Genomic DNA, 72,089 nt, shown 5'->3' with positions numbered 1-72,089 from the left:
TGCCAACATTCTATTATGACACAACATTGGCTGCAATCTATTGATACCAATAATCTTCAGACAAGTTTTAAGCTACATCATCATGATTTTCTGATAGTGGTATTTGCCTTTTTATCCTCACTTAGAGAAAAAAAAAAGAGTGCAAAAAATATTTCAATCATAGGATGATGTACTGTCGCACAATTGTTTAATTTCATCATCAATAACATTATGAATACAATCAACAAAGAAACAATTGAAAATTATCAGAAATATTGTTCTTTGCTTTGAGTATTTGTAATGTGGATAACCTTGAAGATATCCTAAATGAAAATATAATATCTTAAGCCCCCGTCACACTTATTCTGAACAAAGCAGAATCGGCCAGAATGAAACAACTGTTGTTCGAGTGAGTTCGACCACCAGCTGGTCAAGTTTTTTCCCCCACTATTCAGATCTCCAAATGCATTCAATGTTTTGATTGCTGCTGGAATGTTGTAAGAATACTTAGATTGCATTCAGAATGCAGTATTAAAGAATGTACTACGTACATGAACAAACACTGTTCAACAATCTTCAATTTAAGTTGGTTCAACATATAGTCTGGTAGGGAGATAGGGTTCCCATGCACCCGAATGATATATTTTTTTTATTTACATTTTTGTAATCCATAAGATGTGTAGTTAATGAATTTTGATGTTCCCAAAGCGAAATATTGTCCCATGGGGTTCAAATTCAAGATGGCGTCCAAAATGGCCGCCATATTCATGGGATTTGGTTTTTTGTACATAGATTCCGACACAAACATTTATTTGCCACAAAATTAGTGTCATATAAAAGACAAATAAATTTTCTACAAGTTGATACTATTCATAGGTGATAAAAAGCTAATTCGGCTGAGATTTTGATAAGAAAAGTGCAATTTTGAGAATTTTTTTCCAAAAAATTGAAAATTTGCGAAATACATGATTTACCATAAAGCTAAAGAAAATAAAGGAATCACCTCAACAATTTCTAGAAAACTTTCCTAATATACAACTATTAAGTGGACGAAATTCCAAATTGATATCGTTTTTAGTCACAAACTTATAATGTCTCAAACTTGAAAATTCAATTTTCAGAAATTTAGCTTTTTTACTGCATATCGGAGACTTGGATTCCCTAATGTATTTTGTCACATTTTCAACCCAGAAAATGGAGATAGGCCTTAATAAAATGCGAAATTATATATTATTTTGTTGGTAGAATTTACTACAATCCCTTTATTCTTCGATTTAAAGTCGGTTGATATATAGTTTTTGAAAGAATTAAGACTTTTGGCCAAAATTTGTATGTTTTTGGTAAAAAAAATGCACATGCACTGTTATTGATCAGATTTATCATGAATGTTAGTAATAAATTCACAATCTCAACATTCGATATGAAAGAGGATGTATCAACGAGAATATTGGCAGGCTTCATGCCACCATAAGTATCTTCATTTGCTTCAGATAAAAGGAAAATATGCTGAATGTATTAAGCGATTTTGCGCTAAAGTGATGCCAAAAAGCAACCTCAGTGTGGCAGTCACACCCATGAAAACGATTGCAAAGTGATGAATGGTATGTCATTCAAATAATACAATAGCTTGGATCAGCCTCTCGCATCGATTGTGTTGGTATGACTAACACACCTTGATGTACAGTATGTAATGTGCATCGTAATAGAAATGTATCTGATTCAGAGGATGTAAAGGCAAAAAAAGTGTTTCTGTTACATCATAAAGAATTTATTTAATTAAGTCTTTTGAAAACAGTTATAAGATACACTAGCACTGCAGGTAATAAAGATGAAGTTCTGACACATCAATACACAATTGAAGGAACATGTCAAAGCTACCTCCACCTTATCTGTATTTTGAATTTATGTCCTGTATTCCAAAATAAGGTTTATTTTCCAACACGTTCTAACTCTTTTCTAAATTTATGAAGAGCCAAAATTCTGTTTATTGTAGATCTCTTATGTTTACAACTCTGTTCCGTTTGCTTTTGAAGGAAAAAAACTCAATTATCATTTTCAGACAACTATGAACCGTTTGGGGGTCAATATTAATGGAATTGGCTCTCCACGTCAGTAAAAGTCATTGGGGGTAATTCTGTCGCCAGTCAAAAAGTGATCATAATTAGAAAACCATAACTTAGTTCAGATGACCGAAGATCTGACATGATATCTGATGATCGTTTACCAAAACAAAATAAATCACGATCAAAATCAAAATGTCGAAAGAACTAACCAATCAGTGAAATGGACACTGCACACGATACTATCACAGATCATGATCATTATCAGTCTAAAGACAGTCTATCCAACTTTGCATAATTTGACACAATACACACCAATGGGCCACACACAGTTGTAAATTCAGAAGGTACAGTAGCATTTGCTAACATTTACATATGCCCACAGTGTCGGTCAACATAAGCTCTACCTAAGAGTTGACTCACGTGCAAGTACAAAGACTATCATAGTACGTACGCCAAGGAAATATAAAGTTCAAAGTGGGAATCATTAGTGAAACAAACACCAGTAAAACTTGAAACTTATGGTGAGATTCCAATTAAATGTAAAGGTACACTTGACATAAAATGTTACAGTCCGAAATGGTCAACACAGACATTCTATGTACCAGATGTCAAGGTTTCAGCTATCCTTGGGTTGTTAGGTTGCACTGACCTTGGAATTATCACAATTCACTCAATGTACAATTATGACACACCTACACCTAACCCTAAACCTAAACGAACCCCTATCACAAGTGATAAGGATCTCGAACAAGCATTTCCAGAGCACTTCGATGCTATTGGTAGTTTCAAAGGAAAAGCGATGCTTCATGTCAAGGACATCGCTAAACCTACCATAGACGCACCACGCAAGTGCAGCACACTAATTGAAGGACAAGATCAAGATCAACGTGGAGGAACACAACAAGAATATGTACTTGTTCATGGAGACGGCAAAGCAAGAAGACTCAGTGTTCAACAGCTCCAAGTGCACAATCAATTAAGAAAGAAGCTATCAACTTCTTTGGCTCCAAGTGCACTAGATCAGATATCTACCCAGATCCTAGCAAGGTAGAAGCCAACACATTACCCAAGTACTATTACCCAATGACAAAGAGGATGTTCAGAAATGCCTAGTATTGTTCAAATACCTAGCAGCATATGTTCCTAATTTGTGGGAAAAGTCAGCACCACTTCGATAACTTCTCCACAAGGAAGTACCGTTTATCTGGGACAATGATCATGAACATTCCTTGAACAGCCTGAAATGTGCAGTATCATCAGGTGCATGTCTACAGTTCTATGACCCAGAGAGAGAGAGAACTGTCCAGATAGATACATCAATGAAAGATCTAGGAGCATGCCTGCTTCAGGAAGGTAACCTGTTGCGTTTGCATCCAAAGTCTTTCCACTAGCTGCACATTCCAACTACTCAAACATAGAGGGAAATCTTAGTCCTAATGTTTGGTATCAAACGCTGCTGTAATATCTGTTCGCGAAAGAATCCACAGTCATAATCAATCACAGACCACTGGAAATTATATGGAAAAAATAACTCTTTCAAGTGCAACGCCGCATCTACAGCGATCGCTTATAATCAAAGTCCAAGGAAACAGGTGTCAAATCAATTACCGACCTGGAAACGATGATTCTTTCCGATTCGTTGGGTCGACTTCCTAATCCCAAGGAAGCATGTGATGTACCGTTAGGTGTCAGAGTTAAATCCATCTGCTCTGAGGAAAAAGATTCGCATATGCGATCGACTTATTACTTATTACTGAGTTGGCCTGAAACAATCCAAGAGTTATTGAAATCCCTTAGGCAGTATTGGTCGTATAGAGATAACATCGGATTATCACATGGAGTACTCTTCACGGGAAGTCAAGTCATCGTACCGAAGTCACTGAGGAATGATATCCTTGGACAGCTTCACCTAGGACACATGGGAATCGAAAGTACCAGACGACTTGCTCGTGAGACAGAGTTCTTGTCAAACATCAACGAGGACATCGACCAGTTGATAAAGCAGAGTGAAACATGCCAGAAACATCAAGCAAGGCAGCAGAAGAAAAGAAGTGGAATATCAAGCACATTACTTCTTCTCCACACTATCCAAGATCAAACGGATTAGCTCAGAGGATGGTTCGTACAGTCAAGAATCATTTGACAAAATTTTCTCACACTGGCCAAGACAGTCAACTAGCAATGATGAACCTGAGAGCAACACCAGTCGAAAGTAACTTGAGATCACCAGCAGAAATGTTATTTGGTAGACCCATCAGAACCACATTATCAAGTCACTACTATATTTCTCGAGAGATTCTACTACCACTGATTTTCTCTTGAATAGGCAAGACAAGGTGAAGGAAGTGCATTATCGACATGCAAGTTCTAATCTACCACCTCTGCATGTAGGACAGCCAGTGAGAGTATACATCCAAGATAACACACTTGGATACCAGCTAAAGCATCCAAAGTCTGTGAGGAACCCAGGTCTTACGAAGTATCAAAGCCGAGCGGAGGAATCTTGAGAAGGAACAGATCACACGTGAGGGAAATTCCATCCACCATCCCCACTCCAAAGCAGGGCTCGAAATTAGCGGTTGCCGGGGTGACGTTGGCAACCAAAACTGCCATCTTGGTTGCTCGGATGGCAACCAAGAAAATTCCGTTTTTTTTTTCTCAAAGAGAATAAAAATCTAATAAAAATCTCTTGAATTTTGCAGCAAGCAAAATTGCTTTTCCAGTCCAAAGTTTACAACTTCTGGATCAGGAATATATCTTCCAAGATCACATTGGCACAAAGTTTTAGTTAAAAAAGATCGCCCAAATCTAGCACATGAGCCTGCCAATGACTTCTAAGATTGACTGCCTGTCTGTCAAAGTCCTCCCTAAGAACCATAAAGCTTACATTTTGACATGATATAAGTTGATTGGCATGTTGTAAAATGCAATTTACAGGAGGCCTTTTCCGTGGTACTGATTCGTCACCACATTTTCTACTTTTGAAAATATTATATAGACTAATAACACAACCATACACATCTCAATGTTCCAAAAAGACCTTCCCCTTCTTTACATTGGTCAACAGAGGTTTTTGTCATTTTTGGCACTTTAATGTATCAGAATTGTTTAATTCAAATCGTAAAGAATAAAGATAACCCACTCAATTAATTTCTCATAATCAGAATACCCTCAAAACATTTGTAATTTGTTTTCCTTTGACGTCGAATTGAAAAGTTCTGTTAAGAGTTTTTTGTCAGAATCCAAGATGGCCGTCAAGGTGGCGGCCAAGGACAATATTCAAGTTTTCAGAAGATCAAAATAAATTCATTCAGTATACGACTCCAGGATTGAAAAGGTGTAGGTTAGAAAAACTAATCAATATGTTGAAAAGGGTGGTCAAGATAATGACAATATAGTTCATTTAAGTCTGTAAAATGCAGTAAAAAAAAACAACTCAATTTCTTAATAATTGTATATTATTATATATGAAAGTTTTTTAGAAAGCTTCAAGACAATTCCTTTATTTTCCTTAGATATATGGTAAATCAAGTATTTTGTAAATTTTCATTTTTGGGGGAAACAATTTCAAAATGCACTTTTCTTATTAAGATCTCAGCCGAATTACCTTTTCATCACCTATGAATAATATCAACTTGTAGAAAATTTATTCATCTTTCATATGACACTAATTTTGTGTTCGAAGATAAACCTGATTTAGGAATACAGGCCATAGATTCAAAATACAGATAAAGTGGGGGTATATAGCTTCGACATATTCCTTTGAGTTGTGTATGGATGTGTAAGAACTTCATCTCTATTACCTGCATTGCAAGTGTATCTTATAACTGTTTCCAAGAGACTTCATTAAATAAATTTATATATAATGTAACAGAAACACCTTTTTTGCCTTTACATCCTTCTGAATCACATTTCTATTACCATTCACATTACATACTGTACATCAAGGTGTGTTAGTCATACCAACACAATCGATGCGGGAGGCTGATCCAAGCTATTGTATTATTTGAATGACATACCATTCATCACTTTGCAATCGTTTTCATGGGTGTGACTGCCACACTGAGGTTGCTTTTTGGCATCACTTTAGCGCAAAATCACTTAATACATTCAGCATATTTTCCTTTTATCTGAAGCAAATGAAGATACTTATGGTGGCATGAAGCCTGCCAATATTCTCGTTGATACATCCTCTTTCATATATCGAATGTTGAGATTGTGAATTTATTACTAACATTCATGATAAATCTGATCAATAACAGTGCATGTGCATTTTTTTTACCAAAAACATACAAATTTTGGCCAAAAGTCTTAATTCTTTCAAAAACTATATATCAACCGACTTTAAATCGAAGAATAAAGGGATTGTAGTAGATTCTACCAACAAAATAATATATAATTTCGCATTTTCGCCTATCTCCATTTTCTGGGTTGAAAATGTGACAAAATACATTAGTGTATCCAAGTCTCCGATATGCAGTAAAAAAGCTAAATTTCAGAAAATTGAATTTTCAAGTTTGAGACATTATAAGTTTGTGACTAAAAACGATATCAATTTGGAATTTCGTCCACTTAATAGTTGTATATTAGGAAAGTTTTCTAGAAATTGTTGAGGCGATTCCTTTATTTTCTTTAGCTTTATGGTAAATCATGTATTTCGCAAATTTTCAATTTTTTGGAAAAAATTCTCAAAATTGCACTTTTCTTATCAAATTCTCAGCCGAATTAGCTTTTCATCACCCATGAATAGTATCAACTTGTAGAAAATTTATTTATCTTTCATATGACACTAATTTTGTGGCAAATAAATGTTTGTGTCGGAATCTATGTACGAAAAACCAAATCCCATGAATATGGCGGTCATTTTGGACGCCATCTTGAATTTGAACCCCATGGGACAATATTTCGTTTTGGGAACATCCAAATTCATTCACTACACATCTTACGGATTACAAAAATGTAGGTTAAAAAAATATATCATTCGGGTGCATGGGAACCCTATCTCTCTCCCCTACTAATACTCCCACAAAGGCATACTACATGTATGTATTCTCTAGCAGTTGATATTAAAGTTAATATCTGGAAAACAGTGCAATCATATTCAATCTCTTTTCCCCCATTCACAACACGAACATGTACGCTACACTGCCCCAGTTTACCTTGGGAGTAGCTCTCCAAGCAATACCACCACACTTCCATCAAGCTCGAACACCGACGCGTTAAAACATGCATCATCAACAACAGCAACGCCACATAAACGCCACTCGTGCTTGGCTTATCAGCCGCCGTTTGTGAATTGAAATTATTCACGGTACATGAGATAGCAGCCCTGATTTGAAATCATGCTGAAATTGAAATATCTCAACTAACACTTACCTCCTCGATTTTCTTAACATGATATGCCGATGGTGTGTGTAATACATGACATGTATGTACTGTGTAGACAGAGGCATGTGTGATTTGAATACATGTACATTAGGGAAGAAGCCAGTCTACAGAACAGTATGATTGTATGTAATTTACATAATGTAGACAAGACTAAGCACTGTGATTGATACCGCATTATTTTTTACCCAACATGTAGCTCAAAGAAATTGATTAACATTACAAAGTTTTTTTTTTTTTTTAACGCTGAACCTTGATGTGTATGGTACATACATCAAATAGATCCCACCCTAACCCTTTATAAGCCAATCAATTTCCAATTTAAATCTGATGTTCAACCTTTCAGTTTTATGCTCATTTTATTTTTTCTATTTATGTGAATCTACTTTCGTGTTCTGGTAAACATGGTCTTTAAAACTATAAAGGTAATCAACAAAAGTAGGAAAAAGAAATAAAAAACAACAATAAACAAAACACAAAACCTACATTTCTACATGTACATTTTTTTCTAATTCTGAAGGATTATTAACAACAAAATGAATGAAATATCATCTCCTAGCATCTAAAAGTCATCCAATCACTGAAGTGACAAGAAATAGGATACACCTCTTTCTGCATGCACAATACATGTACAGATCTGAAAAATGAAAATGAAATTTCTGCCGAAGGGCACATCAAACATATATCTCTGACGCATACGATTACATCTAAATTTTCCAGGTCATATTAACAATGTTCGATTGTACAGAGAGGTGAGGAAGCACTGATGGAATATCTGATTCTCAGCTTGAGATCAAATTCCTTTATTTCATTTCCTTAGCCTGAAGTTCAGTGAAATATATTAAAACTTATGACTCTATTCGTTTCAATATCAATTCACTTGCAGTTGATTAAACCCACAAGGACTATTAACCCATTTGATCTATTACAATACACTCACTCACTGTTTGATCTGCACTAGTATACTTGATCTAATAACTACTTAGCCTAATTCTCAGTCCAAGTCGGTATAATTTCCACTTCTACTAAAATTTCACCTGACCATATATACCAAATTGTGTAAGATCAAGTGAATATTAGACAAAATAGGCATACAAAATTGTCTCACTGGAGATCAAAGTGGTAAATGAAATGAATGGCGATAAGACAGAATGCTAGAGTGGACAAACTGGTTGTACATAAATGTCGATGAAATGGGATTAAACCATGTGCGATGAGGCAAAACAGAAAGTGGAAGGTATACAAGTAGACTAATCAGCAATTTCCCCGGAATATCAATAATTGAGCCTTTAATAGCAATATGCATATTGTATGCTACCCAAACTATCACAGTCATAAACAATGGCATGAATCATTTTGCCTCCAGACTGAATATTATTGATATTTGCATAATAGAAAAAGAAAGGGCCCTAGTATAGACCCCTGGAAAACACCTACATGTACATATTATTTGGCATGTTGAAAATTTATCATTCACACATTACATAGTGTATTGCATGAAAAGCTAAAAAACAAATACACAACTGAACTTTGAAATCCATAATGTTCCATTTTTTAAAAATTAGAATTAGTGATCAACACAAAGGCTGGGGATATAATATATAAATCTTAAATATATCAAACAATGACACATGTACTAAAATATTTTCATATACATGCATGCTTTCAAATGTTATTTTATTTTTTTCAAGCAGAGTCATGATGAAGAAACTTCTCCTGACCTCAATTATTTTGAATACTAAATGATATCATATCAAACATAACCCAAGATTTTGGAAAATCCGAAATTGAGAAATTAGATTTGTAATTGCTATTTACTCTATTCCTTTTTTAATATTGGGACAATACTGGCAATTTTCATACTAGACAGGAATATATGTTTAAATGGTTATATTGAATATTTCACTTAATGTTTGAGCTGATAATACAGATATCGTGTTCAGAACCCTTTGTTTTCATCCAGATTATTGACAACTCTCATGATCTCGTGAAGCTGAATAGGATAAATGAACAAAGATCAAGCATGTTAATTTGATTTTTTTTTAAAGGTTAGTTTTAAGGTCAGTGCTTCGTAAAATGCTTTGTTCCTGCTGTACAAAAATGTTTGAGGAAAATGCATGTATATCCCTATCAATACAAATTTTGATTTCTCTCATTATAATCACATAACAACCAACACCCAAGTAGAGAAGAATAAAAAAAAATTCTGGTTTACTTTTTTTTTATCGGAGCAGACATCAATTTCATTGTAATAATATATCTTTTTATAATTATGTTTTGCAAAAATATATCTTCATTACTGAGTTCTGTGTAGAAAACTCCAGTAACTGCTAGAAATGTGTTTTCCAATCAACAGGTTAACCTTTTTTCCAATGTTTCTTGTATTTCAGGAGTTAACCAAGGTTCAGAAATGTGACTTCTCTTCTAATTTGTAACATGCATGAAAATGTCAAATCATTTATCAATTAGAAAATTTAGCAAAATTTATGATGCATTTGTTCATAGTGTTTTGCTTGAAAGTCCTTAGAAACCTTAGTGGCAGATGAACACAAACATAAAAAAACTAAATGGCAGCCTACATTACATGATTTCTGAGGTTTGTTTGAAACACAGCATCAATTAAATTTACTGAAGTCTTTTAGAGTCTAGCGGAGCATTTAGTTGTCCGAACATAAGTTGTCCAACAAGTAGATATGTCTGACAACTTTCCTTTATTCTGATTAGCTGAGAAGCACTGCTACTATGGTAATTGTTGGATAAATCAAGACCTGTCGAGTATTACGTCCGACAAGTCCTTTCATGAATGCTGCCCTGCATAAAATAAAATTTCTTAGCAATAAGTAAATACATGATACTCTAGTTGATAAATGATTTTACATTTTCATACATGTAAATTATAAAAATCTGTTGTCTCCCCATTTCCTTTTCCATAATTCTTTCCATTTCTTGAGCTCTATCTCTCATATTCTACACTTTAATCCACACTTTGCCACTCTCGACCCAGGTGCTAAATGGGTACCCGGTAGGATGCGAAAGATATTGTGTTTGATTTTGCCAGCGCCATAATGAGGCTGCGATGAATGCAAGGAATGCTCCCCAGGGAGTGGAAATTGTGCACTTTTCGTGCGGGATTGAAATGAATCCAATGAACGTGGTAATAATATGCTGTAACGCGCTTTGAGCCATTCTGGGAAAAGCGCTTTATAAAAATTGGCTATTATTATTATTATTATTATATTCTTCTTCCTTCCTTTTTTTTCACCCCCCCCCCCCGCGCTCCTTTCCCTGCATCTCCTCCTCTCGACATACATGTACAGTATATCCCTGTTTATCTCCAGTTTCCATTTCCCCTCCCCCACTTTCCTCTCACTCTCCCCCCCCCCCCCCTCCCTCTCTATAGGATCGGATTACACTATTTCAGCTGAATTATTCAGGTGAGTGAAAATGGAGTAAATCGTTTCTGATATGCCCTTGAATATATTCATGACAGGCATGTCATCTTCCATCAGCTTTAATTGCCTTTCAAATCAATGGTATAAGTGCATTTCTTCATATCGTGTTATGTTTAGGGGCCAAGACTTCTAACTGCAGAATTTTCCATGCAAACTGCGGGGTTATATGAAAACCAGTGATTTTTTCCATTAATTTTAACTGTCTGTCACCAAACATTTATACAGCAATTCTTTTTAAAAAAAAACTACATTACTGATATGCAGTCAAAGTTTTAAAAAAATCTATTTTCACTTTCAAGAGATACATGTACTTTCAGAGCATTCCAATTATTGCAAACAGAGAGAGCTTCCATTTTTCACCTTCAGGTTTTTTTTTTACCCTTCCACTGGGTTCTCTTTATTGAATAACAATAACTAACAATATAATCAATATCATGAGCATTGATCAATGAGAATGAACAAAACATCAAACATTGTATACACACACACACATATATATATATCTATATGTATATATATATATATATATATATATACATACATATATATAATTGTCATTGCTTATTAAGATCAAACAGTAAAAAATGTACATTATAGAGTGAAATTGGCTTTATTACATTTAAAACAATATTTGAATGAAGATAGAAAAACCATAAGATTTTTGTTCCTTATTTTATTATCATATTTATGCTAGGTTGGGCATTGCTTTGCTAATAATTCTGAATTGTCAAAATATCATAGAAGCATTAAACAGGCTGGTTAAAGTTGGGTAAACAAAATTTGTCTATTTTCCCCAAAATATTTTTTTTTTCTTTTGTCTCCCTATCCTGCCTTTCCCCAAAGTCATACAAAACAAATTTCAATACCCAAGCTTTTTATTTTTTTAAATGTCAGATTGTCAGATAATGTTCTTTAAAGCTCCATGATTTCTCACTAATAAGTTAAGAAAACCTCATGGATTCCAAAATTTACTATGAGGCACAATATTTATACTGTATGAAAACCAAATGTAACTGTAAGATAAAACATGCACAAAACAGCAATACTTAAACATTTCCAATATTTATTTTTAAAAAAGAGAGTCTTGGCTGTGCGTATAATAATATTCTTTTTCAAGAAGTAAAATGATGGAAAGTAGATTCGCAGGAAATTACATATTGCTCCACTGATGGACATATTTGTACGAGATTATTTTCCACTGTCACTTGCCATATATCATCAGTGATTTTATGGACCGGCTCAAACCCAATTTTGGGCCAAATTTTCAAAATCTTTTTTTTTTGCATATTCTAGAAGCCCAGGATTCACTATATTTAATTACCAAATTTCAGATCAAAACTCATATCATTTGAAGAATAGGAGCATATTTGAATTTCTTACGAACCGGCTGACACCACACCTTTGATTTTACAAAGCGGCCTAAACCATTCTTTGTGAACTATGAAGTTTTTGGAATGGAGCGCAGAGGTAAAAACCCCAATCTAGATGTTGTGCATATGTGGTTTGTGCCACTAAGAAAACATGCACATGGCATTGAATGATTTTAAGAGTGGGCTACTCTTTGGTTTGTGTCGCAAAAACAATGCGCATGAAACATGAGATTTTACAAAGTGACCTTAACCCCCTGTTTTTGGTAAAAATAAAGTTTCTGAAATGCATACCCGCACTTCATTTCAAATATTGAAAAAACTAAATTCGAATTGCGAACAAAATTTTGTATATTATAACAGAATAGAATGTACATGTATGATTTACATTTACATAAACAATCGATCTGGTTTCTTTTAAAATGTTAAGAGCGTTTGAAAAACCTCCAAACTTTGAACACAATTATCTCAAAATCATGTTTTGGAGACCAGCCGAGGTTTGAGCCAGTTTGTAAAATCCTGATGATATACCATCCCAATACATGTATTAGAAGTGAGTTTTTAAAGGTAAATGCCAGTTGTGGTAACGATCTGAAAATGACTTTTTACAGAATCCAATATAATGACCACCCAAGTGTCTGTTGATATGAATAAAAAATATGTGCCCAAGGATTCTGGAAGAAATTGTGTAATTGCTGAGAAATAAGCAAAATAAGCGCGGATTCGGGCACTTCCGTCGGGTCTTTATTCCAGCAATATAATATACACTGTCCCACGTGTGCCTATCTGTGTTGGCGATCTTCAGTGTGATTGTTTTTCAGCTTAGATTTTATGATTTCACAAAGTTCAGTTTATGTAACTGTACTAGATCTAGATCGACAATGATTTAGTAATACTTAACCTTGGTTTTACAGACTTTCTTTCGAAATCAGTGTTTTACTGCAACTAATGTAATTTAGCTTTAATAACTTTTTCCCCCACCCTGCAAGTACATACACCCTGTACATAAATGATGCTTCAAATATTCTATTTCCATGATATGGTATACAAATGATGCACGCACATGAGTTCATTATGGGATATATCCTCACTAGAGTTGAGGCTCTATTCAATCCATTGCACAGAGACTTTAAGAATGACTGGTGATCCTTTCTTGTGGTAAATGGTATATTCATTGGTGATGGTCGAACACGTAAGGTTCACCAGTCGTTCTTAAAGTCGCTCTTAACTTATGAACAGCCAATATGAAACAGCCCCCTGGAGGGATTCGGCTTGCGTTGAAATGTTCGAAACCAGCCAAATACACTCAAAACTACTCTCAAATTTGGCCCAGATAAATTTTATTTGTGCCAAATTTGGGATGTATTAAGAGACTAGCACATACAAAACTTGCTCTTTCAATTCAGAGCGAGAGGGCCTTCAGTATGTACAAAGGCATTAGTAGGCTGTACTTCAGACCCTTAAACTCAAGTGAAGTGTTTGCACAGCACACTAGGAGGCATTCGGGACATTCTGAGCAGATTCAGATCTACAGTGTATTCGTAAATAGGAGAGTAACAGCCGGAATCATCTAGCCAAATAGGACCGAATATCACGATTACATGTAGAACCGAATATGCCCAGAATAAATCCGAATCGGCACCCAAATACAGAGCAGAATACAAACAAGTGAGCTGAATATGCCAGAATATGGCCAAATTGGCTATAAATACGCATGCATGCAGGTACATGTAGGTTTCATATAGCCTGCATTTCGGGTTCTGATTTGGGCCAAATTCTGCAAATTCAGGGGCATAGGAAATTTGGAGGCGTATTCAGCGCATTCTTTCATATTCATCCTGATTCAGGTGAATATCCAGGTCATCATTCGGCTCTATTCGGCTGAAATCGGGGCATTCAGGCAACATGTACCGAAGACCCTCTCGCTCCAGAAATTGAAACGGCAAATTTTATATGTGCTTGTCTTGTTAGAAGACCCACTTGTTGATCCAATTTTAGCAGGTTCTGTGCCTGCAGACTAATAAACTGTATGTGTACCAGATAGTGAAGAATAAAAAGTATTGCAATGACAGTAATATGTTAGTCTGCAGGCACAGACCCTGATTGAAACTTTGATCAGCAAGTGTGTCTCTACGCAACGACTAGCACATACAAAACTTGCTGTTTCAATTCCTGAGCGAGAGGGCCCTCAGTACACAAGGCATGAGTAGGCTGCACATTCAGACCCTTAACTCGAGTGAAGGATTTCAGTCAGTCGGCAAGCCCCTGTGTTAATGAGCAAATGAGCAAGATTTATCTAAGAATTTAACAACTTTCTCCTTGAGTAATATTGATTATTTTTGTACCATGGGCAAGAGTAAATGTTACTCTTTTATATTGGTCATTTCTTTTGAATGAAATATTTTGATAAATACCTAAGTGAATTTTTACCTGAAAAGATGCATCAAACAGAATTTTCTTCCTCTGTTTTCACTTGCAAATTGTGCAACATTTTGTGTTTTAGGCACCAACATTATTTGTATCATCAGAAAGCTCAAACTCTATACTTTCTTACAATGTCACTCTTGATATGTGGCATCTTTTAGATGGGTCAGCAGCCAGCTTTTTCCATCAAGATGCAAGACGAGATTTCTGAAATTTCAGAGTAACATAAAATCCAGAGTTCTGATTGGCTGAATAATGTTTTCAACACAACAGGCGCGGGTAATTTGAAGAGATTACCACATGGTGAGTGTGACCTTGCAGAGGCCCAGTGGGGAACATTGGAATTTGCGTGGGTGTGTGGTCTCTATGACCAATCAGAGCGCAGTATTCTTGTTTTTGAGCTGCTAAATGTACTTGGCCTATGAAAAGCTGGCTGCTGACCCATCTAAAATACATCTTCTTATAAAAATTATATCACATTAAAGCTTAGATCTGCAGCTTTATCATGATTTAAAAATCATTTGTGCCCAAACAGAAATTAAGTGTGAAAACAGCAACTTTGTTTGCATGAAAAAAAATATTTTGTTTCATGTTTTAGATCAAAAGTTTTTCCTATATCACAACATCCTTTTAAAAATCCAAACACATGACCTGAAAGAATGATTCTTCTTCTTTACAAAGATACCAAAAACATGAAATTTTGTCAATATTTAGAGCAGCAATTGCCGAATAAAGAGGTGTTTTGGTTCGCACCAAGCTCATTAACTATGCAAAAACCCTCTAGTCATGAATATCACTTGGATAAAAGAAGCTAATTTTTCAGGGCTTGCCGACTGACTGGTTTGCACAGCAGACTAGTAATGTGTGGGGAAAATACGAGGCATACATGTACAATGCACAAAGATACAATAGAATAGAATTGGGTACAGCCCAGGTAGAGTTTGTAAACAAAGAGAGATGTGCAATGTAAAAAAACAAGAACATCTGGATGGATGCACATTGTGTGGTTTTGTATGTAAAGTGTTGTTTAAGAGATGAAAAAATTCAGCCTGTCTTGAGAATGAAATACAAGTATACCGATTGCTAAATGTCAGAGAGCCAACTGAATGACAATGACAAACTTTGACCAGTAGAGGGGAAAATAAAAGGCATACAATGCACAAAGATGTATTGAATAGAATCGGGTACAGGTACGAGTTTGTAAACAGAGATGTGCAATGTACAAAACAAGGAACATCTGGATGCAAATTGTGTGGTTTGTACATGTGAAGTGTTATAATAATAGAGACGAAAAAAATTCAGCCTGTCTCGAGAATGAAATACAAGTACACCGATTCCTAAATGTCAGAGAGCCAACTGCATGACAATGACAAACTTTGACCAGTAGAGGGCAGTATTAAAGGAGAATGAAGCCCTTGGATCAAGTTACCTTGTGTGAAAACAGAAAAATCAAAGAATATGATGAATGAAAGTTTGAGAATAATTAGACAAACAAGAAATTTATGAGCACTTAATGACTCAAAATCACTATGCTATGGGGATTTTCCCATTGGCAATGTGACCAAGATTCATAAAAGTGTCACAGAAGTACAACTCTCCACTTTTTAGTTTGTAGACTGAAGAAAAATCCTAAAACATTCATTTTTGCTTATTTTTAAGATAAATTCTTTGTCCCTGATGTATTTTATGAAACCCCAAAACATGCCATTCCATGAAAAAAAACTAATGAGAGGATAGACTTGAAAAAGTAGCAATTTAAAGCCCATCTTTAGCTTTGATAGAGTCAATAATGTGAATATGATTTAACAGGTGATTGGTCTAAACCCAATCATGTGAACAAATACATGTATAATTCCAACCAATGTCACATAATTGGCCAAAATGCCATTAATCCCGACATCATGACGTCACAAGTTGGGAATAGTACCTCGAGCCGTAAATAATTCAAAAACTATCTACAGTACGTCTTGATGGACGGGGCTTAAATAATTTGTATGTAGATACAGAGCATGTACACAAGCAAAAACATCCACTGTTATCAAATTTTACTGAATGATTTCACACTCAAGGACCGGGCAGGATTCCTTATTGCTGTTAATTAATTCAATAACATTTCTTATACCAATGACGGATATAAACCCAATATAGATGGCCTTTGATAGGTTTGGTGAAACTATCGTCTCAATTGTCTCCCCTTGGATCTGCGCCCCTAAGGAAATAGTGGCATTCCGGCGTCACTTTGGGAACCATAGTTCCAACCAACTCCTCTGACGGTCATACATAATTTTTCACTATACTTGATTGCTATCAAACATTACAATATTGCAAAAGTGCAACGGAATTACATGTACATACATGTATATAACGCTTCGGGCCAATAAATTCAAGCAAGATAATCGAGAAATCCTGCTTGGCACACTACCAGTCAAAATTAACTCATTAAATATGAAAGCACAGATGCCCAGTTGGCTCTAAATGTGGGGCAATGGGCAGAATAACCAAAGAAATAGTACAAAAACAATAGATTTGAACTGCACACACAGTAGATCCAAGTTGCTGCTCTAAAGAAATATTCTAGGGGTGAAATCCAGGGGTAAAATCCATGTATTTGACTTCCAGACATTCTTATAACCCTCGCTAATTATTGACTCCAAAAGATCAATGACCCCAAAAAATCTTGTAAGGGGGAAGTGATTTCTGCCGTAAATATCGCTGCCGAGATCGCACATGTTCGATCTATCGCCCAAAAAATCTGCAAAGGCCTCCACGGGGGTCCCTTACGGCTGGAAACTCGACACCCTTCCAAATATGGCACGATCCCAAACATCGGACATATCAGCCGATTGAATTGGAAATGCGTGCTGTTGACGTGCGCGTGTTCGTTTGCAAAACGAAGTCCCGTGCAACTGATCGAAGACGTCCGATGTTCGGAGCTGAAAGAGGTCCATTTGGTAAGTAAATTATCATTATTTTAATGCTGACTTCAATATCAAAATTATTGATAGTAATCATTAAAATCGGCATTTGCACAGCTAAAATAAATTATTTCATCAACAATTAAGCAATCATTTTGGGGTCTAGAGCGCGATTTAAATCGCCGAAATTGATCGCGACGCACAATTTTTTTTTTTTTTTAATTCTATTTTTTATGACATTAATATTCAACATTTGTACTACGGAAATAAACATGATTTTTATTTGATTCGATTATTGTATTTTTGTTTTGGTCCAATTATAGCCTTAAGTGTCCGATATTTAATTGGGCACTTTTGTCTTTTGACTTAATACTTTACAGTAGAGGCGCTGGTCAGAAAATTGGGATTGTCCCAGTTTACAGGGACTGTCTCAGTTTATAAGGATTTCTTCACACAAGAAATCTAGGAAAGTTCATTCACCTGTCAAGAGCCGACACCAATCAAGTGTGCTAGTCAATGTAAACATATCAGGTTTCATAACAAGATTATTGGAAGCAGTAAGTCATGAAAAATAGAGGTGAACTGGGGGGAATAGAGGTGAACTGGGGGGAATTGAGGTCACTGAATCTATTTTTAGCACTCTCAATTCCCGTAATTGCTGTCTTTGTCCCGTAGGGGGAAGTGAAAAAAAAAAAATCCCCATAATCAAGGACAGTCTCAATTTATCAAGACATGATTTGTCTTGGTTTATGAGGATATCCTTGTTTTCTGTGACAATCCCCATTTTTGGACCAGTGCACACTGCCTCTACTGCTCCACCTATGGGTACATTACCGCCGCCGTGCACAGGATAACCGCTGGCACGGCACTTGCAATAAGTTTTTTATTCTTATGTAAAAATTTGAAATTTATCTACATTTTACATGAAGTAAGCTTCGGATATGAAACTTACCAAACGATATGAAGCCAAATTCAATTCCTCTCTGTCTTTCTGGTACTTTATATCGATGATTTTACTTGATGTCGAAGCAGGCATGCGGCCAATTCGCTGGTTTTCTCTATACGCACAGAGAGGGCGCGCGATATTATTTAATAAACTTGCTTGTTTACGTCAGATCAGCTGTACTGCTGGTTGCGTTCTAGGCGCTCCACATTTTTTTCGCTGTTCAGCGTTATTTTATGATGTAGCGCCATCAGCGATTATACGTGAGATGCCTGTTGATTTTTTTGGTACAATTTCCTATTATGCGCCGGCGACTTGAATCTAGACTGTTCGATAAGAAAAATTCGCATTTCGATTGTTGTTTGCGTAATTTCCACCGCAGTATTAAGGATCGGACGGAGTATCTTGGCTGAGATTTGATGGTAAGCATTTAAAATTCCTTTTTATGAATATTTTGGAGCATAGTTTGAAAATTAATTCAATGAACAGATTTAGATGAATAAATTTAGTATATTGTGAAGATTTTGGCGTGTGTCATTCGTGCTACTAGTATCAGGCGCGTAGCCAGGGGGGGCGGTGGGGGCGGTTGCCCCCCCCCAAAACGTCCCCAAAAAGAAAAAAAAAGAAGGGAAAAAAGAGAGGAGAAAAGGAAAAGGGAAGGGAGGAAAGGGAAGAAAGGTAGCTTTGTGTTTTTTTTTTCTTTTTATTCTTTTTTTTTTCTCAAAAGAGAAACTCCTTCACTCTTGCTCTAAATTTATGATTATGAATTTTGCTTGTTAAATGAAAATATTGAAGATCTCCATTGTTTCCCCCACCCTTTCTCTAACCCTGTTTTTCTACCTCAGCTATATGTGTTTATTGCCAGTTAAAGTTCAAATGTATACATTAGGGCATGGAATTAGAGTAAGGTTAGGCCGAAGTATATGAAGTTATCTTTTTTTTCAATTGATCGCGCAACTTCTGGTCGGGTCGGCTCCGGGCGGGTAAAATCTTTATATCAATTTCTGCCGTCACCTCCATAAAGTCAACTTCTCCCGCTTTTCAGCTCATTACTAAACAACCATAATTTTTGGGGCAAACAGGTTCCTAATCCAAAAAGAGGAAGGTATAAAATTCGTATCGTATAAGGGTATTGAATAAAAAAGTACAATATTTTTTATCAAATTCTATTCAACTTCATGTCATTTCCCTGTACATTCATCTCCTGTCCTGTTTTTCGCCCTCAGTTTGAAATTTTGAATGACTCTTAAGTTTCTTTATAATTCAAAATGAAGCGCTTCAGGATAAGTCAAAGAAATTAGGCATCCTTTTTATATAATTTCAATAAATCACAGAAGTTTCAACTTTTTGCGCACTATTTTCCTTTTAATGAAGTTCAATAATCTTAGAAAATTAATTGAATTAGAGCCGATGGGGTATTGGAGATATCTGCATTATTTTGATGAAACATCCGCCCTTTGAAATTTCAGAGTTTCGTTGCTCTGCGCGGGGAGGAATATCTTCCTCCTGGCATATACACTTCTTCTCGTCTGTTTTGCAAGTTAAAGATATGCACTGTCGCTAAATTGTTTGTAATCAAATCTGATCTTTCCAAGGGAAGTATTCAATATATGTTTGAGAATATCCTTTTCTCGGGACCCTTTTCATGGCAAAAAATTGATAAAACGCTTTAGCTTCCGCACTTCGCGCGGGGTTATTATCATTTTGATTTCCTCCATTGTATTCCTTTTTTGTGCGTTCACAATCTTTTTTGAAAACAAGGTTCATGAAAACCAGGTTCAAAATCACAATATAGTCAACTGAATTGGAGCTGATATAGATACTAGAGACAAGAGAGACGACTCCTTTTCATTTTAATTTATGAAACACCAAAAGCTTCGCGCGGGAGGGGGAAACTCCCCCTCCCTGCACCCACCCCCTAGGGAGCGCGCTATATTATAAGGTCTTTGGTTGGCACGCTTCGCGTGCATTTACCGCCCCCTCCAAAATGAAATCCTGGCTACGCGGTTGACTAGTATGGTAGTGGATCGTATTACCGAACACTTTTCATGAATTCAATCATATCAAACACATTATTCTCATAAAATTCACCAAACTTTCACCATAAATACACAATTACCTACAAAATATAAATATGTAAAAATTTTGCCGAAATTGTATTTCCTTTTTACGATATTAGCTTCCAATCGGACCCCTCTTCGCATGTGAAATATTTTGGTCACTTGAAAAAGGTATCGTATTACCAAACGTGTGTTTTCTATGGGAAAAGTTGAGAAAACAACAAAATCATTGATGAGCTATTTTGACCATATTCTATTATTTTTAGAATATTAAGACTTTGAAAATGTGTTTTTTACCATTTTTCATCATCTTTCTATTCAAGTTCTCTTTGGAAGGATTCTGCAAAATTTTGAGCGTATGAAATTATTTCTGATGCGTATGATGCGCGCGTTCGGTAATACAAGGCCGGTCGGTAATACAAGCACTCACTATACTGCTCTATCGCTTGAATCTTGTGACTAACATCACTGATTATAAAATTTATTGGAACAATTAGTGAAAAAAACATGTTACACTGTCCAGATGTTATGTTCCTTAGTTTTGAAAATTGAACCACGAGAAGAAAAAAAACAGATTTTCAGTCTCTACCACTCATCCAGGGACGCACTCACACAACATGCGAGGTGCTAGGGACGAGGTTATATACATGTAGCCAATATAGATCTAGGCCTAGGGGCCTACACCAATTTCAACAAATGGGACCGAGCACTAGGCCTACCGTACACATTTTCCATTCCAGTCTGAACAGATTTATTCTTAGTACTGTAGCTACATCAAAAGTTATATCTTAAATAACTGAACAGTAACAATTTCCTCTACATGTACGTTATTATCTTTACCTTAAAAATACCATAAAAAGTGATAATGAAGACAATGATAATTAGTGATAATCTTACCGAGTCTGTGATAGGAGTGAAAACAAAAGGCTGCTCGTGAGGTGAATTCCCGACGGTCCCGGCGGGCCTGCGCTGCAGCCGGCGCGGTGTCGAGCTGGCTAGACTCACGATTGATCGCGATCGCTAGTCTGTAGAGTGTAGTACCATGGAGGTAAAATGAAATTTCTTTCTTTCCTCCATGGTAGTACTCATAAAGATAATATACTCATGATGAAAAATAAGAAACGGTGAGTTAGAAATAGGCTAGGCGACTTTTCTGGGAACGAATAATTGCCAAATAACAATAAGCAATGGAATGGTCAATGGATGGAATGGAATGGAAAATCATTTCATGGGGGGGGGGGGGGGGCTGACCATCCCTGACCATGCACCCCCCCCCCACATAACCAAGGTCTCCTTATATATATATATATATATATATATATATATATATATATAAATGTGTAAAGTTATACATGTACAACAGCATTGGCAACTCTTTATATTTAAATATTGTAAAGAAATAGATGAAGAGAACAATGGTTCCAAAGGGTAGATAGCTCTGGGGAACCTTAATTGATTTAAGCTACGCCTACCATTGTTCTCTTCATCCATTTCTTTACAATATGTATATATATATACATAAATAAACATATATAAATAGTCTGCTTCGGCATAAGGAATAAAATAATCACAAAAGGTTTAGTATATATATTTCTACGGCATTTACTAAACCTTTTGTGATTATATATATATATATATATATATATATTTATACATACATGTATATATATATTATATAAAAGAGGCAAAGAGGTAATGCATTATTATAGTTCCAACAGTTCATTTCCAAGTCCAAACTTTCGACGTAAACGGCCCACGTCTTCTTCAGGGATACAATATATATCCAATCCCTAATTCTAAAGCTACACAAAGATTATATCTTGAATTTTTTAAGCCCATATGCAGTCCTTGTTTTGGAATCCGTTTTATAAAAAAAACGTGCATTTATTTTATTAAGATAAGGCACTTGATCAAAATACATTAATCATGTAAAATCGCATTTTGAAGGATTTACCGAAAGTAAAAAAGAGCTTTTAGTGTGCTAGTTTCTTCTTGTTCATTTAGAATTAATAGGTCTATATAAATTGGGCGGCGAATCGTATTTTCGTTTGAGGGGCAAAGACTAAAATGGGCACTTAGCCTATATTATATCAAAATGGGCAATGATGCAATCGGATGCAAACACAACATTTCCACCATCAGGGCCACGCCAGCTGCATAAAAGTGACCATTATGGTGACTTTGCCATGGTAACTCGGCATGGAATCCTTGATTTTGATTGGCTGTTGAGCATTGTTACCATGGTAATTACCATTGTGTGGCAAAGTTACCATAATAGTAACTTTAACGCAACGGGGAGTAAGTTCATGTCTGAAGAAGCTGTGTTTCGTGGTAACATATGTCGAGAAAAACCTTTTTGAAGGGAATTCTGATTGTTAAAAATATAGGTTATATCAATTTCGCGAGGGATCGTAGAAAGCGAGCGGTTGGGAAAAATCTGGAAATTGTAAGTTTTGAAACTCGCTTTATGGTTAATTCTCGCTCTATTATTTGAAACAATTTTCCAAACAATAATAAATCATGCTCAACAATTTACTCCTTGAAAACTAATCTTAAAAGAATCACCATTCAAAATTTTGCATCACATTCTTAGGTTAAAACATCAACTGTTCTCCACTGCACCTAGTACACCCACTTGGTCAATGAAGAAATTCATGTACATTTTCACAAGGTACATGTATTTTGTTGATATTATTAATACATTTTGTTGATATTATTGATCCAATGATTATATCACAACTATATTATTAAATATATTACCTTGTAAACTTATATCTGATGCACGGAATGCAGAAATAAAAGCAATCAATCAATTATGAAAAAATGGAGCATCCTTCCCTTGTTATTTTTTATTTGTTGAATAAAAAGTGACCGTCGAAACTCATTTATCACTTGAAGAAGATAAATGCAGGGGCGGATCCATCCAGCTTTCGCCATACAATAGGAGGGTGGGTCGGAAACACACTTTCATACACATTTTGACAATATTTAGGATCTCGTCATCTTGTCCCCTTTCCTCGTCTTCTCATCTCGTCTTCTGGGGGCACGTCTAAGCTTCCGTACTTTCGTCCTAAATTTCGGAACTGACGAAAATTGCAAATAATATTAGTGTCACTTGTCCAGAGTCTTGGGTGAAATTTTAACCAGCACTAGGGTAATTATGTGTCCAACCAATTTGGGGCAGTATTTTATCCAATGCGGGAAGCATAATTTAAGTTTTAAAAAAATGCAGCAATTACTTTAGAATGGGCAAAATTTTCATGACACTGGATATATATAAATGCCCAATGTTGGTTGGACGCATGATTACCCTAATGGAGCATTTTTACCCAATATTTTTTAAAGTGTAATAATAATAATAACAATAATAATGATAATAATAATAATAATAATGATAATAATAATAATAATAATAACAATAATGATGATGATGATGATGATGATGATGATGATGATGTGATGATGATGATGATAATACTAATAATAATATTCACCCAGGTAGCCACTTCAGTTCCAAAGCCGGCCCCACCCAACATGATAATGATAACATCTGATTCTCGAGCTAAACATGAGTGTTACTGATACTTAAGAATAATAATCTCGACACGTCTGAAACAAAGAAAAGGATTGATTTCCATGTCATCGAAAATATCGTCTTTATTTATATTCTTCTTCCTCCACATGGAGGCTTATATAAAGCTACATAAACATCAACAATTCTCCAACTAATATCATATCTGACGGACAATCAACTTGAAAAAAGAGTCATATAAGCAGATACACTGTTAGAAAATTTATCCTTAAAATAAAAGAAGTTCCTGCAGCAGAGTCTCGATAACACCTTATCTTACCAGATTGCGTAATCTTACAGGAAATTGGTATTTGGTGTATGGAACCTTACAAATTTCCTTTAATAAACACCCTTTTCCCCTTTTTTAAACAGACCTGTTCTATTAAATTGCAGAAAATTTCCTGTTTTATGAATTTACAGAATGATTCTGATTTTTTTCTGCAAAATCTTCTTTTTTCCCCTGTAAAATCAGGGTTTTATTAACAGTGTATAAACCCTCCACCAACACACACAAAATATATATAGGGGCCGCAAAACGGTTTTAAAGGTGGGGGGAGGAATGGGGGTGATCATGCGAAAAATCCCAATCAAATGGAAACTTTTTCATTTTTATACACGATTTCAGAAAAAAAACGCAAACCCCACCGGCCCCCAGTACCATCGCCCCTAATTTAAAAATATATATATAAATAACAGATGCGAAGCCGTTAATGTAGATTTTGACGAGGCCTCTTAAATTCTTAGTCACTCTGTAAATCATAATTAAAATTGAATTTGTTATTGAAGTTCTTAAAACTTTGATTTAGATGAAGACATGCAGGGCTCTATTACTTTGTGAAAAAAAAGAGAGGAAAATGATTATCGGATAACAAATATATGAGTAACAATTTATTGGACCAGCCACCCCATAATCAACAAGTTCCATGAACGAATTTAAAGATTTTCATTGACCTTGGAAAAGCATATCTTAAGCTTTTGATATATAACTTGTCAAAATTGATCAACAATAACCCTCACAATAGCTTGATTACATTCACAAGAAATTCGGTGAGAGCTTCAAAAGGTATCGAGAAAAACAGGGTTTGAAGTTTTGGATTCACTCTGAGACGTGCACACTATGCAATCTCTGTGAAACTCCAAAGCAGTCTACAAAAATGATAAATAAATATTGTCTTTTATTCAACTTTACAACTTCAAATTATGACATTTTTGGGGTCAAATTTTGGCTTTTTAAAGACTAGATTACTATTTCGGCTATGTACAGAGAACTTTAAAGACTAGATTTCTATTTCGGCTATTTACAGAGAACTCACTGGCGACTGATTGTTGGTTTTGAGGTGCTTGGTCAGATAATTATAATGGCGATCCAAAAGCATTAATGCAAACTTAGAAAAATGAATTAAAAATGATGAAACTGAGTCATTCTAACTTTCACATGCCAGCATGTAAAAGAAATAACGTTGGCCTATCATTACAGCTCTTCTAACAGTTGTTTGAGGTTATTAAAGGTCAAGTCCACCTCAGAAAAATGTTGATTTGAATCAATAGAGAAAAATCAGACAAGCACAATGCTGAAAATTTCATCAAAATCGGATGTAAAATAAGAAAGTTATGACGTTTCAAAGTTAATTCGCTTATTTTTAACAAAATAGTTAAATGAACGAGCCAGTTACATCCAAATGAGAGAGTCGATGATGTCACTCACTCATTATTTCTTTTGTTTTTTATTGCTTGAATTATACAATATTTCAATTTTTACGAATTTGATGATTAGGACCTCCTTGCCTGAAGCACAAAATGTTAAAATAATGGAATTCCACGTGTTCAGGGAGGAATGACACTTCATTTCACATGACAATGATGAGAAAATCAAAATTTTTCATATTTCATATAATAAAATACAAAAGAAATAGTGAGTGAGTGATGTCATCAGTTCCCTCATTTGCATACCGACCACGATGTGCATATAACTGTTTTGTGAAATTAAGCGAAAATTTGAAGTATCATAACTTTGCTATTTTTCATCCGATTTTGATGAAATTTTCAGTGTTATGTTTGTTGGATTTTTCTCTTTTTATTCAAATCAACTTTTTGTTGGGGTGGACTTGTCCTTTAACAAGGCGGTAGTAACTCGATCGTCAATTGTTCGAGAAATATTGCAAATAATACAATGATCGATTCGTTATTATTTTCATAATACAAAAATTTACATAGGCCTAAGTTGGATTTTGTGTAATATGCTTCAAATTAGGAACAGGAATACATTTTTTTTACAAGAAGACTAAGATATCTGATATCAAAGGAATTTATCATCAAATGTTAACTGAAAATTGTAATAAATTGGTTTATAAAATGAAAAAAAATCATTTCACAATACAAAATAAAATTTCAGGTAAAAATATAAAATTATATAATTGCTAAAATAATTACAGTCTCCAATCAATGAAAATCACTAGTAACTTATACAAGAAAATGCAATATTTTTGGATTTTCTTATGAGGGCAATGTGTTTTATTTTATTTTAGCTATTGAAATTCTCGAAAGGGCGTTTCATTCAGCATCATTTCAGTGATTTTCACTGACAAATTTGCTCCCAGCCAATCAAATGCAAGGATTTCCGTAGCTTATAACTTTTAGCACTGAAGATCACTCTTAAAATCAATACATGAAAAGCTTCCATGCTGAATACCACGTCCATGCTTTTACACCCCCAATAAATAGATAGATAAATAATAATAGAAAAACCAATGGGGGAGAAGGGTATAACTTAAAAAAATGCAAAAAATAATTGTTTATTTTAAAAAATGGATACATAAATTTTAAAGACACAATGAGCAGATTATCAGTATAAGTGTGAGTAAGGAAGAAAATGTCGCCGACGTCAATCTTACGCCGCTATTACCGCCGTCGGGCGGCGACGCAGTGCCGTTACCGCTACCAATAGCCGCGGCGCACCCAAGCCAACCCACCGACGTAACGCGGGGGTAACCGGCGTCAACTTTGAATTCGTCGTCATTGAAGCGGTAATAGAAGTCGCCGGAGAAGAAATAGGTGAAGCCGTTGGCGTGCTGCATAGCGGCGTCGAGCGTCGGCGGTAAGTTGGTCCAGAGCGAGAGGGGTCGTGGGTAACCGTCGTCCACGCCAACCCCAGGGGAGAAGCGGTAGTATTGGTCATCTGCAACGAAGAGGGAATGAAAAAAATGACCTCATTAATTAAGGATAACAAAATCAATGATTGAAGTGTTCTTTAAAGTAACAGTGATCATCCCTTGAGGCTCCTGGCGCAGTTGGACAATGCCCCCCTCCATTCTAGATACTTGATAGCAAACACTTCTTTCGTGAAATAACCTTCCCCCTTTTTTTACTCCTCACCTTTGGTGAAGTAAACTCTTCCGTTACCGGTCCAGATGAAAGCCGAGTCCAGGTTATCCGGTAACCCGGGGAACGCCGTAGCTATGGCTTGCGGATACCCATCATCCATCGTCTGACTAGAAAACTGATAAAAGTCACCGCCCTTGGGAATAAAAAAAATGAAAAAAAAGTAAGAAAACAATAATAAACTAGTACGTTATTAAACAAACACAATTAATAATCATCATATTGTCTCTTTCATCAACATCAAGCACACCAGTCCTCGACAAAGCTCGTCACGAGAGGCATTCTTTTCTGACTACTAAAGAAAGGAGGTCAAAGGTCACTACCATAATACAGTGAGTTCTTTCCTGTCACAAACTTGTAGAAAGTAACTGTCAATTATGTTACTCTGTTTTTGGACATCTGAATTGTTAGATAATTGCTTGCTGTCTGTAAGAACCATGTCTTTGATTTACATAAGATCAAAGAGTTCTAGGAAAATATAAAGCTCTTCTTTCGTCACCAAGATAATAATTAGTTTTTTTTTACATTCCTTGATTTTCTCTAACCATAATTGTTTGCTTTCGAGAACCGTATTGTGAAGAGTTAAAAAGCTTGCTACGTTTTGGCCTTTAAAACGCATGAGTGTAGCGTGCATCAAAATTAACAAACACCAACTGCATGGAAAACAAAAAGAGGAAGAAAGAATTTTTTTCTATAAAAATAGCAGTATAAAAATCTCACCTTAAAAAAATACGTCTTGCTGTTATCCGGAAAGTACAGACCTGCATCGATGTTGTCGGGTAATCCGGGGAATTCGGTTGCTATTGTCTTCGGATAGCCGTTTTCGAGTCCGTTCGGCCCGATCCGGAAAGCATGGGTTGCTGTTATGTTGATAAGGAACAATCGGTTATTGCATTAAAATTGACAAATAATGATTACAAAAATTACATTTTGATTGTGTTTATTGAAAAATTATTTCGCAGCAAGGATTGGATTGTATCAATCCTACTTACGAAATGATTTTCCGAAGAAACATAGGCCTACAAATTATGAAGGATATTTGAATACTTCAAAAAAGTTCACTGTTCCATAATTTTTAGGGTTTTATGTTTTACACCATGACTACATCCATCTCTACCATCATCATCATCACCTATCATATCATCATCATCATCTTCATCATCATCACCATCATCATCATCATCATCACTACCACCACCACCATCACCACCACCACCACCACAACCATCATCATCAACATCATCATTACCACCACCACCATCATTTTCATCATCATCATCATTATCATCAACACCATCACCACCACCACCATCATTTTCATCATCATCACCATCACCACCATCACCACCACCACTACTATCATTATCACCACCACAATCAGCACCATCATCATCATTATCAACTTCATCATCATCACAACCACCACCATCATCATCATCACCACTACCACCACCACCATCATCATCACCATCATCCTCATCCTCTAAAACAATACCATCATCCTTACCATTGATAAGATAGAAACCGCCGTCTGCGGTCTGCGTTGTAGCAGTGAATTGTGAGATGCAGTCCCCAGAGGCCGGAGGGGTCGGCGGACCTTCATCAGTACCATCGCCGCCGCCTTGATTTGTGTTTGGTCCTGTTATAGAATAAAGAAGATGTTTAAAAACTAAATCCCCTCTAAAAATAAGTGCATGCTACTTATTACTAGATCATATTCATACATATGCCCCAAAACGGTTGTGGATTGAAAAATAGAAAATAAATGAATGAATCAATAAATAAACATATAAATAAATACATAAATAAATAATTGAATTTACCAATTTTACAACACAAATAATAATCATCATCATCATTCAATTGGATATTTGATCAAAATAAAATATCTGCGTATTTTTGTCGTTTTATATAACACGTACAGTCTCAAGTATCGCATGAACTGAAAATTTCAGGATATAATCTTTGCCAATAGCTTTTCAATATCCAATGACTAAATATGTAAAGTAAGTGTTCAAACGGCAATTTTAATTGTACATAAAACATTACAGAGAGAGGGCACTAAGATAAGACAAAATGGAAATGAAATAAAGAACTGAAAAAATAGGGTAAAATGACAAAAAAATGCATTCAATGGCCCGTATTCTGAACTCAGGTTTAAATTACACCCTGGTTTAAAGTTGTGGTTTAACTATGGAGAGCCAATTTTAGCACAAATCCCTAACAGTACACATTCAATTTATTAACTCATTTGACACTCATATTGTCCATAATATATATTGTCTGTGAATGATAGCTGAAGTATTTTTCTTCATTATGAAAGCAAAAGGAAACAATAGTACACATAAGAAATATACAATAAAAACAGAATTTTTGGCTCCCCATAATTTTAGTACAGATTTAGACCGTTGTCTAAGTTAAACCTGACTTCAGAATAAGTACGGGCCAATGAATTCTACGCTTTTGTAATATTATAATGTTTGAGATACTCGAGTACAGCTCACATTATTAACCTTTCTTAGTAGTGTCCATGCTTTACCAAAGCTTATGATTTTTATCATACTTCGCTTTTATAATTATGTAGCTTTAAGTTGTTTGAATACATAGTAATGACGTTTCTAACTGCTTTTCAGATATTACTCCTGTCATCACATTTTGGTATTCTTACTTACTCCACTCGATGTGGAGTATTCCGACAAGCGCTTCCATCCTATTTGATAAGTTAATGATATTGTACTTGTTTTATTTACGTTCTGTTTAAATTGTAAAGCGCTTAGAAACTGTATTGTATTAAGCGCTATATAAAAGTTCCATATTATTATTATTATTATTATAAGCATACTACATTGGCTTTCATAATAATTTGAAAAAAAATCAGAATAGTTTCCTAGCTACTTGAAATGAAAATCTAATTTTGTTATAAGTGTTGAAATGCTATCAAGAAAAATAATAATACATTCAACGCTCCCTTTTTTCCGTTCCCTTTCCCCTTAATCCCCATCTATTTCTTTTTTTCCTTGGTCGTTTAATTTTAGTGGAAAGAGTCCCAGTCCCCCCCCCCCCCCCTCAGACGCCATGCTTACCATAATGTGCCTGGATACCAGCTACATCGTCGGGATGGAGTTCGAAATCTGGTACGTAGCCCTGGTAAAAGGGCGCCATCAAAGCCGCATCGATGGTTGAGTGGCCCAACCCAAGACTATGGCCAAACTCATGCGCTGCTACCTGAAAGAGGTTTATACCTACGGAAAAAAAAGAAGATGATCATTGATTTTTATTTTGTGTAGTGAATTCATAGACAATGAAATAAATCACAACTCTGCTTTTCAATCTAGGAAAGTTGTCAGATATAAAACTTGTTGGACAACAATATTGATGAAACACTCTCTAGATGTAAAACAAAACAAAACAAAATAACAACCACAACCAAGCAAACAGAAAAGAGGGGAGAAATTACAACCTTGTGGAGTCCCATCTGTGTAGGTCTCGGCGTCATCGAAGTGCGCATCGCCGGCGATGGGGTTGGGGTTCGGGAAGTAAGCATGGGCGAGTACAGCACCAGGTCCGTCGAAAGGGTTACCGTCACCGTGCTCGGCTTCGAAGAAATCGATCAGGATGTCGGCTGGCTGATTGGCGGCCACCTGAGCGAAGGTCAACGAAGAAACATCTGACCAAGCCTGAATATTAAAGATGACATTTGAAAGTTTGAAACGTCATCAATACATTTAATTTTTAACGACAATTTTCCAATGAGTTCTTATTCATTCTTCATTATCGTAGCAAGAATCATTTCACATTCTTAGGCATACACATCATACAATTAACATGAATATTAAGCCTATATGGCACCAAAGAGTTGTTAATTACAAATTATTTACCTCTTAATTTTTCTTGATTTGGTATTCGGCATGCAATATAAATAAATATTGAGAAAACATGGGGGCAGATGTGGATAGAGAGATAGAAAGAGAGAAAGAAACACGGAGGATGGGGAGACTAGAATTTGTTTCACAAAATAAAAAAGTGAGTCATTCATATTAGTCAATTTGTCCTTGTAATGAGACACTCTGGCTAAAAAATGCCCATGATGCCCATCCCCTAAAAATGAAAATATAAACAAAGACAAAATGCTTCAATTAATCAATCACATTAACGAAATCATTATTCATAATAGGAAAAAAACACGACATCATTGACCCTGACACCGACCTTGAGAGCTTGGGCCATGATCTGGTTGACGAGTGCGGCGGGGAGGTCGGGCGTGGTCCCATCGATCCGGTACGTGAGGTCGGTATAAGGCCACTTGAGCTGGGAGAGGGTGAACCTCTTCTTTCGAACATCATGCGAGCCGGTGCCAACCATGTCCGGCATTCCACATCGCGGCATCGTCATCATGCGAATCGTGTCGTTGTCAAGTTTCCCTAAAATATATGATAATGATTTAAGATATTTTTAATAAGCGCTGAGAACAATTATAATGATATACAAATTGGTAAGTTGAATATACGAACTTCTACAGTTTCAAGAGAGGATTTTTTTTTGGTTCGGTCGCTACGCTCCCTCACATGAAAACAGCTTTCACCCATTTGGGGGTGTCGACAATTCTGCACCCTTAAGCCATTTTGTGTTCATAGTGAATTTTCAACATCTGAAGTATTCCTGTTTTCACCTCTGATCAAGTGATCATGTTGGTGGTGTTGATGGTGATGAATGATCGACGATGTTGACGACGCTGCACAGTGGGCCGGGGCGAAACAAAAGTGCGCCAAAAGTCATTTGGGGCAATTTCAGATTTTTAATTTTTGTCATGCCCAGCTGAAAGACAACACTTTGAAGAATACTTCAGCAAAATATTTCATTCGGGAATTTGCATAAAGGTTGTTAATTTCCTATACCTCAACTCGTAAAATGTGACATTTTGCGAAATGCCGCGTATAATATTAGTTGAAAAACAAGCCATTTCACAGGAGGTTTTTCATATAGGAATCTGAAATGGCTCCCACATAATCCTGATATATATTTTTTTTATGTGAAAGGGTTCAAAGTAGATAAAAGACACATTTCAGAAGGTTTATAGGATAATTATACCTCGAAATAGGCTGATAATCCATGTTTTTTGCATTTGCATTAGAAACGTTTCAATTTCCGTGGATTTCCGTTTAAATTCTATCATCATCATTTTGCCCGATGTCTAAGCTTTAAGTCGATACCAAATTTAGCTGCCCGTTTTCATGTTAGAGCCGATTTTACTTGACACAGTCATCACCCCCCAAACCTGTTCAAAAACGGTCATTTTTTATCCCGCGCAGTCATCGCAGCGCACCGTGTGGGGTGTACATTGCCGTTCATTTTTTTGCAATTTTGCACGGCGAGGACGATTCCCCTTCCATTCCATGAAAATGACACGAATTCCGGGCGTAATGTAAACAAAATTAATGAAGGTTGATAAAGCATATAAGGGCTACCCAGCCCTCTTCCAGAGATAAAAGTTACTTGTAGAATAAGTTCAGCCAAAAGCCCTCCTCTAAAACATTCGTGGTGTTATACTCTGCGTTTTACCCAAGTCTACACAGCTTGATAGAGCACGGTTGATATTTGTTCTTCTTCAGATTTTAAGGTATTTTTTAAATCTAATGATCATTTTGATGCCATAAAATTATTTTCATGATCTCATATACACTTTTTAGGCAAGTGAGAAGCATAAACCAACATTCACTCTGGTCAATCTTAAAGTAACACATAGCACAAAATGTGTATACTTCACATTGTTTAGCGGAATTTGTCTTTTCACAGATAGGTTTTAAGTAGCCAATCAATATTTGGTATCAAAGTGACGTCATATCGCCTTTAAACTATGTTCAGTCGATTCTACGCCCAAAATTACCCTTAATCAACATGCTAAAGTAAAAATATAACACGGAATATAATTTTGGCACACTTTCAACTCATTCTGACCCACTGTGCGCAGGTGGTACCGATAGTGACTTTGACGACAGAAATTGTAACAATGGTGATAATGACGGTGGTGATGATGGTGTTGGTGATGGTGGTAAGAAGAAAAAGAGGCAGAAAAAGAAGAAGATGAAGAAAAATAAAAAGGAAAAGAAGAAGAAGAAGAGGAGGAGGAGGAGCTAGGAAGTAGAAGACGACGACGAAGAAGACAAACATGGCGATATTTAAAAAAAATCGAATATCAGGGGTAATGTAGAGTTATAAGGCACAATCCCCCCCCCCTGTACATTTTTCTCCCTTCTTTCTTCCCTTTTCTCCCTCTCCTTTTATACTTGTCTCTTTTGTTCTCTACTTAAAAAAAAACTATAGGGATGGTCGTCGCCCCTGCGCCCCCCCCCCCTCGTCGAGCCGCCTCTGCTAATACTCCTGGTGATGGCATTGCATTGTCATTGAAAATCAACAAATCTCTAAAACTTCCGGGTTTATTGTGAAGTCTATGAAGACCTTGTTATTTCCCCATTACATAACCCATTACCAGTAAAATCGATCACCATGTACTTAATATATGCTACAAGACACTTGTATGGAGTGTAATTGAAGTGGGGAATAGGCATCCACAGTATTACTTATCATTATTATTTGTTGAATAGAGTAGAATATAGTTGGTTTATTTAAGAAAAACGTCAAACTAGGTTATCACACACTGAAAATGTTCAATTTACAAATAAAAACCAGAAAATATAACATAAATATTTTACAAGGTAAGATGCAAATCACGAATCAATTTTAGTAAATAAAAATCAAATGAACAATTTTTTTTTTTTTACAATGGCAGTGCTCTATAATTAGCTAGAGTACTTGTATATATGTTGGCTTAAGTGCACTGGACCCCAAAAAGCTCCAAGACCAAAAAAAAGACAAAGAAGGGGGAAAATCAGGGAAATGAAATACATTATTTTTTTAATATCATACCAAAATTTTAGAAATTCTACTCCATATACGCCATGCAGTGCCCACCATTTTTTTATTGGGCCATTACACCAAAGTACATTTTATTTGTAACATGTATCTGATTTCATTATCAATTAATATCTCCGTTATATTTTTTTCCCTATGGTCACTTCCATAAATTATGATAAAATTTAGATTTTATAACCGTCGTTGTTCATACACCTTTAAGCGGCATTTAATTTTTTTTAGCATTATTAGGTTTATGATAACCACAATATTCTTATATTTCTTGTACGTTTTCTTCTTTGTGCTTTGTCCTGACACTCCCATGTGCTAATGTTTTCGTCATACGTACGATTATTCCCTTCCAGGTGAAAAAATGACGTTCAAGAATACAAAATACAAGCGAGAGAGCGAAGCGATCGACCTGAGCATCTTGCGCACACTCTGCGTTGAATCTAGCAAATATTTGCAATTAAAAATGACAAATTTGAAACAAAATATGCGCACATGCTAATGTCAATCAATCAATCGATCGATCGACCGACCGACCGACCGACCGACCGACCGACCGACCGACCGACCGACCGACCGACCGACCGACCGACCGACCGACCGACCGACCGACCGACCGACCGACCGACCGACCGACCGACCGACCAACCAACCAACCAACCAACCAACCAACCAACCAACCAACCAATCAATCAATCAATTAATAAAAAAACTGTTACTCTCATTTACTTTTACTTAGACTTCGAAATAACAAATAAATATTCATGAAGGATAAATCTTACCTGATTCCTCAATGTTTGCCATGTATTGGAATTGTTTTAAAGCTTTGACCATGTCATCTTCTGTCGACAGTTCTCCTTTCGCCATGTCGCTTTGTTTAAGGTAACCGTAGTTCAATAAATACATCTGTGATAATATTTTGGGGAAAACATTTAGTGATAAAAATAATCCGATCTGAAATATGTCACTAAACAGTGATGATGATGATGATGATAATAATAATAATAATAATAACAACAACAACAACAACAACAACAACAACAACAACAACAACAATAATAATAATAGTAATAATAATAATAATAATGATAGCGGTGCTTAAATAAAGCTTGTCAAATCGTCAATGTGTCTCTAATTACATAGTTATCATTTCCTTTCTCAAAGGGCATATCGCTTTCAAGACAAACTACAATATTGGTAAAAAAATTAATGTACACTATTTACAAGATAACACTAAAATATGAATAGTTGATTTTTAGATAGATACTTAAAAATTATATTAGATCATTTTGATTTTGTAAAGCATGTGAAAAATACATGTGGATTTCATCCTCTTGATTAATCTAAATTATTTTGTTGTTAGTTTGTAACTATTTAATTTAAAATAATTTTATATAGGAGAATTATTTCTAGCTCGTTGCAACCCCCCCCCAAAAAAAAAACACAGTGATTACAACATACCTTGGCGTCCTGCGCATCTCTAACCGGCTTGGCATCAGAGTTTACCGCTAAATATGAAATAATTACCATAGCAACCAGAATCTTGATCATGTTGATTCTAATACACGTGAAAGCTCCCGAAAATAAAGATGATATGTCCATTTTAACGATAAAAAAGGTTATGAATCCTCCGTCCTCAACTGGAGCATTGCGTTGTGGTAGGAGTTTGGCGTTACGAGGAAATACCAGATTTTGGATCGAGAGTTAAGGAGAGATCCTCTCCAACTTGTTCTTCCTTATTATAATCTTATTGTTTGGAAGACAAAAGACGTGGTAAATTGGTGTGTAACAAGAAACTTTACTTAAGGGGATATGGGGGCATTGAGGCGTTTTAGTAAAGTTGATAGAATTGGGGTGTAACAAGCAACTTCACTAAAAGGAGCATTGGTGCAATAATGACGTTAATAACATGAGGTGTGTAAGGAACTTTCCTAAACATGCTAAAGGGAGTGTATGGCGAGGGCATTGAAGCGTTATAATAGGAATGAAATGGGATGAATCGAGCATTAATTAAGAGGAACATTACTGGGAACTGAAGTGGTATGATATTGGTGAAATTTGTGTAACGGAATGAAGGCACGGAGGTGATGATGTTGATGAAAAGGAAGTGTAAACAAAAATTATTAAAATGGACGGGATATTACGCTGATGGAATGAATGTTTTGTTAGTCACATCTATGAAACTTGCCCTGAAATCTGAAAATACCGAAATGAATAGCACAATATCTTCAAAGTGTTAATATATGTTTTAAGTCTTCAAAATCATGAAAATAGATGCATTAGTGATGAATTACATGTAAGACAAGTTTGGAACTCAGGTGAGGGGGTGGTGGATGACCTAACAAAAAAACATCACAAGATCTTCGTTTTTACAATTTTTTTAAAACAAATTTACTGAATAAGTGGGGAGAGGGGGGGGGGGGCTGAAGCCTCCGAAGCCCCCACGATAACGGCTCAGGAGCAGTATAAATTTGGTAAGACAGCATCCTTCATCATCAAGTCCTAATTCGGATAGGGCTTGATCATCATTATTGCCATTCACCTTCATACACACGTTTAAATCATTATAAAGGAGGGTTTGTGAATGTTACCCTTAATGCGGGGGTAAAAAAAAACTTCTTACCCATATTTGGGTCAGTCGCTGATCTCTCTATATACCAGGAAGTAAAAAAAAAATCGCACTGACGTGACGTTATTGTTAAGAGCCACCACGCATCGGTGATCAAATGCCATGTACACTCTTATTTGAGGACACGGGGTACTAGTTATGTAATCACTTACGCCCACTAGCGTACCTACGGGGGGGGGGGGCGTCTGCCCCCCCCCTGACGAGCCACCACCCATGCAAAGCCACCACCCATGCATGTATCCCTGCCCCCCTGACGAGCTTGAAAGACCTTTTTGCCCCCCCCCCCCTGACGAAAATCCTGGAAAATCCTAGGTACGCCACTGCTTACGCCTAATGATGCATATTCAAAGTGGCGTCCGCGAAGATATTTGATTGTGGTCGGTGTTTTGGAATATTTTTTTTTATTTTTTTCAAATTGCAGGGGAAAAAGATGTAGGAGAATGGGAGAAATCACGGACCTGTCTTGATAGCGACATGGCATATTACATTAGTCTTATCTTATTTCAATATATTTCGATTAATAATTAATTATACTGTATATGACTTTGATTCTTTTATCAATATTATTATATGGGGGTCTTTGAATGCCAAATGAAGGGTATGATGCGTTCGCAGCCTGTGAAATTCTTTCTTTAAAAATGCATAAAAAGTAGGTTTTATTCATTTTATTTATTTATTTATTTATTCATTTTTTATTTATTTATTTATTCTTTTTTTTTTGGGGGGGGGGGGGTTACTCCCCTACTCGTCTCTTTCCTCTTTCTTTCTTTCTTTTTCTTTCTTCCTTCCTTCCTTCTTTCTTTCTTTATTTATTCCTTCCTTCCTTCCTTCCTTCTTTCTTTCTTTCTTTCTTTCTTGTCTTTCTTTCTTTCTTTCTTTCTTTCTTTCTTTCTTTCTTTCTTTCTTTCTTTCTTGTCTTTCTCACATTCCGCAGTTATTTAAAATGCAAATAAAAACAAATTTATTAATGTTGTATGGTTCCATAGAAATAATCACACATCAATTCAATTAAACAGATGGCAGTTGCATCATGATAGAGACATTTTTATTTTCATCATTTATTGCGAATTTAAGTACAAACAATTCATTTCACAATGATAACATAAGCTAAAACAAATGTACAAAGTGAACTTTACATTCACATTAATACGTTTCACTTAAAATTTCTCGTTAGGAAAGATAAACACAAAATAATACGGTAATAACATTTGTAGGGCGCTTTATACTGGTCACTGTTTCAAAGCGCACAGGTTGGCAGATTATAATAATATAGAGTCAATCCATTAGAAAAAAAGAAGAAAAAGAAAACAAGTTATGAGAAAAGGTGAGTTTTAAGTGACGATTTGAAAATTTCCACGGAGGGAGCATTTTGGATATGAGTTGGGAGTTTGTTCCAGAGGGTGGGAGCAATTACAGATAAGTCATTTTCTACACCAGAAATCACACTCTGAAATAATTCAACACGATTTGTTATTATTATTATTATCATTATTATTATTTATTTATATATTTATTTATTACTATTATAGGCCTATATATATATACGTATGAATATACATGTATATATATATATATATATATATATTTTTTTTTTTTTTTTTGGGGGGGGGGGTTAATGACAAGTCTATTAACAAATAAAGTTTTCAATTTCCCATTCCATTTTTTTGCCCACATTGCTGCCATTATGCCTGTTATTTAAAAAAGTTATATTCACGATGAACGAACAGATATGCAATTTGATTGAAATTGTTAGGTTTACACTGACTAATAAGAATAAATACAAACACGTGGGTATATTGTAGCATTATTCTGTCTCTAACTTGACTTTTAAAGGTCCAACACACTATAAACCGTAGTGTTGATTGGTGTAAACCCGGGATGTACATAAAAGACAACATCACTCATTTTACTCTGGTGTTAAAGATTTGGTTTTATTTCAACTCCTAAGCTTAATAAAGTTGTAATGACAATTTCTTTGGTTGTTACTTCTACACTGGCGAGGATCCAGCTGAACCTGGCTAGGTCTGCCACCAAAGTCGGGTGTTAAGTGTAATATCTAGGGTGTAATTTTAACACCTCATGGTGTGATCCTCTATGGATACCGACTGGTCTCAGCTTTAACACCTTAGTCGAAGAATATAACTTGACAAACGAAAGTAGAAAAAGAAAGCCTCTACGTTCGTTGAACTTGACAAACACTTTGGTCAAATAAAAAATATTGATGAATACATAATCTAAGTTATGAATTTTCAAAGATTAGTATATTATATAGGATTTGGTCCGATTTAATATCATGAAAATTGCTAATAATTTTCAATTTTTCACCATTTGACAAGACATCGTTTTCAATTCAACATGGAACCATGGGTACAACAAGGTTATGGACGATATACGTAATGATAATTTTAGAATCTGGGAAATGGAATTTAACCTGAAATGACTCACCACTATAAGCATAACTTGAATACATTATATACTTGTTCAAACTTATAAATCGGTGACCTTTTCAAAAAGCTTTAAAACACACATGTGTTACTATAAAACTTAAATTGTTTTATGCCGTTATTAGCTCTATATAAATCGAATCATCATCATCACCACCACCACCACCTCCATCATCATCATCATCGTCGTCGTCGTCATCATCATCATCATCATCATCAACAATGACTGCGGTGTTGCTTAAACGCCCGTCTGCTGGTATTTAGCTCATGCAACTCAAAACTTTAGCTGTTTCAACACTTCCCTATAGTGTTGCCCTATATTGATACTGGGTTAGTGTTGAAATTACATTGTAAAAACAGCGTTTTTAAAATACACTGGGTAATATCGAGTTCGGTGTTTGTGTTTTCACACCAATCACTAACCCACGACACCAAAGTTGAAATGAGTCTGGTACTGGGACTGACACTGTGTACCATGCGTATTTGGTGTTGGAAATAGGTTAGGTACAGCATGATTCAAGCTCTAAACACCAACACCGAACTTGCAAACACTCGGTGTAACATCCCTTGATCTTAAACAGACTGATAACCTTTTATGACTCCTTAAAGTGTCCATTAACAGATAGTGATGGCACATCACAACAAAATTATGTCAGTAGACTTGTATAATTGAAGTCCGATCGCTTTGTAATTCATTATCATTCCAGAGTCCACATTCCTCTGACGTCACAAACAGGACATTAATTATTACTCCCCATCATCAGTACACTTTTCAACATCAAGTTACCATGGTAACAAGGCAAGCGTGGAGATTTGATTAATCGCTCATCAAGCAACATAGGCACAGAGCGCATAATGCCATCATACAACACGCGTCGTCGTCCTGCTGCTGTCTCGTTGCCGAGTTATCCTGGACGTACACCACTTTGGGTTGCTGCGGCGGAACTACTATTTGCTGATGATGGTGATGGATTTGCTGCGGTTGGGGCGGAACCGGGTAACCGGGCTGCGGTTGACCGGGGGCGTAACCGGGTTGCGGTTGACCGGGGGCGTAACCGGGTTGCGGTTGACCGGCACCGTATGGTGGGGGAGCCGCGGGGTATCCCTGAGGTGGCGGTTGAGGCGGGTAAGCCCCCTGAGGGGCGTATGTGGCTTGTTGGGGATAGGGGGTCTGCTGATAGCTCATGATTGCTGTCTATCCGAAACAATGTCAAAAGTGAGAGTTCACGATGATAATATGCCTTTATTATATAAGCCTGCCCCTTACGTCCAAAGAATGACAGGATTCCAATCTACCACGGTGGAGAGTGATGAACCTATTTGTCCAGATAATGAAAACCACACCACGACACTCTGTTTAAAGATAAGAAAGAAAGAAAAGAAGACATCACACCAATTGTTAATGATTATTATCAGTAATGTAACGAGCCACAAATTTTGAGGGGCCAGATATGGCAGATGGATTAAAAGTTTCAAACAGATGCACGAGAGCGAAGCAAGAGAAAAAAAATGCCTATTTTGATACCAAATTCTTAATTGTGAATTGGCAAAAATGGGCAAAAACATGTTGACTTTGTATGCAATGTGCTAAGCAAAAAATGTGAATACTGTAAATAAAGATTCCGGAATTCTGTTACAGAGAAAATCTTAGTTATGTTATACAACTCATTTATCTTAACACATTATGGTCTGGAATAGTTTAGGGTGATGGGACTTGCAAAACAACCCTGAACCCTATAATATTACTTCAAAAAAGAAAAGCTAGAATAATGACGTTCATTTGGAAAAAAAATATATATTTCATTTTTTTGTCCTACTTTATGGACTCATCTGCTAAGTAACATTAGAAACACCCCAGTCACAAGATAATGAGGAAATCGTAAAAAAATAATGCTGCTGGAAAAATGTAATTAATTAGGTATTGTAGGCCTCTGTACCACCTAAACACAAATAATTCCTGTATATAGATTTTTTTCTTAATAATGAAGATTTTTTCTGTAAATATGTTCACTAAAGATGACCGCAACTGTCTGTGTCAGTAATAAGTAGAATTAACACTGAACTTGATGTACAATGTTTTGAATTAGTGTTGTTTAAACTATTTATTAAACATAGGGGGTATAAACTCGATTAGCATCTTGCTATTGTGTTAGCTCCAATTATCATATGATTTCGTTTATATTTGAGGCACTCTTTCACCTGACAGTGAGATTTTGTAATAAATTCAAATAATTTTTCTTGGTCGTGAATTTTTTTTTCGGGGGGGGGGGCATAATTATGACCCCAAGCGTCCCCATCTGTAGTACGCCATGCAGTGATTATTATTCACATTCGAAATTAAAAAGAGGAATATTTTCCAAACTGAATAAAATTGGAGGAGATGTTTGTGAAACATTAATTACAAGAGGAATGTGTTTCACTCCATGTTGTGTGTGCGTGGGGAGGAGGGTCAACTAAACTATGAGAGTGACGTCATATATTATTTATAGAATTAATCATAGAATTACACTGCCCATACATATCCATAACTTTTTCTGCCCCCAATCTACTTCCTAGTTCATTACGTGAAAAACTATATGAGGTAAGTGGTATAATTAACAGTCTATAGCTGTTCCCGGTAAACAATACATAATATAAAGAATAATACAAGAATGAATGCCCTCATGATGCAGTAGATACAATCCCAGGCCTATTTTGGTTTAGGAAATAATATTTTCATTAAATAAAAATGGGATTAGAGATTGCTAAACTGAAAATGTAAGTACGGATCGATATGATCGAGAAATTCATTCATTCATTTCTTTTCATCCATTTGGCATAAATATTTACCCATTTTATCAAAAAAATAAATGATACATATTACACACTGTAACATGTAAAGAAGCGTTTATACTGTAAAGATCATATGATACATGATGTTTTCATCAGGTACATTTTTTTTTCATTTAATATGTCAAGAATCTTTTTTTTTTAAAGACCGATATTACAGCCAAACTTGAATGATTCAGAACAAATATACCCAGTATAATGATTCTTGTAAATGGGGGACAATATAGGCTATATTGGGAAATTGCGTAAGGGCATAAATAGGCATAATGTACAATACAAGTAAAATGTACATGATAAAAGAAATATATTAACGTGATAATAATGAGAATATTAGGAACAACAATGGCCTGAAACAATAATAATAAAAATACACTTACCAACTCGATATAATTCGCAAATACAACCGTACAAAAATCCTCTATATATACGAGACGGCTCTACTGAAATTACATTGATCCACACATAACATGCAAAATATGACTTGTTATTGCCGTGCTGTACCGCCTTTAATTAACAGCACGTACATGCAACGATAGTCAATGATTAATTAGCTAGTCTATCGCACAGCTTGGTTTTACTCATAATCATTACCCCCACATGCCGGATAGAATCCATTTGAGGCTTGTTATCGCTGTTATCAAAAGAAAGGGGCGGTCATAATTCAGTTGCAAGCAGCAAGTATATTTTCTCGTAGAGATCTCGTGATATGCCTTATCGATGGATTTTTGTTTCAATTTCAGTGGGACATAAGTATATTGAATAATCTTGTTTCGAATTTTCGTTACATATTTACATTGCGATATGGACTTCGTTCGGGAACAAAATAATATAAGATCACGTGATCAGATAGGGTCCATGGTCCGTGTGCCTTTATGGGGGCCATGCATGTAAATGCATTGTCATAGAGATGTACTGTATATATGACACTAGAGGGCATACCTCATCTAAGGGATGTGAAGAACACCGATCTATATAGGCTACTACAAAGTAGGCCTAATATAATAACAGATCAGTGATGAAGAATTGATTAGGCGTCCGCCAACTTTAAAATGACAAAAGATCATACTACCACATATTGTCTATGAGGGGTAGTCTTGGCAAAATAAAATAATTAAAGTTAGGGAAAAATAACATTACATACATGTATGTGCGCCCTATTCTTATTAATGGTCCAATTTCCATCTTATAATGATACCCCGGGAATGATACCCCCCCCCCAAAAAAAAAAATATATATATATATCATCAGACAGAAAGTGTCCATAAATTCACATCACAAGCAATTTTTTATGCTTTAATAGCGTATTAGGCATAAAATCTAAGAAACTTTTTATTAAAACAGGCACTACAAATGGGTGAAATCCCATGGATGGGGAGGGGCAATTAAGTGGCAAAATTACACTATACACATCTCTTCATGGCTTTCCCCCTCCCCCTCTCTTTCCACATCTCTCTAGAAAGTAAGTTTATAATCTACAATGTAGCTAACTCTAGCAGGGACTAGTGCTATATACCTTGGTTTATTTATAAGGAATTATATAAAATAGGATAATATTTAGCCTACATTGTACATGTATATTAGTTATGTCAGAGAGCTTCCATCATATCTAAAACTTTGTGTAAAGAATGAACAATCAATATCATATTTGAAAAGAAAAAGAAGACTTTTATTTTCATCATAAATGTACAGTGCATATCAACTGGGTACATGACTTGTATCTAGAACAGATAAAACTAGAATGTTCAACCTTCGTGAACAAAAAACCTATAAAAAACCCTAAAAAAAGTGGTCCATGCAGGTTAACAGATAGCTTTGAGCGCACCTTGATTGAATACCATTTACACATGAAAATAAAACTGCATGTTTATTGCAAGTATCACCAAATAATGGCTACTAAATCAAACACATCTTATGATTGAGTGACATATGTGTATATATAATCAGGACCCAAGTTTGCTCTTCAATAAATGGAGGAAGAAAACGAAAATCAAATGCTATGTTGTATTTGCTACCTGGGCATTTTCAGTTAAGAAACACTCTAAAAATAAAATGTTTAAATCAATATTTGAGAAGTTGGAGGAGTGACATCCTTTTCCAAATTTTACATCCAACCTTGCATAAAGCTGAATCCAACATTTTAAGTGTTGGTTTGAACCATTTAAAGGAAACCAAAACCCAAGAAGCGAAGCAATCCTTTTGGAAAGAGTAAAATGAGAGGAACAATCAGCCATTTTGAAGCACGTTTGCCAATTTGAGGATCCCCATAGAATGTACAAGACTGTTTAAAAGTCCATAACTTGTTTATTTCATAACCAATTTTGATAAAACTTTTTTTAAATTGTTCCTCTAATTTTACTCTTTCCAATATTAAGATTGCTTCTCTTCTTGGGTTTTGGTTTCCTTTAAAGAGATAAAATGCAACATTTATTTATATGAGTTTGTCACTCCATCAGCCTTTCAATGTTTACATTTCTTTTTTTAGAGCCTACTTGTAATACATGTATGCCTCCATTATGCATCAATGAGTCATAAATAAATGATAAAACCGGCTACGACATTAAAACTACAACCAGTCTACTAATACTTCTATTCATTCACCAACATGTACCCCTATTTTTCTTAGTACTTAAAGACATGGGTTCTTCAATTTGACTTGTAAAAATCTGAGCTGTTTGTGACTATGTGTGTAACAAATATTGTCAGGTAAAAATTATTTTCGTACCATGATTCAATTTTCACTAACATTACGTAATGTTAGAATAAATGTTAAATTCCTACACATGATTGACATTTGTACAAAGATACTATAATACTATATATCGTACATAAAAAAAATGATTACATTAATTTTTAAAAAAATCAAACACTTTGCAAAGATACCAATAACATGAAATTCTTACAGACTTAGAGCACCAATGAGTAATGACCAAATCACACACGTACATGAACATTTTTATATTACATAATTCTTTTTGATTAATTAAACACTTTAAAACTAGAAAAAACACAAAAACAAACTGATAGATTTAGAGCAATAATGGCCAAATTAAAAGCAGAGTTTGATTCATATACATGTAAGCATGTGTACATGTACCCAGCTCATTATGTATGCAGTTTGCAGAACTAGTCAACAGAACGGGTCTACACAATGTATCACTTTGATTTTAAATGGAAAAGGATACTTTTTGAGGACCTTCCTACATGTACAGATACTGTACGTCTTTAACAAATGATTGTTTCTTTAAAATGATCAATTTGTTCGACTTTAAGTGTAATGATGGCCTACACATTTTATAGCCAAGCCTGAGTATAATCGTAATAAAATATTTGGTGGATTATATCATTTTGTATTTGTTAGTGCTACATGTATTTACACATGTAAATATCTACATTTGTAATTAATGATACAAAAAAATGTACCTTGTACTCAGATCCAAGTTCACATGTATTAAAGCCATAGATTCAAAGTTCATAAACATTGTTATAATCACAATTAGACTGCTCCTTTTCTGAGCTGAGTAATACTGTAAATATTGCAAAAAACCTGTAATGGTTAACAAGATAGAGATTGGTCTCCTACTTCCATTGGAGACACTTATGCCCTTATTCTGAATTCAGATTTAACTTAAACCTTGGTCTAACTCTGTGCTAAAATTATGGGAAGACAAAAATGTCAAAATTTGTTCACATGGTATGTTTCTTATGTTTACTGTGCTCTTTCCTCATTCTTGAATGGTGAAGACAATTATATTATCTATCCTTCTCAGACAGTTAAGAATGATGATTTGAGAGTCAAGTCAGCTGATACTACATGTACATATGTACCTGTATGAACCTCTACTGTTAGAGATTTATGTCACAATTGGCTATCCATAGTTAAACCACAACTTTAGACCAGAGTTTAAATTAAATGCAGCATAACTACCCTGGTTAGTAGAGCAGCTGTTACATGTACGATTACCACCACCGTCCTTTGATTTAAAGTTTAAAGGTCAAGTCCTCCCCAGAAAAATGTTGATTTGAATAAATAAGGAGAAATCAAACTAGCATAACACTGAAAATTTCATCAAAATCGGATGTAAAATAAGAAAGTTATGACATTTTAAAGTTTCATTTTATTTTTCACAAAAAAGTGATATGCACAATTCTGTGACATGCAAATGAGACAGTCGGTGATGTCCTTCACTCACTATTTTTTTTTATTGTTTGAATTACACAATATTTCATTTTTTACATATTTGACAATAAGGACCGCCTTGACTGAACCATATTCCTCCCTGAACATGTGGAATTAGCATTGTTTAATATACATGTACTAAACAATGCTAATTCCACATATTCAGGGAGGAATTAATCGTTGTTTCAATTGACAATACAGAGAAAATTAGAATATTTCATATAACAGAATACATGTACATGTACAAAAGAAATAGTGAGTGGATGACATCATCAGTCTCATTTGCATACCAACCAGGATGTGCAGATAACTGTTTTGTGAAATTAGGCAAAACTTTAAAATGTCATAACTTTCTTATTTTACATCCGATGTTTATGAAGTTTTCAGTGTTATGCTTGTTGGATTTTCTCTTTATTCAAATCAAGTTTTTGTTGGGGTGGACTTGTCCTTTAAGTCTAACATAAATAAAAAATTGTATCTCATTAAAAATATCCACCAGCAGAAGTACAAATTAACACAAAAGTGTAGCACACACCTGTCAATTCATAATATCAATTTCGAGGTCCATCAAGACATCTGATGGTGATTCACACTTTTTAAGATACTCTGGGATTTCTAGATGACCCAAGTCCAGATTGTTACCATCGAGAGGAAGAAACCGGCATCTTTCTGCATCAGATAGGCAAGATGTTGCCTCATCCCTCATGCGTGAATGAACATTGGATATCACCTCATCAGATGATAAACCCTTGAGATAATGGAAACTCTCGCGATTGCTGCGAAAGGTTCTTGTGTCGGGACACTTAAAGGCGTTATTACCAGTGAGACTAGCGACGGAACTGCCAACTTTACGGATATCGATGTCAAGCTCCGAGAGGCAGCGATTTTTCATGATGCCATCCAAAAGCATGGAAGCGTGATCCAACTCCTTTAGTAGCTTCTTTTGATGTTTCTCAAGGACCTTTACCTTCTTGGCAAACGATTCTCGTATTTGAACTTGTAAATGTCCAATGTGACACTGGATCATGTCACTCTGCTGCTCAATTTCATCCTTGAAATTTACCAATTGAGTTTTCCTGGACTTCCCTCTCCCAATGATCCCTTTCAGTTCCTTCATCATCTCTCCTTCAATCTCTTCCTTCTTCTGTACTACATGATCCTTGTGCTGAGTTGCATAACAGCTTAAGCAAATCAGTTCTTCACACTCCACACAGAAGATATCCAGGTAGAGTTTACTATGCAGCGGGCAGAATTCACAGTACTGTTGTGGGTGGGCTTGAGTTTGAGAGTCATCTAGGAGTCCTCTGACCAGCAGGTTGGCCGTGAGTCCCGCGACACGACCACGTCCAAACCCGGTGACGCCTCGACAAACGGGGCAGGTAATACCATGCCGATTAATGTGCAGCTGATCTTGCGATTGTAGACAACCCCTGCAGAAGGTGTGTCCACAGTTGAGGATGGTAGGGTCCTTAAAGACATCTAGACACACTGGACATTTTAGATCATTCATCATGCCATCTCCGTCCATCTTGAATTACAGTCACTCCAATCTTCAAGAGGAGTCAACCTGAATGTCAAAAGGAAACACAAAAAGTTTATAATTTTAACATGTCAGCACGATTCTCTTGTCGATTATACATTTTTATTCTATACCGGTGACCCCCTTTTGGCATTTCCAAAGGTGGTGGAGTCAACTTGTAATTGGCAGCATGGCTGTTTGAATTCTTTGTTACTTTTCACTGATCCAAGCTTTAAGATGTATCCAAAGTTGCACAGTGAATTCTTTTGTATTTCCCTCTGTCGAAGATACTGGATATGATATATGAAAACATGAAACCTAAGTTACCTAAATTTCTACACGTGGGACCAAGGAGATATCACTCTCCACTCATTACTGAACACCACTGTTAAAAAGAACGGTAGAAAGTAGCCAGTGGTTCACTTTCACTGCACACACACAAAAACACTTGTCAGAGTGTATCTATGATGCAAGAAGACTTCAATCAGATGTTATTATCAATCAGTTGTTATATTATCTTAGATAATTACAATTTATATCAAACAAGAACAAGTGCCAACATATTCATACTATTTTAGGAAAACTAACAAATATTTTTAACTATCAATATTTTAAGAAAAATTGTATTCAGCAATGCATGTCTCAAAATATGAACTCAATGGTCATACAGTGCATGCAAGTTAACATTTCAAATAATGAATATAATTGTCACTGTTAAAAAAACAAAAACAAGAGTGTCGCTAAGGTGAGCACATAATACCCCCGCCTGTAATTCAGAACATGGAGTTATTGGTCAAGCAAGAAAAGTTGAAGGTGGTGACTTCACCTTTTTAAGTTAAACTAAAGTTTTACAAGGACTTCAGAATGGTAAGATGAAAACATGCCAGTGTGACCTTGACCTTTGACCTCAAAATCAATAGGCTTCCTAGGATCCATGCTTGTATCATACACACCAAATTATATGAGCCTAGGTTAAGTTAAACTAAAGTTATCACGTTTACAAAGACTTCAGAAGGGTAAGACGAAAACATGTCAGTGTGAGCTTAACCTTTGACATTTTGACCTCAAAATCGAAAGGCTTCTTGGGATCCATGCTAGTATCATACACACCAAATTATATGAACCTAGATTAAGTTAAACTGAAGTTATCGCGTTTACAAAGACTTCAGAAGGGTAAGACGAAAACATGTCACTGTGACCTTGACCTCAAAATCAATAGGCTTCCTGGGATTCATGCTAGTATCAAACACACCAAAATAGATGAGCCTAGGTTCAAGGCTACAGCAATATGCGTGCTGTAGCCTTGGCGAAAGACAAAGAAATCAAGATGGTGACGTAAACACGGTGGCAAGTTTTCCCCGTCTTTTAATATTTTTCTTGTTTTTTCAATGAATTCTTGTTTAAATATGAAATCAATATCGTAGAAATGTCGGAAATGAAGTTGTATCCCATTTCAAAAAAATGAAATATAGCCTCGGTCTCGATCGGCCATTTTGTTTTGAATTTTGAAAGGAGAGGAATCGCGACAGAGCTTTTCGTTTTTTGATCGAGGTTCCAGTCTGTGCCTCGATGTCAGGATTTGTGTGTCACGATAGACCTTCATCCATGTAATCATGGTACATGTAAGTGCATAATTTCTGTTTCCACATTTTATTAGGCCTACTATTAATCTATTGAGACCCCAATCTACCCCAGTGTTTCCCTCGTTTTGCACGGTCGACTCCTGGGCTCCGGCCCGCGAAGCGAGCCGGAGCTCCCTGGGTTAAACTGAGTGAGAGACTTATTGTATTTGTAATCGGCCGGTGCGAAACTGCATTAGCGCCCTTAAGTGGCCCCAGGCTAAGTCAAGTAAAAGTTGAACTTAAGTTAGCCCCAAGTGACGTGAAATTCTTCTAGCCTGCCCTAACCCCATCCCCCGGCTGGCCTGGAGACTTGGACTCAAAGAGTATGGCAAGTTCCCCCAAGTCTGCGCAGTCCCCCTTGTCTGTGCACACGTGTATCTGCGCGATTCTAGTAAAAGAAGATATGCAACAAGCACAAACTTTACACATGCAAATTGCAATACATAGACAGGTATTCATAAAAAAATCCAACTCAAAATGGTGGAAAAATAATGAATTCAAGGCATTTCATGTGACGGCCTCAAAATGCAACCTTTCTCATCAAAATCCCCGAATCGTGTGCAAAGTGAATGAGTGCACAGACATGGGCATGGGGTACCATTTTTTTCCAATCTGAAAATGACTGCCCAAGGGCAAGGTTTTTTCAAGGCTAAAAGCTATATTTTCTTTCATTTTTTAATGAGAAATTTGGTACACTTACTCTTAATAATATAAGGAACATTATTAACTGAAAGATTTTATGAAATAAGAAGAAATTCATGTTAAATCTTAACTCAAATTGTTAGGTGCGCAGACTTGGAGCCCACCATGACCATCAAGGCATCATAATTACTATTAATACGCCGACGCGACCCGGGAGGCAGCCCGCGTACCGTACTGCTCTGTGCCGCGTGTGCAAAAATCAGCTGCACTTCCGCTTCCTCCAAACTTAATACTAAATTTGCAAACCTGGGATCACCGTAATTAATAATCTAATTATCTAATACTCACGAATCACGACAGTGCCTGGGCTGAAGTAACGTCGAAGATCAAAATCTGTCATCTATCCGCAGTTGCATGTTCACGCAAAATGTTCTGCCTCAACGCAACAAGACGGTACGACGACGCGACCCAATCAAAGACAAAGGCAGCGAAAAGCGCTAAATTTAAACGTACCCGGAAATACGTGATGTCCTGTCGATGTCACGTGATAAAGCGCGATCACCTGATCTGAGAGCAGAAAGCCGGGGTGGGCGTGGTCATTAGGATTCCCCATCTCTGGGCTTCTCAGCCGATCAAAGTCTGACACCTCGCACATAGCGTGACATAAGGCAAATGGTGGCACCGGGGGAGGGGGAATTCGCCCCAGTTAACCCAATAAATTTTGAAAAAATGACGAAAAGAATTGAACACCAATCCGCCCCTGCCCCCAACATTTTCTTTTGCCCTCCACTTGCCACCACCACCCATTATATCCTATTGAGAGCCTAGCCCTAGGCTCTTTCCCATGCCTTTTTCCCCTTCTATATGTATTTTTCCTTTTCTTTTCCCTTTTTATTCTTTCTTTAAATTGGGGAAGTTATCCCTCTGTGATCACCTGTTGGTCTGCAATCTTCTAATTGAATATAAACCTTGCTCAATTTGAGTTTCTGCCATTTTCTTGGAGTGTGGAGAAGTTCTTGCATCTCATAATGCTAGCTTTGAAGGGGGATCGGGATTAATAAGACAAATAGGGAGAGGAGGAAAAGGAAAACGATAAAAGATCAAGAATTGAACTACAATAAAGTCGATGATACCCCCCCCCAAAAAAAAAAAAAAAAAACCTCGTAGCAGTTTTAATTGCTTGAAACATGATTCTTGTACAACGCATGTCAATTCTGCTTGGAGTAAATTTTATCAGGAAAAAAAGTAATTGTGCATAAGGTTATACGTTTTATATAGTCAGGTATCTAGTAAGTGTTCAAATGAAAAAAAAAAAATCCACACGAATGTTCAATGTCCATGGCAGTCTGGAAGGAAATGTGACTATGTGGCAAAAAAAATATATTTAATCAATCAGTTCAAATAAGCATTAAGAATAGTGAGGTGTTGCAAGAAACTTGCAATTGATAACAAGTCAATTTTAGGTCTCAAAGTCAATCATAAGTCTTGCAATTAATTGTAAGCTTGCAAGTGATTGCTGGTATATTTCTTGCATCAACAAGTATAAATTGATTTGTTTTTAACTGATCTATAACTTAAAATTTGCTTCAAACGATTGCAAATGTTTTCTTGCAGCACCCCCATAGTGTATGGCATTCTCTGTGCGAGTGGATTTTAATTTCTTTCTGTTTATATACTCCCCTTGTGACCCAGCGTAACAAGCACACTGATTTCATGGGCATCAAAGTTTCCTCTTATGCATCCATATTATGTAAACAAACCATAGTGAATTTTTTTGTAAATGATACATTTCATCTGTATAATGTCTTATTTTATGCTTCCTAATGTTTGTTTGTATATTCTTGATTAAGTACATTTTAAATGGAAAATCAATGAATGAATTCCCCAAGTTATTACATTTGTCATGTATTGTATGAAAATGAAAATAAGGGGTACAAGGCTGAATACATTCCAAGTCTGAGCTTTCATGTGGGGGGGGGGGGGGTAGGGGTGGATTATTATTAGCTGACCTGATACTTTGTGACAAGGACTGGAATACCTGTAACAGAGACGGGGAGGGGGGGGGACAAAATGTACCAGTGAGAAATTCATTAAACAAGCCAGCTTAGGCAGGAAAAAAAAGGCAATGTTTATAAATGTCTGATTTCTCTGTTTGATTTTAAATCTCATTCTCATTCATTTCTTCTTCATCTCACTCTCTGTCTGCCTGTCTTCTCTATTGCAGTCACACATAAATGTCTATCCATTTATTTGGTCACTAAAATTTTCAGAAAGAAAAAAAGATATTTTTTTTTGTTATAACGCTACATCAATTTCCACAATATTTTTATTTTCTAATGTGCATTTGGTTTTCCCCTCTGCTTTTGACAAGGGCTTGGGACCTTCAAAACAATGACCAATTTTCAACACCTTGGTTTGTTTTGCCATCTCAGAGCATTTAAAAAGGAAAATTGGTTTTGTTTTGGCAGCATTAAAAAACCAAACTAGTTGACATTATCATACTAGTTTTGAGAGTGAACATTCCACGCAGTCATCATATGTGATGATGATGATCCACAGCATTTTATAATGCCCCATATTTCTATTAAAAACAGTCATTGGAGCAGGCTCATCCGACTACACATCTGCTAAAATATGCAAGTTTTGATGCATGATTTAAAGAATTCGATGCTGTCAACTTCACAGAGCAATGAATGGAGTTCCAATGGCGTGAAGCAATAGAGGAAAAGGCACGGTCTCCATATCTGCTTAAGTGTGTGATGGGTACATGACACCAGTACCAGATGAGCTCAAGCCAGAATATAGACGATGTTGCTCTATAATGAGGGTGGTCACATATCCTGAAGCTATACCATAGACAGCCTTCAAAGTCGGAAGGATTTTGAAATCCATCCTGTACTTGAGCTTATGTTTACCGATACATAGCAACACATTCAAGTTGGCTAGACAGACAATTTCCTAAACTTTCCTTTCTTCCTCACAACTCTAGATTTAAATATATACTTCCTGGAGGGAAATGGTCATCTTGAAAGTCATATGGGACTTGATTTTCATGGGCAGTGGATTATTTGCTGGCCCCACACGTTGGAAAATCTTTTGAATAGATTTGGAAAAATCTGTAATACAGGCATCTTTGGGGGAAAGCAATTTGGGTGTAGAGCCCGATATTCTACGGCCATGCTTGCTTTGCCTTGGGAACCATCAGGACAAGGAGAGTCATCAGGGCAAGGAGAGTTAAGATGACGACTTGACCATAAGGCAATTTCTAGTGGCATCAGATGTCTGCTAGTTATTAATCTTGCTCTTTTTTGGGTGATTTAATATCCAAATTGTGTCAAATTCCCAAGATAACAGACAAAAATGTAGCTTCATCACTTCAACTTCTTTTTCTTTGCCCGTTGTTCCGCCATCATGGCTCGCCATTCTTGGTAAGATCGAGTGTCAGTTTGTGCGCAATACCACCTGCCGTAAAACTGTGTGTGACTTTTCCGGTCCCTTTCCCGATCGCACTGGCTGCATATGGGCAGTCTTGTACGTGGCTTGTATGTTTTAATTCCCTTCCCTTCTGCTCTTTGTTGGGCTCTGCGTTTCCTATAATAAAGGGTTGATTTGGGAATTACTGGACTTGTGCGACTCTTGCGATAGATTGTAGCTGGCTCTGTAGTCCTGGAGTTTGGACCTGCGGCTGACGATGCTGGTAGAATGGGCTTGAGCTTGGAGTGTGAGGTTTGTGGTGCTAACTGAATTCGCATCAACGTAGGAGTCGAAGTTGAAGGTGCTGGCTGGATAGGCGTGAAGACGGTAGAAGCCTTTGAAGACTGAGAAGCAGGATCCAACAGGTTGACTGTTACAAAGCTTGGCTGAACTGCTGCTGGGATCTGTGATGTGCCCTGGTCTAAGACCATTGGTATTCCTTTTCCATTCTATAAAAGCATATAAAAGAGGGAGGGAAAGATGTTATTAAATTCATATACTGTTTGGTACTCTTGTGTTGCTAGGGAAAACTTGTTATAAACAATCAGTTTCTACTGCAAATTAAATTCCTATTAATATATAAGATATGGGGAATTCCATGAAATATTCAACTTTCATGTAAGTGCAACCCCAAGTCTCCATTACTCCTTTTCAATTTCACTCCATGAAATGCTTATTAAAAAGCCAAGTTAATTTGCGACCTTTACAAATTTTTATATGAGATAGAAAACAGAGCTGAATCAAATTAGGAAGGTGCAATGTATATGAAACAAAATCATGAAGCAACGTCAGGCACAAACTTTTCATGTCACTGCTTTCTTTGAAATAAAGTGAGTGTGCTGAACATTCAAGCATCATAAGTTGAAGAAAAAAGTTAAAAAGGAAACAATATTTTGAAGAATAGAACTTAATTCACAGGGCTATCACATCTATTCATCATCTATGTTCTTTTCTTCATAATTTCTGTTTTCTTCTCCACTTCAAGTCATTGTCTTGTCATTGTGGCTCAGTGGTCAAGTCTCTTAGGCTAAGATTACAACCCCCAAAATTAGCACTGAGCAACGGCCATCCGGGCACAACTGGTGTTTGGGGCATCGCTAAGTCGCCGCTCAAGATTCAGCACAAAGTTAAAGGGATGGTCCGGGCTGAAAATATTTATATCTTGATACATAGAGTAGAATTCACTGAGCAAAATGCTGAAAGTTTCATCAAAATCGGATAACAAATAATAAAGTTATTGAAGTTTAAAGTTTAGCAATATTTTGTGAAAACAATCGTCATGAATATTCATTAGATGGGCTGATGTCACATCTCCACTTTCCGTTTTCTTATGTTATTACATAAAATCCTAATTTTTTCATTATTTCATACTTATGTGAATAATATGTCTCTCTTATAATGAAATAAGTTGCAGCAATAAATATCTAATGCACTAAATCAATTGTCAATCCAATTTTTCTAGTTCTTGGAGGAAAAAAATTGAATAAACCTAATTTCATATAATAAAATACAAAAGAACAAGTGGAGATGTGACATCATCAGCCCACCTAATGAATATTCATGACGACTGTTTTCACAAAATATTGCTAAACTTTAAAATTCAATAACTTTGTTGTTTGTTATCCGATTTTGATGTAATTTTCGGCATTTTGCTCAATGAATTCTACTCTATTTGTTAAGCTATAAATACTTTCAGCCCGGACCATCCCTTTAAAATTCTGGTGGTGCATGCTCACTTTTCACTCGCCGCCCTAAATATGCTTGGTCCCCATCTGGGCACCGACGTAATAGAGCAGTCACCGTCGAACAATTTAGGTAAAAAATTGAACTAGTTGGATCAAAGGCTATTGAGTGATCACTGGCCGCTCAGAGATTGGTCAATGGGAGAACGCCCGGGAATCAGTGGGTTGTCAGCTGATCACTGCTCGGATACCAAACAGAAAAGTTCCCCCGCTTTGGCCTTGAGTAATGGGTAATCGACAGGGGGCCAAATAAGTCTTTACAGCCCGCATGATTTCTATAACAAGTGGAATGCCTCTGGCAGTCTCACCTGCATCACGCAATTCAATATAGCAGCAGTGCTGACTTTGAAAACTACTATTACTCGCACAAGAAGTTCAGTGATACTTGGTTACTCTTATTTCCACGTTTTATGAACTAGACCAATACACTTACAGAGATATGATGGTAATTCAACAAATACCCCCAACGTAGCAAAAGTTCATTGACCTTACATGACCTTTGACCTTGATCATGTGACCTGAAACTCGCACAGGATGTTCAGTGATACTTGATTACTCTTATGTCCAAGTTTCACGAGTCAGATCCATAAACTTTCAAAGTTATGATGGTAATTCAACAGATACCCCCATTATGGCCAAAGTTCATTGACCTTTGACCTTGGTCATGTGACCTAAAATGCGCACAGGATGTTCAGTGATACTTGATTACTCTTATGTCCAAGTTTTATGAACTAGACCAACATACTTTCAAAGTTATGATGGTAATTCAACAAATACCCCCAATTTGGCCAAAGTTCATTGACCCTAAATGACCTTTGACCTTGATCATGTGACCTGAAACTTGCACAGGATGTTCAGTAATACTTGATTACTATTATGTCCAAGTTTCATGAATCAGATCCATAAACGTTCAAAGTTAAGATGGTAATTCAACGATACCCCAATTCGGCCAAAGTTCATTGACCCTAAATGACCTTTGACCTTGGTCATGTGACGTGAAACTCATGCAGGATGTTCAGTGATACTTGATTAACCTTATGGCCAAGTTTCATGAACTAGGTCCATATACTTTCTAAGTTATGCTGTCATTTAAAAAACTTAACCTTAGGTTAAGATTTGGTGTTGACGCCGCCATCGCCGTTGGAAAAGCGGCGCCTATAGTCTCACTCTGCTATGCAGGTGAGACAAAAATCGTTGGGCGATTTTTGTAGAAATCCAGCGGTGGACTAAATTTCAATCGATCGGTTAGTGCCCTTGAGTTGTGACTGAAGCCTAAACCACAAGCTCTGGGGTTCAATCTCACCTCAGTTAATGCGTCCTTTGGCAAGGCACATATCTACAGTGAACACTTTCCACCCAGGTATAGTAAAATTGGATACCAAGGTGGAAGGACTTCCTTCAATGCTTGAGCACCTGATCAGGTACATAAGCCATGCTAAAGCTGGGGTAATAGTATGCAGTGCCTAGGAAAATTGTATTCAGAGATGGATAAACGTCACAAATTCATACTGCGATACTTACATCAGAGACTCCCAAAAGCTGGGCATCTCCATGGCTGACTTCATCCTCCTCCTGATCATCATCAACGACGTCCATATCATCGACGTTATCATCATCATCATCGTAATCATTGACGCCCTCATCATTGTCCCTGTCTCCTTCAACCTCTTTAGGATGCATTGTGAATAGAGCCTGGTTGAGATATTCAAGGCCTATAGGCTCCCCTGTGACGTAAGAATCAACGGACATTGATTATAAGTGCCCAATGACCAGTGAAGATAATAAATATACATACATATATGGAAATTCTTTCAATACTTGTAGTGAATTTTTGATTAGTGGAAAAATGACCTTTTATAAATTACAAGAACTTCTATCAAAACTTATTGTGAGCTGAATTTTTTATTAGTGGAAACATAGAAATACATTACAAGAAATTCGGACAACATTTAATTTTGAGTGGAATTTTTGATTAGTTGAAAAAACAAGGGGAACGCCTCGGGCAGTCTCGCCTGCATTATGCGATTCAATATAGCAACAGCGCCGACTTTTGAAAACAGCTATTGAATAAATATTCACAAAAGAAAACGCTCATAATATGATAATATATGTAGTAGTAATAGTAGTAGTAGTATGGTATTTTTATTTAATCAAGAAAACTGGCAAAACAGTCCAAAGACTGAAAAATCCAGTGTACAGTATAAACAAAGGCAAAGTACAATATTATAAAGATGAAATATAAGCAAAAAATTACTCAACCAACCGATAATCATATTACACAATCATAAAAGATATACCAGGGAAAAAACAATGAAAAAAAAAAAACTTTAAAAAGTAACATATTGATTACTACATGTATAACCATTTAATACGGGCACAAAAATAAACAAAAAAAAAGGAGAGAGAGAGAGAGAGAGATAGTGAGAGGAAACCAATATTACGGGAAACAGTAAATATAAAAAAGCAAATGAGAAAAGGAAGAGAAAGAAAGAGAGAGAGTGGAAAAGGGAAGAGAGTGGGTGGAAAGTGACAGAAAGGAAAGGTAAAGGAGGGGAAGATGAAGGGAAATATGGAAAAGAAGATCAACAGAAAGGGGAGAGTAAGAAAAATAGGAGGAAAATATGGATGCAAAGCTGGTTTTAACCTTCTAAAAATATAGCAGTTAGTGATAAAAAATTACCAAGAATAAGTCAACGAAGAGAATAAAAGGTGAGATGTGTGGTCAATGAGATAATGGCAAGAAAGATAGGCATTGGCACTAATTACAATTTAGATGTTTGAGAGAACTTGTGGCCAAGTCATTACCTATTTCTCCCAACACCATAAACGTAGATGGAACAGATGTGTCGGGCACTGCAAATATTGCTGAAGCATTTAATGAATTTTTCATTTCAAATGCTACTAATATTACTAAGGACCTGCAAAGGGATACGTCTCAACAGAGAGTTCAAGTAGAAGGTGATACAAATGTTGGTTCAATTCACTCTCAATTTGAGCTAGAGTTGATTACTAGAGATTTTGTTTTGAAATAGATTGATAATCTGAGTATAGATAAATCAACTGGGGAAGATCATGTCAGCTGCAAACTTTTAAAGATGACAAAAAATATTATCGCAGAGTCCCTTTGTGATATTATTAACAAATCCCTTACTACTGGAGTTGTTCCTCGTGAATGGAAAAAGGCTCGGGTAGTACCAATATTTAAATCTGGCGATATGTCTTCGTTGAATAATTACCGCCCAATTTCTATATTACCAATCGTGAGTAAAATTTTAGAAAGGGCTGTTCACCAACAGCTAAGTGAATTCTTGGACGTGAATGATTTATTACACCCAAATCAATCTGGTTTTCGGCCTATGCATTCAACAACTACTGCCCTTGCAAAACTTGTAAATCAGGGGTCGTTAACCCTAACTAGGCCGGGCTTTTTTGGCTGTTCTGTGGCCGGGGGGGGGTTGATTCAACCCCCCCTTGAGATCTCGGCCGCCGATCGCGCGAGCGCCGCAAAAATTTGCACGCTGGTAGTGTGTGATGTAATCTACAAGGCTGTATGGTAAAATTTTCCAAAATAATGAGATTTTATTTTATATAAATTAATTATGCTAATTTATGCATAAATCATACTTTTTGCTCTAATTCACTAAATAAAGCTCCTAGAATGCAAATTTTTGGTAAAAATACTCTTTGTAGCATTCTTAACAATGGCAATTGAAAAAAACTTTGGTTTGGAAATCAATTTCTTATGTATTTTATTGTTTTATGAATTTCTTATGTATTTCTTTGTTTTTCAACCTTTTGTTTTTCTTTGTTTTTTTCACCAGATTTAGTGCACAACCTTTTTGAAGCATAATTATGCTAAAATCAATTGCTTTCAGCTGTTTAAAGTAAAAATAATCATATCTTTATGAATAAGATGAGAAAACTCAATTTGCATTGACTTTGTACACAAAATCACGTTTTGGAACAATTTTTGGTCTGACATGCACTTACAAAATGTTGCGTAATTTCAGAACCGCGTACCCGGGCGTCGTAAATTTGGTCTCAAAAGATGCGCAAGACTTAAAAGTATAAACTCTGCGAGTGGCGCGGTCAAAAAAATTTGCGCGGCAGAATGATCGCAGAAAATGTTGAGGGGGGGGTTGATTCAACCCCCCCCCGGCCATTTTAGGGTTAAACATTGATAACAATTTTATTTCTGGAGTTGCGTTCATAGATCTTCGGAAGGCCTTTGATACCATGGACCATGAGCTGCTTTTAAAGAAATTAACTTGCATTGGTTGTAGTAAGAGGACTATCACTTGGTTCAAATCATATTTATTTGATCGACAACAAGTGACACAATTCAAAGGAGCCAAATCGCACCCTTCAATCGTCAAATTAGGCGTGCCACAAGGGTCAATTCTAGGTCCCCTTTTATTTTCAATATATGTTAATAGTTTACCTGGATGTATTCATGAAGGTATTATAGATATGTACGCTGACGACACGACACTTACCGTCAGTGCGAATGATGCGACAGTTTTGGAAGAAAAATTAACTGTTGCATTAAACAAGGTCATGGCATGGATTAAAGATAATCAGCTCGTCCTCAACACTGAAAAAACTTGTGTCATGATAATAGGTTCTCGTGCTAATCTCAGGAAAATAGATTCTTTCACGATTTCGTTAAACGGTGATTTGATAAATAGAGTTCAATTCACCAAATGCTTATGAGTTTTGATAGATGAAGAACTGAAATGGTCAAAACAAATTGAAAATGTATTTAAACTTACTCAGAAAAGCATTGGCATAATAAAGAGAGCGAAAAATTCTTTGCCTGTGCAGTCCTTAAAGTTGCTTTATAACAGTTTAGTGTTGCCAAGATTTGATTACTGTTCTGCTGTATGGTCGAATAGATTTCAATCCCATACAATTAAGCTGCAAAAAATTCAGAAGAGGGCTGCAAGAATTATATTGAACAAGACATACGACACACCGTCGGCTGATTTGTTCACAAGTCTTAAATGGATGACACTAGACAAACGATTTGAGCTCAGACGCATTTTGATGATATATAAATGTGTTCATAATTTAGCACCTTCTTACCTTCAGGTAAACTTAACCAATCCAAATGATGTACATGAACATCATACCAGACAGAGAGACAGTGGATATTTACGCGTGCCCAAGTTTCGCACTGATTGTTATAAGTGTAGTCCAATCGTATCTTCAATATTTGAATGGAATAAGCTTGATAATTCAATTAGAACAGCTCCTTCTGTCATTTCATTTAAGAGAATGTTTTGGTTCAAATCATATTTGAGTTAATGATTACATCGTCTTTTTGTCAGGATTTACATATACAAAGTAAAACGATTAAGGTGTACCCAAATATTAAACCCTGGATTACTAAAGATATTAAAGGAATCATCAAAGCAAGAAAGGAAGCATTCGATGCCGGTGATCGACTAACCGTAAAGTCGTTTCACACTAGACTGCGTCAGGAAATAAACAGAGCGAAACGAGACTACCGAAGAAAGCTCGAAAATCACTTTCAAAATAATAATCCGCAAGCAGCGTGGCAGTGTTTGAAATCAATGACCGACTATGTTCCCAAAAGAGATCAATCACTCGCGAATGTTGATGACCCTTTTAAGATTGCAAATGAACTTAATAGGTTCTACGGACGGTTTGATACCCATGACTTCAGTGATATAATAGACGGACAGATAGCTGAATTAACTGACTCTCGAGATGATACTATTAAGATTAAAGAAAGAGATGTATTAGCCCAATTCAATAGAATCAATCCAAGGAAGGCATCCGGGCCCGATCTAATTACCGGAAAGGTACTACGTAATTGCTCGAGAGAACTGGCATTGCCGTTTTGCGTTTTGTTCCAAATGTCGTTAGATAAACAAGTGATACCCCTTTGCTGGAAGTCTTCTATTGTTATCCCTGTAGCAAAAAAGCCCCGCCCCTCTGAACATAACGACTATCGTCCAGTAGCATTGACTTCAATAGCGATGAAGTGCCTAGAACGAATTATACTGAAGTATATTCTCCAACCCATAAAGCACCTGGTTGACCCCCATCAGTACGCCTATCAGCCAAAGAAGTCCGTTCAAGATGCGATCCTTTATTTGACACATCTTCTCTGCAAGCACACAGATGAAAAGAAATCGTACGCTCGCACTTTGTTTGTTGACTTTTCGTCCGCATTTAAAACTATTCAACCCCATCGACTTGTCGAGAAGCTGAAATGTCTGGATGTGAAACCGTCCCTAATTTTATGGCTAACTGACTTTCTTCGGAATAGAATCCAGCGCGTGCGCGTCCAAGATGCTTTGAGCAATCCCATGGTAACGAATACAGGTTCACCCCAGGGCTGTGTGCTCTCTGCAATCCTATTTGTTCTATATACCAATGACTGTCGTTACCTTTCTCAAAATGTCTCTATTCTCAAATACGCAGATGACACAGTTATAGTTGGTCTAATTAAGGAATGTGAACTTGAGTATCTAAACTGTGTAAAATGGTTTACCGACTGGTGTAATGACAATTTCTTAGATCTCAATGCAACAAAAACCAAAGAAATGATATTTGACTTTAGAAATAATAAACAAGTAGAACCAAGTGATTGTCGTGTTAGAATCAATGAAGAGGAAATTAAAATAGTTCATAAGTTCAAATACTTAGGTACCATTATTGACGATGGATTAAAATGGGGAGATCAATGCAATTCAATTTACAAGAAGGCAATACAACGGATGTATTTCATAAGAAAATTGAAGTCATTCCATGTTGACCGCACCATAATGGTTTTATTCTATAGATCACTTATTGAAAGCATCCTCATATTTGATTGTGTGGTTTGGTTCACAAGCTGTCGCAAAAAAGATCTGAATATACTAAGTAGAATGGTCAGACAAGCAGAAAAAATAACAGGACACGACCTAAACTTCACTGATGTATGTCGAAACAGAATACTTGAAAAGGCAAAAGAGATACTATACAATAATGATCACCCATTGAATGTAAACTACGAAAGGATGAGATCTGGTAATAGACTACGGTCAGCACGTTGTCGAACAAATAGGTTCTTAAACTCATTCGTGCCAAGCTCAATCCGAATGCTGAATGAGGAAGGGATTGTATAAGAATAATGATATGCCTAATAATGTAAATTTACCTTGTCGGGTAGTTGATGTTAATTCTTTAAAACAATAATATTGAAAATAAAAATAATATGTAAATACTGATAACAATAACAATTACAAGTGGACAACGCTGTGAAGATTTATAGTACTGATTTATTACAATTCTAATGTAATTTCAATTCAATATCCGATATCTAACTTTCAGTTCAGATTTCCATTTCAATCTTAATTTTAATGTCAATAACAGTATTTTTTTAAAATGCTACCCAGTGGGTAGCATTTGCACGTGTATATCATAATTGACTATATGTGATTGTTTGATTTTCTGTAAATATGTTCATTTTCTATGCTATGTTATGTATGTTCAATACCATGTAAAAATGCAAATTTCCACTTATTTATTTATCTGGACAATAAATACTACCTTATGAACCTTATGAACCTTATGTTTAAAAGAACTTGTAATTTATAAATAACTTGCGGAACATCCACTGTTGTGCTTATTTTGTGTTAGCATGACCATGATGATTTGGTGTATATTATCAATGTTTTCAAGATGTCCTTCTTAGTTAATTTGATTTATTGATATTTTATTTTACGTCAAACGAGTGCCCGTCTGCATTTTGTTTGCTGCTAAGTTTGTTAATGTTTCGTTTTACATTCAAATCCTCATGTGAATCTTAATGCTGTAACATTCTGTACATACGTTATGCATTTTGTAAATATGTTTATTGTTATTCAGGGCCCCATGGAAGACCACTACTTATTGGTGAATGGGCTACCCTGTCAAAATATCAGAAATAAATAAATAAATAAATAAATAAAAGTATATACGTGCACTAGAGCTAACTGTTACATTCATTTGATCTTTAAAAAAAAATTGTGCAGATCACCGGATTGCCGGGGGATAAAGACCAGTTCAGAAAACATTACAATTTAAAATAAAATTACATATAGGTAAAATATGGCAGTAACAAGCTTTGAATATTGCACAAAATCAAAATCACAGTGAGCTCATTTACTCGCTTGAGGTAAAGTAAAAGAGGAAAGTGAAGAAAGAAGGGGGTAAAAAGGAAAAAAACTAAAAGAGAAAGATCAGAAAAGGGAAAACAATAGGAAAGTAAGAAATAAAGGAATTGAGCAAGGTTTGTGATAATATAAAAAATACAACAAAATCATTGTGAATTCAATACTGATACAATGTGTGGTATCGCGGATTGTTTATATCTTCGAGTTCTGCAAAAAGGTATATCTAAGCATTCAGAGTTCCGCAGCTGGACATTCAAGCGGGACTGGGATCTCCTGGTAGGGGGGAGCATATCTCGATGACGCTCAGATTTTAGTAATCCAAGTCCAAAACGAAGCAGGAGGTCATCTCTAAGTTCTTTGAGAGTATTTAGTCAACGTAAGCTGATCAAAATAAGGTAGAACATTCGGGAATGCAATGCAGCGTAGAGCTTGCTTTTGAACACGTTCTAGTTCTTCCAACTGGGCTGCAGTAAGACTCGAACTCCAAACTGGTGATCCAAATTCTAAAAGTGGGCGAATGTAGACTTTGAAGATGGTCACAAATCATCTACACTTGCACCATGCTTCTTAAGAACATTAAGAATATAAAAACGCCTTGCGGTGCGAGAGATCATGAGCTCAACCTGACGATCAGACTTTATTCGACTGGATCGTGATTCCAAGTAACACCAAGGATTCTACCCATTCCAAACGGCAATCATTGATATGAAGAGGCTCTTTAGGAGGAGGAGATTTCATGAAGCTAAACTGCATAGCCTTACATTTCTCAGGTTTTAATTTCATATCATTTTCAACACACCAATCGCTCAGGGCATCAATATGGCTCTACATGGCACCAACTTGGTTCTTCCGAACAACTTCAAGAAGACTCAGGTCATCCACGTATTTCCAACGATTATTAGTGGTTAAAGTGGCATCGTTGATCATGGCAAGAAAAATGACAGGACCCAACTTTGTCCCTTGAGGGACGTGAGGTCCAGAGCACTTGAAGTCTTTCCTTGATAACGCACTGCTTGGGAGCGATGAGTCAGGAAGCTGCAGACCGTTGGAAGAACAGAGGTATCCACATCAGAACCAATCAGCTTCTGGATAGCTAATGTGTGATTAATGAGACCGAAGGCCTTCATAAAATCAACAGCACATAGATTTGCATAGTGCCCTTGCTTATCAAGATTGCGCTGGATGACATCTAACAAGCTCACAAGGTAATGATTGATGGAACTACCTTTCAAGTTGCCAAACTGTGAACAATCCATGCGATGTCCAAGGTCTGAAGTAAGCCATTCAGCCAGGAAACTTTCAAAGATCCTTGCGAAAGCTGTCGTTACTGAGATCGGTCTTAGTTGAGAGAAATCTATCACATTGGGAACTTTCGGGACGGGACAAACTGAAGCATTCTTCCAAATCAAGGGAAAATAACCAGAACGTAGACAATCGTTGTAGATTTTGGTGAGGGGTGAAGAAAGTTCAAATTCCTTAATCAGTCTAATAGGGATGTCATTAGGGTGCGTTGCCTTTGAAACATTGAGGCGATTGAGACGAGCATAAACTTCATGCACCTTTATCAAAGGTGGGGGGAACATCGCGGGAAGATATGCAGGTAATTTTGACAAGTCCAAAGGGGGTAATTGGGTACAAATACTAGCGAAGAAGGAGTTCAAATCATTTGCCATTTGTAGAGGAGTTTTATCACTAGAGATTTTCAAGGGTCGTTTGGAAGCACCAGTTAGAGAGCGAATCTGTTTATGCCACTTACCAGGCTCACTCTCTTTCAGGCATTCGATTTTGTTACGGTAAAACTTCTTTTTAGCCTTTTTAATATCATGCTGAACCTTGTTAGGGAGTTTGTGATAATCATCAGTCAGTCCACGTTTATATGCTTTATCTCGTCTCTTAAAGGTAAATTGTGTCATTGGTTTATTTCAAAACTTTCTTTTAAATTTCACTCTTTGCTTTCCACGATATTCATAAACAAGTTCTGAGTCCATACAATGTATTGCATTGGCCAGAAAGAACTGTTTTTATTCTCAAAAAAATATATAAAGATGAGAAGATTTGCCGAGTGACCTTTTTTTTATTTATTTTTAAAACTAACATACAAAATGAAGAGCGCCACCTTGAGACCAAATGACATCAATACCTGCTCATGAATATTCATATCTCTAGCTCTCGCCTCTGCGCGAGTCTCAATCAAGTGCCGATGGTACGGACGCATGGGCGGGTACGGAGTCTGTACACCGTGAATGCACGGGTTTCTTTCCCGGTTTCTATTGCATTTCGTAGAAAGCGTGTACATTGAAAACAAAGTCTGACGGCTTTTTCATTTGCTTCGTTGATCTGTATTGTTTCTCTATTTCTCCAGGGTACGGAGGGTGGGAGGGAGGGAGAAAGGTGCTTGTGAAAGCCAAGGGAGAGAAAGGGCTATATTCTTATTTATTATATTTTTTCTAGTTCTTTATATGTATTTTTGTTTTGTTTCCGATTCACTGAATTGTTATCATTTTCTTCAGGTTCTGTATTTTGATGTGTTCATTATTATCACGTGTAGTAATATACGTTGTAATTTCTTAATTGTTTAAATAATAGGCCTATGCTACATTTTTTTTAAAGGAAAAATTAGAAATCATTTTGTATTGAACTAGCTTGGCCGCCAATTTCGTTATTTGCTTTGTGTGTCCTATAGCTCTCCACCACTGAATTCGTCAATATACTGCCTCAACGTATTTATCAATTAAATTGGACAAATACCGCGTGGCCTAGTGTTTTTTTTTACAATATCCAGGGGCGGATCCAGCTTTCACTAATAAAGAGGGAGGGGGTTGAAAAATATTTTCCCCGATCGATCCGCAGCTCAAAGCTATTTTTTTGTATCTATATAGTCGTAACAGTTACTCATAAGCCCTATAAAACATGCGAGCGCGAGGTAAAATTTTCGGAAATCGTGTATTGTGTCCTGAAAATTGACGGATCCATGCAGCACGGGCCGGCTGTGCCCCCCCCCCCCAGAGGCACAATCAATATTTCTTATGTAAAAATATATCGATATAATCATTTTTTTTTGCTTGTCAAATTTTCCTCGGGAAAATGTGCCCCCCCCCCTTTGAAAAATCCTAGATCTGCCTCTGAAGATTAATCATAATAAAACAAAATAATCATAACGGTACGTAGGGCCTATGGTGCACCGGGTAGCGACTTCAGTTCCGTAAACTGTTCTCCCAGCGGGCCATGCTAATACCCCGGCTTTAGCTGGGCTAACTGCGCTCAAGCATTTGAATTAGTAAATGGTAGTTCCCTTGTTTGTTTTACTAAGGACTGTTTTTGTTTATATCGATTAGCTGATATTTCTTTAATTTGATATGAATAATACCTTTTTATTGTAATCGCTATTTTACTATGTTTTATTATACAAGGACCAAGATGAAAAAAACAGTTATTACAACTCTGATCTTGTGAACCTTTTTAAATATGACTGAATGAATATATAAATTAATTGGTATTGATAAATAGATATTCCATCGAACCTGAGGCAATGCGAACACGAAGCGCGTGCTAAATTGTTTTATGCAGTGACATGCCCCCCCCCCCAAGTCTGAATTACCCTTACCTTATTTTATTCATTCTTCCCCCTTATATTTTTTCTTCTCTCCCCACCCTCTGCTTTCCATTCTCTTACTTGTTTCCCTTTCTTTCCCCCTATTATGCACCGCCAATAGGGTGGGGGCGCCCCGTTGGCCTCCTGGATCCGCCTATGATACCGGTACATCAGGCCTGTATATTATAAGCAATTGATGTTTATGTAACATCGATTAACCCCCCCCCCCCGAAAGTTTCTCTTTGTATTTTTCTTTTCAACTTGTTATGGTAGTATATACTAAACAAGTATCACGTTTGACTTTGTCCAACTTTGTGACCAAAACTTTAGTACGGTTTTCTCAGTGAAATTGATGATGACGTCTCCTGGGTGCCTCCCCCTTCACCCCACTCCTCCTTGGTCCTCTGGGCTTGGCGAATAAAATTGCGTACATATCATGGAGAGATATATCGAGGACATACAGCTAGGCGGAATTATTTGGGGAAGGGGTCTTCCATTTCTTTGTTATTCCGAAGTTCCGATGATGGTTCAGCGAATGTGCTCTATGCAAAATCACGTTTTGGCACGACTTCTAAGCGTTGGGCATGTCAACGGACAATAACAAAATAAATGCAAACATGTCATGGATCGAAATGGTAAAAAATATATATTTTAAAGAAAACCATCGTTATCAAAATTTGATGCAGTCAAACCAACATGTTTTGTTAATACCAGTTTCAACTTACATTAAAAATTATAACCCGAGGCCATATTAGCACCGGGGGTGGGGGGAGGGGGGGGGGGGGCAGAGAGCACTTGCACCCCCCCCCCCAAAAAAAAAAAAAAAAAAAAAAAAATCTCAGTAGGAAAAAAATCTTTTTTTTCAAAATGGAAAGTGCCCTTCTTTCAAAATGATGTGTGCCCCTTTTCAAAATAAAATACCTTTTCTTGAAGTCAAACAATACATTTTAGGTTAGAAAATCACAAAAATTTTGGATCGCGCTTCGCACTCACATCATTTTGAAAGAAGGGCACTTTCCATTTTTTCCCTACTGGGATTTTTTTTGGGAGAGGGGTGCAAGTGTTTTGGTTACAACTTCTGCTTACAATGTTCAATTTTCAAGTTTGAATATCACAAATTTTCAGCTCGCGCTTTCCGCTTGCATCAATTATTGTTTATTCTTGGTTTCAAAACTTAGAATGTCCATCAGGTTGAAATATCACAAATGTTCGGCTCGCGCTCGCATCAATTATTATTTATTGGTTTCAAAAAGTGCTTAGATTGTCCAGTTTTCAGGTTGGAATATCACACTCGCGTCCATTAGTCAGTTAGATACACATCTTTTTCATGACAACAAAAACAATAGCTCGGAATGCTTGATTTTCAGGTCTTATTAGTACATGCAATGTCCAAAATTTTGAGCCCGCGATTTGCGCTCACAACATCTCGCAAGGATGCTCTTTTAACAATAATTTGCGCGGTAATAATTGACAAAAAGCGAGTTTCACAACTTCAGATTTAAAAGTGTTTCCAAACCGCTTGCTTGCTACGCTCGCTCCCGGAAAAATAAAGCCTGATTACATATTTAATCAATCAGAAAAGACTTCAAAAAGGCTTTGCTCAACTTAATTAGTATAAAACGCACAACTACTTAACGCAGATGATAATCTCATGGTGAAAATTTCAATTGCATAAAAAATACATATTAATGCCCTCTTTTGCCCCCCAAATGAAAATACGTTCCGCCGCCCCTGATTATCATCCATCGCACTTGCTGGTATTTTTATTTATCGTCATTCCCCCCTCTCAAAGAAAAAACTTATACTTTTGCCCTTTATTTAGCCTGCAATGGAACTTGCAGGAAATTTTATTTAAACGCGAGCATATCAAACAGGATGCAAATGGAGGTCTATTCAGCCGGGCATTATTTATACGCTTTGGATTCTTGTTTGCCTAGAAAATGTGAATATTTCAAGAGTTCTTATATTTTCACTACATCTTTGTCCTTATTTCTCTATATCCGTAGCTCCACCATGCGCGTATTCGAGGGCCCTCGGGGCACGCCCCCCCCCCCGGGTAGGCGAAAAAGGGGCGCCAAAAATAGGGAGAAAAGGGGAGGAAAAAATGAGGGAAAGAACAATAGAAAGATAAAAGAGGGAAAGAACAATAGAAAGATAAAAGGGGGAAAGAAAGAGAGGAGGAAAACAAAAGAGGGAAAGGGGAGCGCCGAATTGATGTTCGCCCTAGGGAGGGGGGCGCCCAATTGATAATCGACCTATAGGGGCGCCGAATTTAAGTCCAACATAGATAGGGGAGCCGAATTGATGTTTGACATTGGGGGCATCGACTTGATGTCCGAATTAGGGAGGCGCCGAATTGATGTTCGACCTTGGGGGTGCCAATTGATGTTCAGCCTAGGTGGGGGGGGGGGGGGCGAATTAATGTTTTACCTCGGGGCGCCGTATAGATGTTCCACATAGGAGGGGCTGCATTGAAGTTCGGCATAGGGGCACCGAGGGGGCGCCGAATTGATGTTCAAACTAGGGGCTGGGGCGCCGAATCGATATTTTCCATAGTGTTGCCGAATTGATGTTTGACATAGGGGGCGCCGAATTGATGTTCAACATAGGGGGTGGCAAATTGATGTTCAACCTAGGTGGAGGGGGGGGGGGGCGAATTAATGTTTTACCTCAGGGCGCCGTATAGATGTTCGACATAAGAGGGGGCCGCATTGAAGTTCGACATAGGGGCACCGAGGGGGCGCCGAATTGATGTTCAACCTAGTGGCTGGGGCGCCGAATTTATATTTTTCATAGGGTTGCCGAATCGATGTTTGACATAGGGGGGTGCCGAATTGATGTTCAACCTAGGGGGTGCCTAATGGATGTTCACCACACGAGGGCGCCTATTTTATGTTTGTCCCGGTGCGCCAAATTCAGGTTCAATTAACCAAGGGAGAGGGGGGTGGGCGCCAAATTCATGTTTGCTCGCATCAAATACTCATCCTGTTCATGATTACCAAAAGTGCCTATAATTTTAGATCAGAATACAAAAAAAAATCATCCTACTCTACGTTCTCGCATTAATTGTTTAGTAAGGTGACGATCCTGTTCATGGTTAGATAAGTGCTTAGAATGTCCGACTTTGGATCGAAATATAAAAAAAAAATCAGCTCGCGCTTCACGCTCGCATAAACTGTTTTGTTAGTGCTCATCTTGTTCATGATAATCGAAAATGCTTACTCGAATGTCCAAATATTAGGTAAGAATATGAAAAATTTTCATCTCGCTCTTTGCGCTCGCATCAATATTGTTTAGTTAGATGACAATCCTGTTCACGATTACCGAAAGTGCTTAGTCGATGTCAAAATTTTAGGCCAGAATATCAATAACTTTTTAAGCTCGCGCTCCGCGCTCGCACAATTGTTTAAATAGATACCCATCCTTTCCATGGCTATAAAATATGCTTAGAATTTCCAGTTTTGGGTCAGAATACCAAAAATTTTACGCTCGCGCCTCTCGCTCGCATTAAATGATTTGTTAGATACCCATCCTTTTCATGATTACCCAATAATGCTTAGAATGTCCAAATTTTAGGTCAGAATATCAAAAAAATTTAACGCACGCTTCGCGCTCGCATTAATTATTTAGCTAGATACCTATCCTGTTCATGGTTATAAAAAGTGCTTATCATGTCCAGTGTTGGGTTGGAAATTCAAAAATTGTCAGCTCGCACTTCGCGATCGCATAAAATGTTGACAGATACCCACCCTGTTCTTGATTACCAAAAGTGCTCATAGATTTTTCAAAATTTTAGGTAAGAATATGAAAAATTCTCATCTCGCTCTTTGCGCTCGCATCAATATTGTTTAGTTAGATGACAATCCTGTTCATGATTACCAAAAGTGCTTAGTCAATGTCAAAATTTTAGTTCAGAATATCAATCACTTATAGGCTCGCGCCTCGCGCTCGCACAAACAATTGTTTAAATAGATACCCATCCTTTCCATGATTACAAATTAGAATGTCCAGTTTTGTGTTGGAATATCAAAAAAATTAAGCTCGCGCCTCGCGCTCGTATTAGATCATTTGTTAGATACCCATCCTGTTCATGATTACCCAATAGTGCTTAGAATGTCCAAATTTTATGTCAGAAAATCAAAAATTTTCAACTCGCGCTTCGCGCTCGCATTAATTATTTAGTTAGATACCCATCCTGTTCATGATTATAAAACAAATGTAAAAAGTGCTTATAATGTCCAGTGTTGGGTTGGAAATTCAAAAATTGTCAGCTTCCACTTCGCGATCGCATAAAATGTTGATAGATACCCACCCTGTTCTTGATTACCAAAAGTGCTCATAGATTTTTCCAAATTCTAGGTAAGAATATGAACAATTTTCATATCGCTCTTTTCGCTCGCATCAATATTGTTTAGATAATACATATACCCATCATGTTCACGGTTGCAATAAAACTCAGAATGTTCGATCGGAAAAGAGATGAAAATATCCCCTCCCCTATTGGCGAAAGCTGGATCCGCCCCCGGTTAAGAAATTACAGCTCCCGCACATAATTTTAGCATGGTCTACCACTCTGATGAGAAGTTGAACTAAATTGAAACCCCAAAATGCTTAAAATTCTGTGCTTTCTGGTCGCATTTATTTTTTTCAAAAGGTGGTTAAAACATATTCATGGATGTTTTTTTTTCATGAACACATTAAAAAGTGGTCTTCGATGCATTTTTCACGTGATTATGAAATACGATAATTCAAACTGCATTTAAGGCACCTATGATTGCCGTGCTGGGCGGGTCGGG

General features: G+C 36.6%; 4 protein-coding genes across 4 annotated transcripts; all 4 read right to left on the bottom strand.

Moving 5' to 3' along the window:
* Positions 1-24,215: 24,215 nt before the first annotated feature.
* On the bottom strand, positions 24,216-36,211 carry LOC129281296 (matrix metalloproteinase-2-like). The gene is made up of 9 exons (XM_064113181.1): positions 35,917-36,211; positions 35,238-35,361; positions 31,747-31,958; positions 30,998-31,214; positions 30,621-30,779; positions 29,045-29,176; positions 28,258-28,397; positions 27,532-27,673; positions 24,216-27,334 (listed from the first exon to the last, which is right to left on the bottom strand). The coding sequence occupies exons 1-9, from the start codon at positions 36,055-36,057 to the stop codon at positions 26,979-26,981; spliced, it is 1,623 nt and encodes a 540-aa protein (XP_063969251.1). The 5' UTR covers positions 36,058-36,211; the 3' UTR covers positions 24,216-26,978.
* A 9,003-nt stretch (positions 36,212-45,214) lies between these two features.
* Positions 45,215-50,913, bottom strand: LOC129281977 (tripartite motif-containing protein 12A-like). Its single transcript, XM_054917905.2, has 2 exons — positions 50,666-50,913; positions 45,215-48,101 (listed from the first exon to the last, which is right to left on the bottom strand). Exon 2 carries the CDS (start codon positions 48,060-48,062, stop codon positions 47,073-47,075), a length of 990 nt encoding a protein of 329 aa, XP_054773880.2. The 5' UTR covers positions 48,063-48,101; positions 50,666-50,913; the 3' UTR covers positions 45,215-47,072.
* Positions 50,914-53,075: 2,162 nt separating this feature from the next.
* LOC135157538 (uncharacterized) lies at positions 53,076-57,213 on the bottom strand. Its single transcript, XM_064113462.1, has 2 exons — positions 57,055-57,213; positions 53,076-54,240 (listed from the first exon to the last, which is right to left on the bottom strand). Exons 1-2 carry the CDS (start codon positions 57,211-57,213, stop codon positions 53,689-53,691), a joined length of 711 nt encoding a protein of 236 aa, XP_063969532.1. The 3' UTR covers positions 53,076-53,688.
* Positions 57,214-64,624: 7,411 nt separating this feature from the next.
* On the bottom strand, positions 64,625-65,284 carry LOC135157537 (uncharacterized). The gene has a single exon (XM_064113461.1). The coding sequence runs from the start codon at positions 65,282-65,284 to the stop codon at positions 64,625-64,627; it is 660 nt and encodes a 219-aa protein (XP_063969531.1).
* Between the last annotated feature and the right edge of the window lie 6,805 nt (positions 65,285-72,089).

The sequence above is a fragment of the Lytechinus pictus genome, chromosome 18, assembly GCF_037042905.1.
Source record: "Lytechinus pictus isolate F3 Inbred chromosome 18, Lp3.0, whole genome shotgun sequence".
NCBI classification, from domain to species: domain Eukaryota; kingdom Metazoa; phylum Echinodermata; class Echinoidea; order Temnopleuroida; family Toxopneustidae; genus Lytechinus; species Lytechinus pictus.
Note: the sequence above shows the minus strand (reverse complement) of the source record. Positions and strands in the feature narration are given on the sequence as shown.

What these genes read in the sequence shown, in the direction of transcription:
- LOC129281296 (XM_064113181.1), bottom strand. Translation starts at nt 36,057, where the DNA reads ATGGACATATCATCTTTATTTTCGGGAGCTTTCACGTGTATTAGAATC. An exon ending in GAGATGCGCAGGACGCCAAG is followed by an intron (nt 35,362 to 35,916) that starts GTATGTTGTAAT and finishes ATATTATCACAG; the next exon opens with ATGTATTTATTGAACTACGG. An exon ending in CGGTTTCTATCTTATCAATG is followed by an intron (nt 28,398 to 29,044) that starts GTAAGGATGATG and finishes TCAACATAACAG; the next exon opens with CAACCCATGCTTTCCGGATC.
- LOC129281977 (XM_054917905.2), bottom strand. Translation starts at nt 48,062, where the DNA reads ATGGACGGAGATGGCATGATGAATGATCTAAAATGTCCAGTGTGTCTA.
- LOC135157538 (XM_064113462.1), bottom strand. Translation starts at nt 57,213, where the DNA reads ATGCATCCTAAAGAGGTTGAAGGAGACAGGGACAATGATGAGGGCGTC. An exon ending in AGCTTTTGGGAGTCTCTGAT is followed by an intron (nt 54,241 to 57,054) that starts GTAAGTATCGCA and finishes ATGCTTTTATAG; the next exon opens with AATGGAAAAGGAATACCAAT.
- LOC135157537 (XM_064113461.1), bottom strand. Translation starts at nt 65,284, where the DNA reads ATGTTCCCCCCACCTTTGATAAAGGTGCATGAAGTTTATGCTCGTCTC.